This window comes from Cherax quadricarinatus, chromosome 40, assembly GCF_038502225.1.
Source record: "Cherax quadricarinatus isolate ZL_2023a chromosome 40, ASM3850222v1, whole genome shotgun sequence".
Lineage (NCBI taxonomy): Eukaryota > Metazoa > Arthropoda > Malacostraca > Decapoda > Parastacidae > Cherax > Cherax quadricarinatus.
The window spans coordinates 6,398,355-6,470,443 of NC_091331.1; the positions used below are offsets into that span (position 1 = coordinate 6,398,355).

General features: G+C 39.7%; 2 protein-coding genes across 6 annotated transcripts; both read right to left on the bottom strand.

Annotated features, from left to right (window-relative positions):
* Positions 1 to 1,040: 1,040 nt before the first annotated feature.
* On the bottom strand, positions 1,041 to 24,918 carry LOC138853796 (uncharacterized). Of its 3 annotated transcripts, none has more exons than XM_070092670.1 (4): positions 24,731 to 24,918; positions 11,689 to 11,744; positions 4,657 to 4,755; positions 1,041 to 3,823 (listed from the first exon to the last, which is right to left on the bottom strand). In XM_070092670.1, coding segments are annotated over exons 1-4 (348 nt in total). In that variant the 5' UTR covers positions 24,733 to 24,918; the 3' UTR covers positions 1,041 to 3,632. The 3 variants fall into 3 exon arrangements, with proteins under 3 accessions (XP_069948771.1, XP_069948772.1, XP_069948770.1); XM_070092671.1 differs by having other exon boundaries at positions 24,727 to 24,918; XM_070092669.1 differs by lacking the exon at positions 24,731 to 24,918 and adding an exon at positions 17,553 to 17,689.
* A 3,422-nt stretch (positions 24,919 to 28,340) lies between these two features.
* On the bottom strand, positions 28,341 to 60,067 carry LOC128687380 (uncharacterized). Of its 3 annotated transcripts, XM_053774826.2 has the most exons (11): positions 59,129 to 60,066; positions 54,930 to 55,099; positions 53,710 to 53,826; positions 53,086 to 53,196; positions 52,780 to 52,899; positions 50,560 to 50,673; positions 42,116 to 43,096; positions 40,558 to 40,662; positions 36,181 to 36,306; positions 31,255 to 32,430; positions 28,341 to 29,506 (listed from the first exon to the last, which is right to left on the bottom strand). In XM_053774826.2, exons 1-11 carry the CDS (start codon positions 59,224 to 59,226, stop codon positions 28,710 to 28,712), a joined length of 3,915 nt encoding a protein of 1,304 aa, XP_053630801.2. In that variant the 5' UTR covers positions 59,227 to 60,066; the 3' UTR covers positions 28,341 to 28,709. The 3 variants fall into 3 exon arrangements, with proteins under 3 accessions (XP_053630801.2, XP_053630803.2, XP_053630804.2); XM_053774828.2 differs by lacking the exon at positions 53,710 to 53,826 and having other exon boundaries at positions 59,129 to 60,067; XM_053774829.2 differs by lacking the exon at positions 59,129 to 60,066 and having other exon boundaries at positions 53,747 to 53,826; positions 54,930 to 54,962.
* Between the last annotated feature and the right edge of the window lie 12,022 nt (positions 60,068 to 72,089).

Here is a 72,089-nt window from a genome sequence, read left to right on the forward strand (position 1 = left end):
CCGTAGTACCCTGTTTGCGGAAAGGGAGAACAATGGCAGATTTCCATGGCTGTGGAAGAACTCCTTGTGACCAAATAAGATTGAAAAGGAGTAATAGGACTGCAAGGGCTGACTGATGTAAATGTTGTAGCATACGAATATGAGTGTCGTCAAGCCCAGCTGCCAATGATTGGCAAGCTGAGTGTTGCCTCCAGTTCCTGAAGTGTAAAAGGCACATTATACTGTTCTGAGAGAAGAAAAGTCCAAGGGTGCTAACTCTCTGGCAGACTGAGGAAAGAAACGAGGGGCATAGATGGCGTCCCTGAGAAATACGGACCAGATGATGGCCAATTTCATTGGCAACATCTAGTGGGTTTGCTATATCAACACCAGCAACCCGCAGAACAGGAGCCGGGTCAGAATATTTACCACTCGGTTTTCGTACTTTTTTCCAGAGTGCACACAGAGGAAGCAGAGGTGATGGTGGAGACAATCTCGCCAGCAAGTGCATTTAGTGTCGCAGATGACACGGCGAGCGATCGCACGCTTCTGCTTAAAATCAAGAAGTCTCTCCATGGTTCTATTGTACCGGTATCTGCTCCACGCAGCGCGTTTCAAACGTACTGCATGAGCACAAGCAGGAGACCACCAACCCCAATGAAAAGCAGGGGTGTCACTAGCTCGCTAAAAGGCAACACAATAAGTGTCAGGGGCCCAAGACTGTTCAACTGTCTCCCAGCATACATAAGGGGGATTACCAATAGACCCCTGGCTGTCTTCAACCAGGCACTGGACAGGCACCTAAAGTCAGTACCTGACCAGCCGGGCTGTGGCTCGTATGTTGGATTGCGTGCAGCCAGCAGTAACAACCTGGTTGATCAGGCCCTGATCCACCATGAGGCCTGGTCACAGACCGGGCCGTGGGGGCGTTGACACCCAGAACTCCAGGTAACCATAAAATAATTCAATGTACAAAGGTGTCAATTTTTTTTTATCACATTTGCAAGTCACACGAGCTGTATACAAAGAATTATGTAAACAAAGGCTTCTCCACACCTAGCTTTCAGTTGCAGATTTTTTTTTATTAATTTTCAATACAGTAACAAATTATTTTTCACCTTTACAGAAATCCAATCCTTCCTGTAATTTTTTGCTTAATTAACAAAGCTGAAATGTGTGTATTCATTTAATATACAAGTTACAAATAAAGACTGGCATACCAATAATTCTGTACATTAAAATAAATGTCAATCATTGCTTTGCACTAGAAAAGCAGCACCACAAATAATAGTATTATTATAATAATCAAAATGAAGCGCTAAGCCACAAGGGCTACAAATAATAGTAAATCTTTCCTATTCTGCTCATCAAAGATGATCAAACAAGTGTGTCTTATATGCTCCAGACAATTTTACACTCTGTTATGGTACAGTTAATCACTTATTCCAAACTCTGGACTGGAACTACATATTCATTACAACAAATTCCAGCATGAACAAAGATATCACACACGTATAGAAAATGTTCTTGAAAATTATAAAACTTCTTGCCACTAAGTGTAATACACCTGTGCATCCTCTTTAAAATACAGTATTTGCATAATATTTATGGATGTTGTAGAATATTTAAGCATCTGGAGTTGAAATTGCAGAGAAGTCAATAGATTCCACAGCCACCAGAGTAGACACCAGGGCCATCACCTGATACACTGAAGGTCAGACTAATTCAACATAATGAAACTATTGGTGATGTCTTAAAATAATGGCACCAGTCACTTGCTTCTTATAATGAAACTTCTCTTAAAGGCAGACACCTGAAGGATTTATTACAGTAATTAATAATTTTGTCTCCTTAAAGGGCATCATTTCCTTTTAATGGGATATCTATTTTTCCTTACTGTATCTTTCTTCATGAAGTAGCTTCTCAGTATCCTCACTTCGTAGTGTTTGCTCCAAGATAACACCAATACTATCTGCATCAATTCTGTTTTGATGGCCAGGAATAGTTGCCACACACTGTTCATTCTGCTCAAAGTACAGTATTTATAAGTAGCATCAGGAATAACTTTAGAAGTTTTCATTAATGTGGCAATTCTGGCCTTTTCTGAAGTATAGCAAAAACCCTGTAAAATTTTGAACTTTCAACAAAAGTGCTATGTAGTCATAATTTAGGTGTACATGCCTCGGCAAGAGGCATGTACACATCTCACTACAAGAAGCAACAAGTTCCAAAATTTTATATTGCACTTAATTCAAATTCATTGTTTACAATTGAATTAAGTATCATAATTCCAAATTTCTTTAAACTACTAAGTTTCATGGGCTGGATTAGGGATGCTTAATCTGGCAGTGCATTCAAAAACAGCATAATGTGAGCCAAGTGTTCTGAATGGTGGGCAAGTAGAACAGTTGCTAAAAGTTGAAACCATTTATAAAAAATATTAACATTCTTGCTAACAGGACCATGTAAATATTTACACTGATAGCCAATCTCAAATCACTGACAAGTTGATGAATTACACACATGTGCAACAGTGTATCACTAATACTGTATACTAGTGATACACAAATAACTTAAAATATCCCAATTGTCATTCTGTACCTTTATCTCGCACAGTAGTGTATATAACATGGTACTTTCCCTTGAATTTAGAAACTCTACACTCCATATTCTACAGTAATATTTTCTTTAAAGTTTAGTGAATCCTAACATCACTTCCCTGGCCTCTGCTCTGCTCCTAATACTGACTGCACTTTGTAATTTGAACACTGCAAACTGCACAAGCATTTTCACTAAAAATGCAATTCTACTGTGAAGGTACTAGAGTTTAGTATCCAATTACTGTAAACTATAAAGTTTTTGATCAGTTCTTATATGTAAAATACCAAACTTAATAACTAAAGTCTTGCTTCAATCGGCTTACTTTACAGGATATGTCTGGTAACACTGCAACCAAAAGAGTGACTACCCTTAGTAATGGACATTAAGGTATAAAAAAAAAAAAAAAAAAAAAAACCCAAGCTAGAAACCTAGAAAATCCCATTGCTATGTAAAATACAAATATACCCTATTTTTTTTTTTTAATTTCTCAAATTTATTTTTAAGAATATGAAGAATTCTGAATAAAGATGTCAGCACAAATCATTCTAACAATGAATAGAAATTACTCTTATCATGAGTTTACAAGCTAACTTTTTAAACTTTTCTCAGTTACACAAGTCAAGTTTACATGGGTCATTTAGTGCTATGATGTATATGACAACTTAAACATTAGGCAGCATAATGTAATATTTCAGTTTAAGATTTTATCTTCTCCATTAGCAAATACCGTACTAATTAATTCTCTTAGTCCATAATATAACTACAATAGCTTGTTACTGTACAATGAAAAAGTAGCAATTCTAGTTAAAGACAAGCTTGGGTGTAAGCAGTACCATGTGTGTTTAAGATTATTGTACTCAAGTGTTCCATTCTAGCCTTTTCAAAATTGGCCCCACAGGATTTTGTTTTGTCGATTCATAAAATATTGTACTGTACTTTTTAAAAATACAACACTTCATACAAAAGAAATGTGCTAAGCTCAAACTGCTTTGAAGCCATTTAATATCCTAAAGTGCATATACTAACCACATTAAGCCAAATTCATTAATGCTCTACAAGAGCTTCTGAAGAAGGTAAGGAAGTAGCAGAAGAGGAATGAAAACTGGTGGCATGGAGGAAGAATTACAAAGGAAACTATTGCAGAAACAGGTGTGCTCTGCAATAAACCCTGGCAGTCCCACTTCTTGGCAGCCGAAGGGATATTTCTTGTCGGCACACCCTTTCTTAGAGTCAGTTGCGCCAACTGTAAGAAAATGTAATTACTGAAACACTTAAATTCCAAACCACCACATTATCTTGAAAGCAGCATATATCACTTTCTCAATGCCGTATGACACTAGTGTTTATTGAAACCATTATCTGAAATTACCTCATGCATGTTTTAATAAACATCTTAGCTTTCAAATGTACTAATTTTTATAACTGTACTATTACTGTTCCATTACCACAAATGCTGCTAATATGTACAGTGGACCCCCGTTTAACGATATTTTTTCATTCCAGAAGTATGTTCAGGTGCCAGTACTGACTGAATTTGTTCCCATAAGGAATATTGTGAAGTAGATTAGTCCATTTCAGACCCCCAAACATACACGTACAAACGCACTTACATAAATACACTTACATAATTGGTCGCATTGGGAGGTGATCGTTAAGCGGGGGTCCACTGTATTTTCAAAGCATATTCATATAGTACTACACTTTACAGTGACCAAAACTCTTTCTTCAAAAACAATGCATGTATGGTAGGTTATCACTACATTGTCCCACTGTCAGCTTATGCATATTTAGTGTATTTACACATGAATAATGATTTTAACCGTTTTCATCTTGAGGATCTACAGTGTTTCTTGTGAGATGCAATGAGTAAGATTTGAATTATTCTAATAACATGGATACACGAGGTCTGAAAGAATAACTATGCGGCATAAATTCCGGGGGGGGGGGGGGTTGCATGAATGAAAAGCTACGTTAACTGTATTTAAGACATAGGAACAAGGTACAAAATTTTCAGAATCTAAATAACTCAAAATACTACTTTAGACAATCCAGTTAAACTAAAGCTTAACAACTCACAGAAGCTGCCACCCACAGAGTAGCAGGAACCTGATGGGCAGAAAGTCACACCGGTGTAGTCGCTGCCAATGCCACGGCTATAGCACAGGAAACCAACAGCTAAAAGAATAATTTGTTAACCAGGGCTAGAATATGGTAAAAAATTTTTTTATAAAAGTTTACCCACATACAGAAATAAAATGGGCTGGTATACATATGTTAATGGATCAGGGACCACTCACATGGCTTGATCTTAGACCAAATCTCTTAAATTGGCAAGGAAAGAGCAATTAAGAAATACAAAAGAAAAGTAAAGTTTATACCAAGTGCAAATTTATAAGATTTACCTGCCATCTTATATGTTCGTGAAAGACAGAAAAGACCAGTAATTTTGCAAGTGCTAACCATTAAATAGGGTTGTGCTTCATGCTCGTATTGCACAGCCCTGGCGCTACCTCCCTGGACGATGACTATGAATGTACTGTATTGCCTTGTTACATCCAGAACTAATCCACTAAGTCATAATGTATCTTTCAATGGTGTTTTACTGTGAAAGCTTACTTAACCATGGTTACCAGTCTTAAAAATGAGCAAAATGCCAATACAGAAAAAAGACGAATGACCAACAACTTTACTTTCTATATGGTACATTACACTATTATAGGACGAATTGACATTTAGATGATCTCTCTAACACACACACACACACACACACTAACACACACACACACTAACACACACACACACAGTTTTAAGACGAGGTTTGATAAAGCTCATGGAGCGGGGAGAGAGAGGGTCTAGTAGCAACCGGTGAAGAGGTGGGGTCAGGAGCTAGGACTCGACCCCTGCAACCACAAATAGGTGAGTACAAATAGGTGAGTACACACACACACACACACACACACACACACACACACACACACAACAGGCCTAGTGTCTAATCGACATGTGCCTAGGACAAAATGGTAACTAACACACTAACACACAGCCTCCTTGCTCACTCTCGTATGACTAACTGGCCGCCCACAGTACCCATATGTGAGGGGGTCTTTGAATACTGCTGTGGTCAGCACAATATGAATACAGACAGTGACGGTTGGTAGTGAGTCATCTACTGGTACACTGGTTACTGGTAACTACTACTGAGACACACACTAACACACACACACACAAACACACACACACACAAACACACACACACACACAAACACACACACACACACACACACTAACACACACACACACACACACTAACACACACACACACACACACACTAACACACACACACACACACACACTAACACACACACACTAACACTAACACACACACACACACACTAACACACACACACTAACACTAACACACACACACTAACACTAACACACACACACTAACACTAACACACACACACTAACACTAACACACACACTGTTTTTTTTTTTTTCCCAACAAGTCGGTCGTTTCCCACCGAGGCAGGGTGACCCAAAAAAAAAAGAAAGAAAATCCCCAAAAAGAAAATACTTTCATCATCATTCAACACTTTCATCATCATCATTCAACACTTTCACCACACTCACACATTATCACTGCTTTTGCAGAGGTGCTCAGAATATAACAGTTTAGAAGCATATACGTATAGAGATACACAACATATCCCTCCAAACTGCCAATATCCCAAACCCCTCCTTTAAAGTGCAGGCATTGTACTTCCCATTTCCAGGACTCAAGTCCGACTATATGAAAATAACCGGTTTCCCTGAATCCCTTCACTAAATATTACCCTGCTCACACTCCAACAGATCGTCAGGTCCCAAGTATCATTCGTCTCCATTCACTCCTATCTAACACGCTCATGCACGCTTGCTGGAAGTCCAAGCCCCTCACCCACAAAACCTCCTTTACCCCCTCTTTCCAACCCTATCGAGGACGACCCCTACCCCTCTTTCCTTCCCCTATGATTTATATGCTTTCCATGTCATTCTACTTTGATCCATTCTCTCTAAATGACCAAACCACCTCAACAACCCCTCTTCTGCCCTCTGACTAATGCTTTTATTAACTCCACACCTTCTCCTAATTTCCACACTCCGAATTTTCTGCATAATATTTACACCACACATTGCCCTTAGACAGGACATCTCCATTGCCTCCAACCGTCTCCTCGCTGCTGCATTTACCACCCAAGCTTCACATCCATATAAGAGTGTTGGTACTACTATACTTTCATACATTCCCTTCTTTGCCTCCATAGATAATGTTTTTTGACTCCACATATACCTCAATGCACCACACCTTTTTTCCCTCATCAATTCTATGATTAACCTCATCCTTCATAAATCCATCCGCCGACACGTCAACTCCCAAGTATCTGAAAACATTCACTTCTTCCATACTCCTCCCCAATTTGATATCCAATTTTTCTTTATCTAAATCATTTGATACCCTCATCACCTTGCTCTTTTCTATGTTCACTTTCAACTTTCTACCTTTACACACATTCTCAAACTCATCCACTAACCTTTGCAATTTTTCTTTAGAATCTCCCATAAGCACAGTATCATCAGCAAAAAGTAACTCGATTCCCATTTTGAATTTGATTCCCCATAATTTAATCCCACCCCTCTCCCGAACACCCTAGCATTTACTTCTTTTACAACCCCATCTATAAATATATTAAACAACCATGGTGACATTACACATCCCTGTCTAAGACCTACTTTTACCGGGAAGTATTCTCCCTCTCTTCTACACACCCTAACCTGAGCCTCACTATCCTCATAAAAGCTCTTTACAGCATTTAGTAACTTACCACCTATTCCATATACTTGCAACATCTGCCACATTGCTCCTCTATCCACTATCATATGCCTTTTCCAAATCCATAAATGCAATAAAAACTTCCCTACCTTTATCTAAATACTGTTCACATATATGCTTCAATGTAAACACTTGATCTACACATCCCCTACCCACTCTGAAGCCTCCTTGTTCGTCCGCAATTCTACATTCTGTCTTTCCTCTAATTCTTTCAATTATAACCCTACCGTATACTTTTCCTGGTATACTCAGTAAACTTATTCCTCTATAATTTTTACAATCTCTTTTGTCCCCTTTCCCTTTATATAAAGGGACTATACATGCTCTCCGCCAATCCCTAGGTACCTTCCCCTCTTTCATACATTTATTAAACAAAAGTACCAACCACTCCAACACTATATCCCCCCCTGCTTTTAACATTTCTGTTATGATCCCATCAGTTCCAGCTGCTTTACCCCCTTTCATTCTACGTAATGCCTCACGTACCTCCACCACACTTACAGTCTGCTCTTCTTCACTCCTAAAAGATGGTATACCTCCCTGGCCAGTGCATGACATTACCGCCTCCCTTTCTTCCTTAACATTTAAAAGTTCCTCAAAATATTCTCGCCATCTACCTAATACCTCCCTCTCCCCATCTACTAACTCCCCTATTCTGTTTTTAACTGACAAATCCATACTTTCCCTAGGCTTTCTTAACTTGTTTAACTCACTCCAAAATTTTTTTCTTATTTTCATTAAAATTTCTTGACAGTGCCTCTCCCACTCTTTCATCTGCTCTCCTTTTGCACTCTCTCACCACTCTCTTCACCTTTCTTTTACTCTCCATATACTCTGCTCTTCTTATAACACTTCTGCTTTGTAAAAACCTCTCGTAAGCTACCTTTTTCTCTTTTATCACACCCTTTACTTCATCATTCCACCAATCACTCCTCTTTCCTCCTGCCCCCACCCTCCTATAACCACAAACTTCTGCCCCACATTCTAATACTGCATTTTTAAAACTATTCCAACCCTCTTCAACCCCCCCCCCCACTACTCATCTTTGCACTAGCCCACCTTTCTGCCAATAGTCGCTTATATCTCGCCCGAACTTCCTCCTCCCTTAGTTTATACACTTTCACCTCCCTCTTACTTGTTGTTGCCACCTTCCTCTTTTCCCATCTACCTCTTACTCTAACTGTAACTACAACTAAATAATGATCCGATATATCAGTTGCCCCTCTATAAACATGTACATCCTGGAGCCTACCCATCAACCTTTTATCCACCAATACATAATCTAACAAACTACTTTCATTACGTGCTACATCATACCTTGTATATTTATTTATCCTCTTTTTCATAAAATATGTATTACTTATTACCAAATTTCTTTCTACACATAGCTCAATTAAAGGCTCCCCATTTACATTTACCCCTGGCACCCCAAAATTACCTACTACTCCCTCCATAACATTTTTACCCACTTTAGCATTGAAGTCCCCAACCACCATTACTCTCACACTTGATTCAAAACTCCCCACGCATTCACTCAACATTTCCCAGAATCTCTCTCTCTCCTCTACACTTCTCTCTTCTCCAGGTGCATACACGCTTACTATAACCCACTTTTCACATCCAATCTTTATTTTACTCCACATAATCCTTGAATTTATACATTTGTAGTCCCTCTTTTCCTGCCATAGCTTATCCTTCAACATTATTGCTACTCCTTTAGCTCTAACTATTTGAAACCCCTGACCTAATCCCATTTATTCCTCTCCATTGAAACTCTCCCACCCACTTCAGCTTTGTTTCACTTAAAGCCAGGACATCCAGTTTCTTCTCATTCATAACATCCACAATCATCTCTTTCTTATCATTTGCACAACATCCACACACATTCAGACTTCCCACTTTGACAATTTTCTTCTTATTCTTTTTAGTAATCTTTACAGGAAAAGGGGTTACTAGCCCATTGTTCCCGGCATTTTAGTTGACTTTTACAACACGCATGGCTTACGGAGGAAAGATTCTTATTCCACTTCCCCATGGATATAAAAGGAAAAGTAATAAGACCAAGAACTATTAAGATAAAATCAAAGAAAACTCAGATGAGTGTGTATAAATAAACGTGTACATGTATGTGTAGTGTGACCTAAGTGTAAGTAGAAGTAGCAAGACGTACCTGTAATCTTGCATATTTATGAGAGACGAAAGACACCAGCAATCCTACCATCATGTAAAACAATTACAGGCTTTCGTTTTACACTCACTTGGCAGGACGGTAGTACCTCCCTGGGTGGTTGCTGTCTACCAACCTACTACCACACTATGTATGTATGATAATTCTATGTAACTGTATTGTGTATACCTGAATAAATTTACTTACTTACTTACTCACACACACACACACACACACACACACACACACACACACACACTAAGGAGCTAGGACTCGACCCCTGCAACCACAAATAGGCGAGTACTAACACACACTAACACACACACACACACTCACTGACTGACTGGGAAAACCTGGAGCCACATGGGGGTCCCGAAACATGGAGCCAGGATGTTGGATGTGGTGCTGGAAAACCTTATGCACCAACATGTTAAGGACACTACCAGAGTGAGAGGGGAGGATGAACCAGCAAGATTGGACCTTGTGTTCACCCTGGGCAGCTCAGATATTGAGGACATCAAGTACGAGAGTCCCCTAGGAGCTAGCGACCACGTGGTTCTGTGCTCTGAATACATAGTAGAGCTGCAAATGGAGAGAATAAAAGGAGTTGAATGGGAAAAGCCTGACTATAAAAGAGGGGACTACATAGGGTTGAAGAACTTCCTGCGGGAGGTCCAGTGGGACAGAGAACTGGCAGGAAAGCCAGTAAATGAAATGATGGAATATGTAACAACAAAATGCAAGGAGGCAGTGGAAAGGTTTATTCCCAAGGGCAACAGTAACAACGGGAAGACCAGAACGAGCCTCTGGTTTACCCGACGGTGTAAGGAGGCAAAAACAAAGTGCAATAGAGAATGGAAAAAGTACAGAAGGCAGAGAACACACGAAAATAGGGAGATCAGTCGCAGAGCCAGGAATGAGTACGCACAGGTAAGGAGGGAGGCCCAGCGACAGTATGAAAATGATATAGCATAGAGAATCAAGACTGACCCGAAACTGTTGTATAGCCACATCAGGAGGAAGACAACAGTCAAAGACCAGGTGATCAGATTAAGGACAGAAGGTGAAGAACTCAAGAAATGATCAGGAGGTATGCGAGGAGCTGAACAGGAGATTTACGGAAGTTTTTACAGTAGAGACAGGAAGGGCTGTGGGAAGACAGCACAGAAGGGAACATCAAGAGGGAATATACCAACAAGTATTGGATGACATACGAACAACTGAAGAGGTGAAGAAGCTCTTAAGTGACCTTGACACCTCAAAGGCGATGGGACTGGACAACGTCTCCCCATGGGTCCTTAGAGAAGGAGCAGAGATGATGTGCGGGCCTCTAACCACAATCTTCAACACGTCCCTTGAAACTGGGCGGGGGCCAGGAGCAGAGTCTCGACCCCTGCAACCACAATTAGGTGAGTACACAATTTTCTTACTAGTTCTTGTTTAATCCCTCTTATCTCCATGGGGAAATGGAACAATTCTTCCTCCGTAAGCTATGCGTGTCGCAATAGGCGACTAAAATGCCGGGAACAAGGGGCTAGTAGCCCCCTTTACATATTACTAAATTTAAAAGAAAATTTTCTTTTTAGGTCACCGTGCCCCTGTGGGATATGGCCGGTTTGTTGAAATGTATACATATACTATATTATATATATATATATATATATATATATATATATATATATATATATATATATATATATATATATATATATATATATATATATATATATATATATATATATATATATATATACACACACACACACACACACACACACACATGCATATTATTATTATAATCAAAAAGAAGCGCTAAGCCACAAGGGCTATACAGCGCTGCACACACATGCATACATATTCACTTTATATAAAGACTTGTGTAGAGCATTTCAGGCAGTCTACATGTTCAATTATAATTACTAAATTGTGATATGTCAAAGAATTCAGAAAAGAGCATGTAAGACTGGGATACATTAAGCGAATAAAGCAATCACAGTTGAGAAAATTTCACATTACCAATGTATTTACAAACAGGAGTCTAGACACGACGGTGCAAAGAACACTAACCTCCGTGAAGCACTCCCAGCAGGAAGATGACACTCAACACAGCCTTCATGGTGCTCCTGCAACAAGATCAACTACGATAAACATAAGCTGTGGTAACTTGTAGAGCACATACAATGCATATTAAGACACTAACCTGAGCCAGGGAAGTTTCCAGTTAGCCGGACCACGGGATTACACGCTCCTCAGCACACAACGCCCTCTTGACCTCACCTGATCAGAGTCAGATTTGCATCTAAAGACTTCTGGTCATCTGCTCTTCTACACATACCTATGCTTACCAAGTATGCAAAATAAACCGAGAAAAACAGGAGCGCCGTGAGCACAATAAGCCTATTCAGTCTTACCAGGAGATTAGAAACATTGCTGGGACAAGTTTATTAGTTTTCAAGATGAAACTGGACAAGTACCTTCACCAGGTGCCAGATAAACCAGGTTGTGATGGATATGTGGGTCAGTGGTACAGCAACAGCAACAGCCCTATGGTATTCTTCGGGTCACCACTAGTCACTCGCCTCACTCTTCGGTCCCAGGACCGAAATGCTTTCTAATAAAATATATCCTAGCGATTGCTTACGTGTTTTTCTAAACCAACTTATCGGTATTTATTACCAAGGTTTGTACCAGCAACGGCCTTGTTGACCAGGCAAGCAGCAGACGAGCTTGGCCCAACGCTGGGCTCTGGAGCAGAAAAATTCTTGTAACAGTAGGAAGGTATGCAAGTGTCAAAATTTTAAGATGTTCAGAAGCGTCTTTATGCCGTTACCGCACGGAAACATTAGTATCAAGCAATATAAAATTGAACAGAGGGAACCTGTACATGAATTTTTCTATAAACCTTCCCCTGGTTATGGTTCATCAGGGTTGAAAATTTGAAAGCCATTATATAACACCTTTGTAGTTATAAACGAAAGTACTTTAAAAAAAAAAGTAAGAGTTTGGAGGGTCAATATCAATACAAAAACTTCCAACTAAGATGCACCAATCTTTAGGGCTTGACATCTCAGAAGGTATTCTCTAGAAACTAGAGTAAACTATTTAATTTGCAAACAGAAATTCACACGGCTGAAAGTGAATAAAACCCATCAACACAGTTTGAAACCGATCAGAAAAGGCATTCTCCTGTAATTCATTCGATTCCACCGATTCCTAGAGGAGCCTTGTTAGTGGGGTTTTTGTACACTGAATTTTTATCCTTCCTGTAAAGTAAAAACAAAGTATAAAAAATCATTTGTTCCTCCTCCACTGGGAACTTGCTGGAGAACAGATATGGCGAGACCTGTAGAATGTAGGCGACACATTTACAGTTCAAGACCGGAAAAGTTTCGCCACAAGCTACCTACTCTTACATGTATCATCTCTAACGATTACCCAATATGATTTCTCCAATGTCACTCCAGTTTTAGCCTATGCTCATTTGACCTCTGCACACGAAACCATACATAACTTCAAGAAGAGGTACGATAAGACTGAGCCGGGAAGGTGGACCTAGTAACGACCAACGAAGTGGGGCCAGGAGCCGAATCGACCCCTGCAATCGCATAGGAGTATACACAAAAAAGTCTAAGTGTATCGACAAGCGCCTTTGACAAACTATATATACCGCTGGTTCTAGTTCTCTAAAAGGTCTAAAAGCCATTAGTGGCGAAACGTTTCCTCAGTAAATGTGCGATTCTTTTCTATGAACTTGAGAAGCGCAGTTGTCTCAAGAAGTTAACAGTTTAAATTTATCAGCTCGGGGAGGAAGAGGGCGGTCAAGGTTGTCTTAACTTTCTGACGTAGATCAATACCTCGCGTAAACAGTCAGTGGGTCCTGATAAAAACCTACTGTGGCTTCTGTAACTGCCCAATAAACTAGCCGCTCAGGTGACGTTTTTGGCGTTATAACTGGTATTTTTTCTTAATGGTGTTGGCTTTAATTTCTGTCAAGAACGTCAGTGTTTGAGGTGGGCAGGATTGATTGTATCCACGAGTTTAAACTCGTGTTTGGATAAAACTCCTGCCATCTTATGTGGCGCACTTTCAATTACCAAGGAGAAAGATCTGTGAAGAACTCTATTTGTCTTGGGTAGATAGACCATTAATGAAGGCAGTTCTCAGGTTGTGAAGAAGCTTCTTACCCTGTTCAGTTTTAGGATTTAGGACAGGAAAAGTGAGTGTTCTTGTCACGTAGCAAGATAATCTTAGCGTGGCGGCTCTTGATGTCAGGAATCGCCACTTCTTCCCAAGTCGGCAGTAGTAACGATGGAGTCGTACTTGCTCACTGTAAAGGGCACCTATGTAACCGAATGGGGGTAATACGGAGTGGGTTCAACGTGGGACGCGAAGCCCATGATGATTCTCTTCAAATTGCTTGTTCTCTCTAGGCTGGAATAGTGTTATACACTAACTGCCCCCCCCCCCCTTCAAGGCAGGCGAAATTGCTGACCTGGAGTGTACAAAGAACTTTCACGGCACACACACGTACGAAAAAGTACCTAAATTACTGGGAACGGTTAAAGTCCCTTGATTTGTATTCCCTGGAACGCAGGCGAGAGAGATGCATGATAATATACACCTGGAAAATCTGAGTGATTAGTACAAAACTTGCACACGAAAATCACTTATGAAAGCAAAGGACTCTGCAGATGAAACGAGACGTTCCCCCAATGAAAAGCAGGGGCGCCATGAGTACACAGACAACAGTAAGTGTCAGGGGCCCAACATACATATAGGAGATTACCAATAGACCCCTGGCTGTCTTCAAGTAAGGCACCGGACAGGCACCTTAAGTCAGTACCTGGTCCCAAATCTGCACACTGCCATAACATAAGGGAGTGAGAGATATGGGAGGAAGTGTAAAATAAACCCAGCGAGGAGCAGGGGTGCGGAGGGGACAATAGGGGAACACTATTTCAACACTCGGGGTCCCAGAGTATTCAACATCTTACCAGAAGATATCAGAAACACGGCTGGAATAAGTGCAGAAGCCTTCAAAAGGAAACTGGACAAGTATCTTCACCAGGTGCCAGATCAATCAGGCTGTGATGGATGTGGGGCAGCAGGCCTCCAGCAGCAACAGCCTGGTTGATCAGGCAAGAACTGGACGAGCCTGGCTCATGGCCGGGCTCAGTAGTCTAACTCTCGAAACTCTTCAAAGGTATGGCCAACCGGGCTGTGGTTCGTGCGTCAGTTTGCGTGCGGCCAGCATTAACAGCCTGGTTGATCCGACCCTGATCCACCACGAGGCCTGGTCTCAGACCGGGCCGCGGGGGCACTGATCCCCGGAACCCTCTCCAGGTATAGCGGCGGTGATTAAACCCTGGACAAAACCCTCCGAGAATCACTGCCATGTAGCGGTAGTTCTGTCGCTTTGCAACTAAAACCTAGAAATTGACTCGAGCTCGCCTCTGGTGCACACCAGAATAATTTTAATGACCAAGAACCACTGCTACAGTGGCAGTGAAATTAAAATCTAGCACAGGGTTTAACAACTCACTACAAATGAACCCACAAACCGCATTTTCCTGTAAAATAACGTTAGTATGCATGTTCTGAACCGCTTCAATCTTTAATGGCCGATACATTTAAAAATTATACTTTTTATTTTAGCCTGTGTAGGTGGAAATGTGTCACTAACGTTATTTTGGAAATTTTTGGATTGTGCGATAACTGCAGAATGTATCTGGTCGGCTTCAAACTTTTAGTGCTGATGTGATTTTCTCAAAAAGGAAGTTTGACACTGAATTTGGGTTGTGAAAGTATAGATTTGGGAATTTTATTAAACCAATTTGCTACTGTGACAAGGGAACAATTTTTTTTTGTTCGCGCAATGACAAATACATTTAGTTTTGTAATATTGCAAAGGTGAGGGAGAGTTGAAAAAACTTAGAACGCACTAAAGAACATACAAGTAGAAATAACCCATGGCTTCAAAATTAAATTTAAATCCTTTTAAAAGGGACTGCCTTTAACTGAAAAACTGGGAAACGACTAAGTAATGACATACCAGTTAGATAAAAAAAAAAGTGATACGCTACTTTTCTTCAATCTAGCTTCGTTCCAATTTCTGCTGGTAATAATGTTCAAGTGTCCGGCCACAGATGTTCACTATTTAATCGTACTCATAGTGCCCCTGTTCTTCAGTGGGTTCGTACCACCCTTCCTCTCAATTTTCACCCCAGCAAGTTACAGCAATGTGCAGGTTTAGGACCAGACCCTCAATGTATATATCAAAGTATCTTCTCCATTCCAGAGAGAACCGTTTTGACACGTTCAAGATTTTAGGTTTCATTTATTCTATGTTGGCATTATACGACCTCTACATTTTATAGATCTGCTATCTCTGGATAAAAGTATGAGATTTTCAATGGATACGTAACTGTTCTGGGACTTTGGTCACCCATGGGAAGGCGTCAGGCTTGTCGTGTCACGTGGTAGATGAATTTATCATTTCCTTGTTCTATGATGGTGACACCACAAGAATTACAGTGGAGCCTATCGCTGATGAAATCTTCGCAGATCGTTTCTGACCTCGTATCTGTGTAAGATGAGAATTACTGTTGTCCCGATTACACGAAATTATGCTCTTTAATCGGAGTGGAGATTAAATCAATCGCATTTCTCCTACATAGATCTTGTTGCACCCGAACATGGTGTAATGTACATTCCTGCCATTTCTTTCCTTTAAAGCCGTTGTGATCACAAAAATAGCATATTATTATAATCAAAGGGGAAGCGCTAAACCCGTAGGATTATACAGCGCCCGGGGGGGGGATGTGGAAGGCATTCAGGCTTAATTCGGGGAACTGGAGCACAGATCCAATTCCCTAAATCAAGAGCCCCTCACCAACATCAAGGAACCTTCCATGAGGGGACAAAAATAGCATAGCGATTTGAATAGTAATTCATTGTCATTTCCTTGACTGTTGTGTTTGTCGGTTTTCCATACCACAGATCCTTTGGCAATGATTCACAAGTTATTTTTTACCAGTTCCTTACGCTCTATGATATGGGTTGCCTGCGTTCTATACATAGCTCGTTTTGATGTCTTCATTCCTCCCACGCCCAAGCATTTTAAATGTGTCACTTTTGAACATGTTATTTTCATTCCCCATTGGAAGATTACTGATGAAAAATTTTTCCCCCCTGATACGAAGCTTGGATTACTGTTCTTGTCTTGGTGATATTTCTGTTCTTGATTTCGCATTCTATGATCTAGTTACCAACCATATGTTTGCTACATCTTTTTAAAATTAGAATTTGTTTAATTGTTTACCCACTGTTCAAGATTCTAGAAGTTTTCAGTGCCTTGTTTATATCCATTGACTCCATCAATATATATACAATACCCCTTATTTCATATCCAAAAAACTCTTACACACAATCATTAGGCGCCTCTACACCAACATTAGTCACATGCCATCAAGTGAAGGGCAGTTTGTAAAAGGGGGCGGGGCCGCCATGCGGGTAAGTAGGAAATAGTGAGGGAATTAAAAGAGGAAGTAAACGCGGGAAGAGAATAGTAGTAGTAGTAAGTGTGATGGGAGTATTAAGGAAAAATAAGAGGGTAAAAAGGGAATAGCTAGAAGGAAAGGACATGAATGGTATAACGAGAGGAATGGGAAGAGTAAACAATAGAGGATGGGCATAATAAGGAAAGGGAATATCAGTGAACGGAAATACTAAATGGAGGGAAGAGATGAGGGAGGGGGAAAGGGAAGCAAAGCTTTATTAAAGTCTACATATTTTACCATGGTCACATTATATGCATACAGCGGTTAAACATTAAGTTATCCTAGGATAACCCAACAAAGTCAAACTGAAATGGAGACTGGGAAAATGAAAGTAGAAGTGGGCAAGGAGGGGAGGGGGGTGGCAATACTTGCCTTGTGTGGCTGGAGGTGATCAATACAGGGGCTGCCCGAGCAGCAGCACCACCCAACCCTCCCTCACAGTGTCTTACTCCACACTGTCCGTGGCGTCTCCAGTCTCCAACCACCCTTCTCATGTACCACGTTGCCTGGCTGCCTGGCTGCCTGCCTGTTCATTGTCTGTCCTGCCTGCATGCCTGCGTACCAGGCGTCTCACGCCCAAGCTGCCTGCCTGCCAGCCGTGGCTATAGCAACTAGTCATTGGTTTCACCCACGCCAAAACCACCGCGTTAGAGCTTATGTCAAGAGATGTAGGTGCAGTAGTCAAGGAATTTTTTCCTTGCTGTGGTGGTGGTGGTAGAGGCGGCTTTACTCTGATAGCTTGATAGTGACAGGGCGAGCCCTCAAGGCAGACGCAGACTTCAGCCATGTTTTGAAGACGCTCAGATTCGCCTCGGTATCTAAATTTTTCATCCCATAAAGAGGAACCTTAAGAAGGAAGGTAGTAAGAGTTACAACGTGCTGTGGTTATTCAGCAGTTTTGTTATAGTATACGAAAACTGAAATAATAGCCATTCACGTTAACTGGCACACAAAAAATACAATGCTGCTGCATTTAAATATTAGCCCAAAAAAATGCTTCCCTCAAATGCACTTTATTAGGATTATTAATCCAGAAATTTATAACTCAGGATAACCCAAGGAAAATCGTGGAGCTTATTTCTCAGACTCGCGAAATCATAACACGTAGCAAACATCTCGGGGAAAGGGTGGGGCTGTATATCCATGACAAGTCCTGAAACTAAAGACACCAGGTGTGCTAACCACTGGACCAGCTGGCTCAATGGGATTCGTCCAACTACAGTAGGCATATTTCTATACACCATAGAAGGATTAGCTAACCGGCATAACTCTTACCAGAGATTATTCCTGGGAAGGACGGGTTAACCCCCACCCCACTATGCCCGACCCCCATTTTTACCGTGTGAAAACTCACGCTTGCAATTTAAATATACCTCCTCCCTGGCAGACGTAAATCGGTCGACCTCTAATTTCCTTAATGTCAGATAATTGTAGTAGATGTTCACGAAATAGAGTACTCTAACAGGGTAATTCTCTCGGTTCTTATCCATAAAAGAATACCTACCTGGAGGGTATTCCGGAGATGAACGCCCCCGCGGCCCGGTCCATGACCAGGCCTCCTGGTGGATCAGGGCCTGATCAACGAGGCCGTTACTGCTGACCGCACGTAGTCTAACGTACGAACCACAACCCGGCTGATCCGGTACCGACTAGGTATATACGACAAAAAAATAAAAAAATAAACAAAAGCCACGAACGAACAAATACTATCATACCAAGTTAGCATAACTAAATTAATAACCGCATTCATTATTACTGATGGCAAAACGAGACTGAAAAAAGTCCTTTGTCTACATTATTATTATTATTATTATTATTATCAAGGGGGAAGCACTACACCCGTAGGATTATACAGCGCCTATGGGGGGATGGAAGGCATTCAGGCTTAATTCAGGGAACTGGAGCACAGATCCAATTCCCTAGATCAAGAGCCCCTCACCAGCGTCAAGGAGCCTTCCTTGAGGGGCCTTTGTCTACAGCCTTACCAGTAGGTTTACCTTGTACAAATTTAATAAACACCAGGGTTGCACTAAATTGATCAAAATAGGATACGTATGGTTGAGATATTACGAGATCTTCACCAAGATTGATATTAACAAGTCAAGCCATTTTCTTGTTTTACTAACCAGAACTTCGTCTTTTTTGGTACCTGCCACTTCCCAGCACCATTATAATTTTGTGTTATCTTGCAATTCTCAAGTAGGAAAGTTGTTTTGTCCGTAAACTTTTTTTTTTTTATCACTCCGACCGTCAACAGAGCGGAAAAAATAATGTAAGGGACCTGGGAGTAGTAATGTCTGAGGATCTCACTTTTAAAGATCACAACAGTGCCACGATCGCACGTGCAAAGAAAATGAGAGGATGGATAATGAGAACGTTCAAAACGAGAGATGCCAAGCCAATGATGATCCTTTTCAAATCACTTTTTCTCTCTAGGCTGGAATACTGCTGTACATTAACATCTCCATTCAAAGCAGGTGAAATCGCAGATCTAGAGAGTGTACAGAGATCCTTTACTGCACGTACAAGTTCTGTCAAGCACCTTAACTACTGGGAACGCTTGGAAGCACTTGACTTGTTGGAACGCAGGAGGGAGAGATATCACAATCTACACTTGGAAAATCTTTGAAGGAATGGTTCCAAATCTGCACACAAAAATCACTCCCAACGAAAGTAAAAGACTGGGCAGGCGATGCAAAATGCCCCCAATAAAAAGTAGGGGCGCCATTGGTACACTAAGGGAAAACACCGTAAGTATCCGGGGCCCAAGACTGTTCAACAGCCTCCCATCAAGCATTAGGGGAATTGTCAATAAACCCCTGGCTGCCTTCAAGAGAGCTGGACAGATACCTAAAGCCAGTGCCGGATCAGCCGGGCTGTGGCTCGTACGTTGGACTGCGTGCGGCCAGCAGTAACAGCCTAGTTGGTCAGGCCCTGATCCATCGGGAGGCCTGGTCATGGACCGGACCGCGGGGGCGTTGATCCCCGGAATAACCTCCAGGTAACCTCCCACCGAGGTAAGGTGACCCGACAAAGAAAACACTCACCCATTTAATCACTGTCTTGCAAGAAGGGCACCAGCATCACAGTTCAGATATCACCAGACCTAACACCCCTCACTCCATAGTGCAGGCACTACTTCCCCACCTCCAGGACTAACCTGTTTCCTTGAACCCTCTCATACACGTTACCTTGCCCGTACTCAAACAGTACGTCAAATCATAAAACCTGTGCCTTCACTCTTAGCACGCTCGCACAAGCCTATTGAATGTCCAAGGCCTCCCCCCCCAGCATTATAAACATTTACCCCCCCCTCCTTCCCAGATTTATATGACTAGTCATCCTATTTGATATATACCTTCGATGAGTTTCGAGTCGCTATCGGAATCCGGCAATGGGTCAGGTTCGTCTGGTACTTGCCTGGTCAACCAGGCTGTTGCTGTTGGAGGCCCGCTGCCCTACATATCCATCACAGCCTGGTTGATCTGGCACCTGGTGAAGATGCATGTCCATGAATAATACTTTTGATAACTACTACACCTAGTCTCTAAACTCCAAATTCTCTGCATAATATTCACACCACACATCCCCCCCCCCTCAATTCGACATCTCTACCTCCAACCGCCACATTCAAAATTAAATTATAACCTCAGTAGAAATAATCCATTTTTTAGTATCAAGATAGTATATTCACAGAGATGCATATCTGTTATATACTCCAATTTATTTTAATTCCTGTTAGTGTAGAAGGAACCTGCAACAGTCTAGCTCCTTTGAACAAACACTTAAGCAGCTTAAAAATTTTTAAAAGTTAGTTCATCATTTTCAAAGCTGCTCGACTGCTGCAGTTCTCCTGCACAGTAGCAGATATGCACCTCAGTGCATATCGGTTTCTCAGCACTGAAAAAAAATGGATAATCAAACCCTGCTGTAGACAAGACGATAACGAGGCTTGGTGCAGAGCACAAAACACGTAATTAAATATTTGGCTTTTCCTCAGCAGGATTTCAGAAAGCTCAAAGTTTAGTAAGAAAAGGCAGTATTATTATAAACCCTCTTCTAGATAAGTGTATAATTTACATAAATAAACCTCCATACACACTACCCGGCCACTTCAACTGCCACAATTTAAAATTCACTGGAAAAACTTTCAGGGGTGAACACACTATGAAGCTTCAGTTTCAATTATAAATCAGTATATACTTTGTAATCACCGAGGCTATGTACATAATTTGCATTAAATATAAAATTAACAAAATTTCACACAAAATTTATAATTTTAAATAAAAAAAGGCACAACACCGTGACTGGAACGATACACAAATAACCCGCACATAAAAGAAGCTTACGACGACGTTTCGGTCCGACTTGGACCATTTACAAAGTCATGGCCGTCCTGCTCCACCTCGGTTAGTGTGACTTTGTAAATGGGCCAAGTCGGACCGAAACGTCGTCGTAAGCTTCTCTCTTATAATTTTAAATCGGTATTATAGAGCGACGAGTGGGGTTGACAGCAGAGTTAGTCACACTGGTTGCTAGCGTCAACACTTCAGGCTTCTGGTATGCAACAGCACAGCCGAGCTGCACCTTGCAATATCAGTGTTTATATGAAAATTTTTGAAAGGGTTCTAAGAGGCAAGATCGCCACCCACTTACATACACACCAGATGCAAAACCCAGGGCAGCATGGGTTTAAAGCAGGTCCTGCCTATCCCAACTACTGGACCACTATGACATGGTCTCGGATGCTCTGGAGGAAAAACAATGATAAAGCGATCATAGTGTATTAGCACACAAAATGAGTGATAAAGGAATAACAGGAAAAGCGGGCAGCTGGATCTATAACTTCCTAACAAATAGAACACAGTAATAGTAAGCAGTAAAGTCCGAGGCGGATACAGTAAAAAGCTGTTCCATACGGTACAGTACTCTCCCATCCTGTTCCTCATCCTCACATCTGACGAAGATTAAGCAACAGCACCGTGTCCTCCTTTGCGGATGACACCCGCAGTGTCATCCATCGAAGACACTGCAAATCTCCAAGCGGACATCCCATCAAGGGAGGTGGTCCCTTGACGCTGGTGAGGGGCTCTTGATCTAGGGAACTGGATCTGAGCTCCAGCTCCCTGAATTGAGCCTGAATACCTTCCACCCCCACATACGCTGTATAATCCAACGGGTTTAGCGCTCCCCATAATTGGACTGCGTGCTGCCAGCAGTAACAGCCTAGTTGATCAGGCCCTGATCCATCGGGAGGCCTGGTCATGGACCGGGCCGCGGGGGCGTTGATCCCCGGAATAACCTCCAGGTAAGCGGACATCAACCAAATCTTTAAATGGGCTGCAGGAAACAATACGAAATTCACTGAAGACAAATTTAAGTTTCTCCGCTATGGAAAACCCTGGGGAAATTGAAACCGTATTGGAGTATAAAAATTCCAATCGCACAATAGAACTGAAAATTAATGTGAAGGACCTGGGAGTGAATGTCAGAATCTCACTGTCAAAGATCACAATATATCGACCACATCGGCTAGGAAAATGATAGGATGGATAAGAACTTTCAAAATTAGAGATGCCAAGCCCATGCTGATTCTCTTCAAATCTCTTGTTCTCTCTAGGCTGCAATATTGCTGTACACTAACGGCCCCTTTCAAGGCAGGTCAAATTGCAGATTTTGAGGATATACAGATAAAGTTCATGGCACGTATAAGTACGATAAAGCACCTAAATTACTGGGAACGACTCAAGTTCCTTTATTTGTAACAGTAACAGCCTGGTTGATCAGACCGATTCCACCACAAGGCCTGGTCACGGATCGGGCCGCGGGGACGTTGACCCCCAAAACCCCCTCCAGGTATACTCCAAGCAATGCTGACAAAACCAAGAAGGAATGAGACTTCGGCCAGGGGCTACGCCCCCAGTTAACCTAAGAGCAACTCCCCACCCCAAGCATGGGGGGCTGTACTCCCGGCACAGAGGCTACTTGCCTTCAGGCAAGGGGCAACGCCCCCACCACACACATGGGGTAAGTAAATTTATTCAGGTATACACAAATACAGTTACTTAGAATTATCATACATAGCAGCATATGTGTAGAGAACCTAGGATAACCCAAAAAAGTCAGACAGTGACTTATTTCCATTGGGAATACATCCCCCGCTCAAGGGGCTCCTTTGTATAGTATGAATTAATAACTTTACCTACCTCAGATTTTTAACCCACAAACTATATCTGGCAAAGTGTCAATTTTAGTTAAATCGATTCAAGGGAGACCTACGACTAAGGAAACGCTGGAGCGGCAACAGCTGGCTTGGTGTGGCTGGCGTGTGAACCCAGCTACCCAGACCACACTGGTCGATGATTAAGAAATTGTGTGAAGCCCAATGGCGCCACCCAGCCTAGTGTTACTAGACTCCCATCATCCCCTCCCTTTCCCCTGCCGACCCTTGTATCCTCCAGCCCTGTTTGGGAGGGAGCGCGGGCGGGAAGTAGAGAAGGCAAGCGAGGGAGTCAGGGTAGGTGGGCAGTGGGTAGAAAACTTTAGGGGCTGTGTATTAGCGACCACGTGGTCTAGCGCCACTGCCGGACTTAAAAACTAAGCCAGTACAAATGGCTTGCAATTTGTACATCAGCAAGTCTTAATAGGTATTTTGTTAATATCCTAGTTTTGTCGGTTTGTTTTGTGGTAAGTATCAAGGTTCAGGCAAACAGTACAACATGTCATAGTCAACGCTTTATAAACCTTTGTATAGAAATATTTGACATTCGCCTTTTATTGTACTCTCCACAATCAAGCCTCATGACAGACAAGACTTGAGCAGACATTCTTGAATATTTCAGAGGTTCCCACTGTAGCCACACAACGTCGAGTTATAATATTGATAAAAATTACCCTGCAAGCAGTAGGGCTATTTTAACCAGTGATGATTAAGACACGAGCAACACCTGGGTATCGTCAGTGAGGTTTCGCCTGCGCAGTAGGCTTCAAGCTAACAGAGGCAGGAGAACGGAGACATAAGCCAGTGAGAAGGGTAACGAGATCGCGTGGGTTGGGGGACACTACCGGAAATGTCAGGCCCATACAATGAGCCAGATTTATCAATGGAGCTGCTCTAATGATAAAGTAGATACAACTACTTCCGAAAATCAAATACTACAGAAAAAGTATACGGTAAATTTCTGGTTATCACATTTCTTAAAAAAAAAAAAATGGACCCCATTTCCCTCATGCGAAGTTTCGCTTTAATTAAAAAGCTCTAGAAGTGACTAAGTGCCTACCACACATTCTTTTATGACCAGAACGTCGTAAATAACAATATTAAAATGGTACAATGTGACTTGATCGCTCTCAAAAGTAATTATGATCTTCATGCACATATACTAAGTATTTTCTACTGCTTAGCTAACATCCTTCAGTAAGTCAATAATTCATAGGAAATACTAGCGTTCTACTCGCCAAATATTCATTGATTTGAAAGACAAAGTCAATAACACAATTACATACTTGTCATATCATATCTTCGGTCCAATAATTATATACGTACTTACATTTCTGCAGATCTCAAAATTCAAAAGGTGTTGAAAATTATGAAAAATAATCTTGATAATTTCCAACGATAGTCAGGATCCTTCTACTCTTCCAGCCTAGATTATTATAAAGTTAGAATGTATTATACACTAAGATAGTAACACATCCAACTTCCACCAGTATTGGAGTGTGTCTGACACAGTCATTCATACCCCGGGTCCCTGGCTACCTATCATGAAGCTAGTTGCCAAGTTCTCTTATTTTTCTGTAGTATAGACTGATTACTTACTTCCCTGCACCAGTTGCCACTAAAACTAATATATGATATTTCCGGCATCGTAAAAATGCTCATATATGCGAGCGTTTTACCGCTGTTGCAAAAAATAATCTCACTACACTATCATCACATTACATTATCACCACACTACACTACTAACACAAATTTCCACCACTATCACCACACTACACTACAATCACCGCACAACAATCACCACAGTACTACCTCTATTGCTACACACTATTATCACCACAGTACTATCACCATATTACCACCACTATCACCACATTACACTACCACTACTATCTCTATATTCGGCTACCAAAATACTAGACCATATTGCGTTCTTTTCGGCAGAGAAGTATATACGATCAACTTATACCTATAATACAATAAACTTATACATATATTCAGGTGATAGCAACTCGTCTGGTAAACAAGATGGCTAGCTACACCATCTCCGGTGGTTGTCTGCTGTGGAGTTTTGCTTTTGGTAAATGAGCAAATGCGGTAACGAAAATGGGAACTTATTAATGCTATCAAGTGTCGTCATAAGTACCAACTGTCTCAGGGCTTCCATATTAGCGTAACAAGCTTTGCGGACACCCAAAATGACAGTACAGAGGCATTATTATTATTATTATAATCAAAAAGAAGCGTTAAACCACAAGGGCTATACAGCGCTGCAGTACAGAGGCAGTATGGGCCAAAGTATCTCTTGCTAATACGATACTGATTCGTGTGGAATTATATCTGGAATGAGTTTTTAATGGCAGAGACCAGGAAAGAACTGTCCTGCTTCTCTCCTTGTCCGACGTACTCTGCAGTACTCGTAGTTGCCCTCATTGTATTTAACAGTGTCATTTATTACTTGGCTTTATAAGTACTTCAAGTCCTGCAATAAACTAACCTACTGCAGTGAGTCATGTTAAGTTCCCGCTGCTGATGAAGATGAATCCTTCAGCTGATGATGACAATGTATATAAAGATCCTTCAGTTGACTGTTGACGATGTTTATGAAGATCCTTCAACTGATATGGGTAATTTTTCATGAAGTCCCTTCTGATAACTTTGTAGTGACTTTTCAAGAGGACATTCTTGGTTTAAAAGACCTGCTCATCCCTTTCGAGGAAGACTTAGAAGAGTTTGTGTCGCTCTCCATCACATACATGTCGACAGCATCCTAAATCATAGCTCCACTTTGTCACAGATATAAACTTATTTATTGATATATATACAAAGTTCGTGAAGAATCCGCAAGGCTTGCCAAGTGCCCTATTGCTCGATTGTTAGCACACTCAGCTCACACACTGGTCCGGAGGTCGATCTTCGGTACGGCTGGATAACATTAGGACGTGTCTCCATAAGACACCTGCTGTCCATGTTCACCCATCAGTAAAATGGGTACCTGGGTGTTAGTCGACGGGTGTGGGTCGCTTCTTGAGACAAAATTGACCTAATTTGCCCGAAATGCTCTGCATAAGAAACGGCTTTCTACATAGTATGTCAATTATGTCAGCTAGGCCTGTATATCACGTACATGTACTTGTAGAAATTTAGAAATTATTAGCGAGGATAATGGTTGTCAAGGACGTGCAGTACGCTCAAGGCAGTATTGCATACTTCTCACTTAATGACGTGTCTACCTGGATATTATTATTATAATCAAGGGGGAAGCACTAAAACCGTAGGATTATACAGTGCCTGTAGAGGGGGGGGGATGGAAGGTATTCAGGCTTAATTCAGGGAACTGGAGCACAGATCCAGCTCCCTAGATCAAGAACCCCTCACCAGCATCAAGGAACCTCCCTTGAGGGGACAGAAGACACACAGTTACAAAGAATATATAAAGTACTGGTTTGGTAATCGAGTTGTAGATGAGTGGAAAAAAAAAATCCAAGTTAGCATAAATGGGGCAAAAACTTTGAGTAGCTTTAACTATAAGTGGGTGTGAGTTAGACTTGCCTAGCATTGGTTAATAGGCTTACTACAGTGCTCCTCCATTCTTGTTAACATCAGAATCAGTATTGTAGATAGGGAGATGACTCACTGTCCATACATGTTTGTGCTTAATATTTGAACATTTCAGATTAGGTATGGATGAAGGGAACAGGAAACACTAAGAAAAGAAGGAAAGTAGATGTAAATGAAGGGAAGACATGAAGGAAGGTATTTAAATGTGAAGGAAGAACAGCTGGGGTGAGTGGAAGAAAACATGAAAGAAGGGAAGCAGAGGTGAGAGAAGGGAAGCAGAGATGAAAAAACAGCAGAAATAAAAGAAGGGAAGCATAGGTAAAAGAAGGGAAGCAGAGATAAAAGAAGAGAACAGATGAAAGGAGGGAAACCCTCTTTAGGATGCAGAGACCCTCAAGGAGAGGGAGATGGGCAATACCTTGCTTATGAGAGGCTCTTGATTCAAGGAACTGAGCTGCCCTTCCCTCCCTAAGACCAAGCCTGATTACCACTGCTCAGGAGAATTCAATGAGTCATGATGGTTGCTTAATGGGGTTTAATGCCTATTGACTACACTAGGGTCATTAAGGCTGCACCTAACATTTCCACCATCAGGCAAGTATACTTTAATTCTTAAAATAGGGATTAAAGTAAACTCTCAGCATATATACACAGAGAAATGCACCTCTTGGTGATGAGTCATGTGTGAGTGAGTGGCTGCCAAGAATTGATTGCCAGCATCAGCTACTACTCACCCATGCTGGATTGGCTTATTCACAATAACCAGAATTTGCTATTCCAAGACAAGACTTAAAATTTTATATGTACAAAAGACATGGCTGATCAGGGTAGCAACCAGGCTTGGTCTGGGACCAAGCTGAGGGGCCAGTGACCCCTTGAAGTGATGACAGGTAACCTACAGGTATTGTAACTTTTATTTGCTTCCTCACTAGTAAGTTTGACAGTTTTATTAAGTACCCCATGCCCATCCCATGGGCAGGACTCATCCCAGAACCATCCTATATGCAGTTGCCACACTATACCTATCCTGTAGATAGTAATCACACAATACCCATCCTGTGGGAACTAGCCACACTATATTAATCTTGTGGGAGGCAGTTATATCATACTACTGTATTTATTTCCATTATATTTAGGGAGAAGTGCTAAGCCTGAAAGGGTTCCTTTGTATCACTGATCACTTCCCATAACATCTTTGTTTGTATTTGGGTCAATTACTATTTTATTTCACAAAAGCATTAAATATGGAGGGTCATTCAGTACTACTGATATAATAAATAATAATGACAAAAAAGTTAAATATGGTGGGGAAAATTTAATAATTAAAATTTTTTCAAACAAGTGTTTTTTTGTTCTAGGTTTCAAGTCAAAATTAAAACTTTACAAAATTATTTATTCCAACAACTTTTTTACATACTTTGTTATCCAGTAGGTATCTAATATAAAAATTATAAATCAAAATATCTGGTAGAGCAAACAGATATTATTATTTGCAAGTACATGTATTGTACCACATTATGTAGTGAAATGCCTTCAGATGCAAGATAACTCAATATACTGTACATAATTTAGTGCAACTCTTTTGAAGAGTTATGTTTGACTATTAGGTATATTACAAAAATAAAAAAATTTCTAATCTGTACAATAATTCCATATGCTATTGACAAAGGGGTTATTTACAATAAGGCTTTATACTTAGTATAAAATAAGGTCACACTGACAGCTGTATCATATTGCAAAAGTAAAAATCATTCCATATCTACTGTGGGCCATGGCTCGTCTTCCCACTGAATTGTTATATCTCTCTCATTAGAACCTTGACTGCTTTGCACTGGTATACGTTTTTTAGTAGTTTCATTTTCCTGTATCATTTCTTCTTCATCCATCTCTTCAAGTCCAAAATCTTCAGAGTCGTAATCTTCAGATGAACCTTCTTCCATATCTGATTCATCAGGAGTTGATCTTCCTTGCGAAAATTTTTGTGAATAGTCCCTTCTTTCTCCTGATACATGTTCATCATTTGATGTACTCTGTGGTTTTCTTAACCCAGAACATGAAGCCTCAACATTACTTTCTCCGCCATTAGCTGTTCCTTGTTCTCTCTGCATAGGTATTGCAAACTGATCATTTTCTTCATCCTCCCTAATGTGCAGAGGTTTGCTAAGCCACTTCTGAACTGTTTTAACAGATGGAATAGTAAAAATTGTTCTAAGAAATCTATAACCTGCAGCACTACGTTTATAATATTCTATCATGAGTCCCATGAATTTTTTTGAAAATCTGTTGCCTGTTCCTGGTCTGTTCCGCAGAAACATCTGACTTTCCAAAAAGAGGACATGCTCTTCTGATAAGAAGTTACGAGCATCTCTGATAACCTGCTCTGGAGTACCGGCATCTTCAACAACAGCAAATTTGTTTTCTAAAGCTTTATATTTCTTCAAAAGCAAATGATATCTTTGCCTGTGCTTATTAAGTAAACGAGCATATTTCATCTTGAGTTCTCTATTAGCAGATTTATAGGGTGATGGGTGCATGGTTGATGCTCCTGTGGGGCAGGAAATAAAGAAAATATTTATTGACATTAGTTTTGTAAAGGTAAGTAGAGTTTATTTCTCAAAAGTGTTGAACTAAGGAGGGATCATACAATACTGACACTACAATAGAGAAGGGAGCTAGGATTTTTATATTCAGGGGAAAATAGCTAAACCCAAAGAACAGTAGGAACAAGGCTCCAGTAACTTCTATGAGCTGGAAGAAGAAACAATACTAAACATGTAAATTACATTCAATAAAGCACCCAATAAGCTGAAGAAATCTACACTAATGTTATGAGAAACAAGGAATGGCAAAATAAAAGAAGAACCGAGAATCATGGAACAAAATTTGCTACCTTGTTCATTTCAATACTGAGGGAAATTCACACATATGGGAACTGGATATACAATACTAAACAGCTGATGCAAGACTGTGCAGAGCCAACTCCTATGTTGTGACCATGTGTCTTGTATGATCTATACATAACAGCATAATGGTTATGTAGAAAGGATAGCCAAAAGCTCACCTGTGGTTTGAAGAAAAATTATTGCTGATGAGATATCAATGATGCTGCCACCAATCCTGCAATGACAGTATCAGCAACAAGAAATTTTCTGAACACAGTAAGAAAGAGTGTGAAGTTGGAAGACAAATGATGGCCAGCCTGGTAGAATGAAATGCTAGTTTACTGCTGGAAATAGCAAGAGGGTTAGGAGTCCAGGAAAAAAAATTACATATTTGCATTTGATGGAGATGCAGTAAAATTTCAAAGTTATAGCAAACAATGCAACCAGACATGTGCAAGAATGACAAAGCACTGCAGCAAATTCATTGGTAATCTGTAGCAACATATTTTAAATAAGACATAACTAAAAAAGAAGGCAGCATCACCACTTTGTCAGGCAATTTAGAGCAAATAATTGGAATATTACTGCAAATGACAACCAGGAATAGGGTCAATGAATCCCTTTTCCTCATCTACAACTGAACAATCTAAGATTTTCATGCACTCCTTTGTCTTAGCTGCCGATACAATAGCAAAAAAACCCCACTTCGAAAGTTTACTGAACAATGTCTAAGGAATGGGTGAGGATGGTGCAGTCTGGAGGGTCATCTGAGCTGTGATGTTATCATGCTTCTGGGAAAACATTAATTGAATGGTGACAGCAAATGTTTCCTCTTTCTTAGTTACCCTACCTTGGTGAGACAGCCAGTATGCAATGGTGGTCTGATAGATCTGTAACACTCTAACAAATCAAACTTGAAGAGTAATATGGTAATCACTAAAGCATTGTACTGTAATGTACAATCAAATGCCTCTACAAGGTCTGGTCCTCAAGGTACAGTACTACTCAGCCCTAATTCCTACAAAGGAAAAGAAGAGTGTAAGGAACACAACCTTAAAAGTATTGTTGGACATTCTACAGACAGTCATACTTTGAACATTATAGCTAGAAAAATTAAGCCGTATTATTTGTTAAATTTGATAAATGCAGTGTTAAGACAGTAGGGCCCCAATTTTGAATGCAATGCATTTCTGATGTTTCAACTTACGAATATGTTCTTTGCAATTGTAAACCTATCATAGAAAATTTTAGTACAAAGGATGCCTGTGTTATACATGTTCAAAACAGAAAATCAACATGCATAAAACATGTTTTCTCAATACCTGTATTACATCTTTTGAACCTTATACGTAAGTGCACATCAGTATAACTTGTGCATTCTTAAGTTGGGGCTCTGCTGGATTTGACTTACCTTTGTGGTCCATAGTTCCAATAGGAAACCCTTCATATATAGCAGCAGTTAAATCAGACAAGGGCTCAGCAGATGAACGAGTCTTCCCTGTTCCTTGATTTTCTTGTCGAGTATTTTGCTGTAATGAGGAAGTAATAACTTGCTCTAAAGTGCGCGAAGTTAATGGCTGGCCACTGTTAACAGGCACAGTTGGAAGAGCAACCCATCGCACATTTTGTGTACTTTTAGGTCCTACTTTACTACCACCATCTGGCATATTTACATAACGGTACATTTTCAGCCCACCCTTTCTAAATTTACAAGGCCCAGAAGCAAATCCAATTGGAGTCGACTTTGTCTCAGGCTTCTTACTTGTAACCACTTCCTCAGCATTCCTTAGTGGACTTGAAGGTCCAGAGGATAAGTAATCATTTGAATCTTCCAAATCATTAACAGATAAATCTATTTCATTATGAGATGCAATAATGTGATCACCAGGGGTCTCTGAAGCAACCAAGGGAAATTGAGTGCTCATAATAGGAGATTGTACTGAATACTTACAAGAATCATTTGCAACAATATTAGTATATAAGCTATTTTTAGATCTGGGACAGGAAGACATGACTGAGTGTGTAACTGCAAAAGATTGCTGCATTTTAGCAGTTTCCATTTCAGCTTTCAAAAATCTGCTGACAGAAGACTGATTTTTATCTTGAAAATTTTGGTTAGTACCCGTTACTTTGTTTGCATTTGGCAAACAACTGTTTACCTGATTAGGAAACTGAGTAAACGTGGGTTGTGAACCTCCAATAAACACTGGTGGAGTAACAATCTGAAGGGGAGTCTGAGGGGTATTAGAGGACTGGTTTGAGACAGGTGGAAGCTGAATTGTAAAAGTAAATGAAGGAGTGTCTGTTCCATTTGTGGCAGACCATGTTACAACAACTGGAAGTTGAGGCAAAGAGCATGATGTTTTATTTGACAAGGTTAACTGTTGGTTCACAGAGGCATGTGACGCTCGAGCTGGTGAACCTGAAATACTGGGAGAGACTGATGCATTTTCAAATAAGGGAGGAGAACCATCAGAAAGTGACACAGGCATGCTGCCAACCGAATGATACTGAATTTTTGATTTATTCTGCACTGACTGCACCGAAGGCAGTAGAGTTTCACCAGAAGATGGCTGGCTTTCAGCGACTGAAAAAAAAGTCAAACAATACAAATGTATGTACAATCACAAAAAAAAAAATATTTTAGTTAATAAAAGTGACTAATTACTTAAAACAGTACTCTAATATGTCTGAATAATTCTTTGGCAGCCATTTTTAATTATCATAAATATAGAGACCTTACAATCAAACCATGACTAATTTTATTCAATTTTAGCATTGACCAAGGACCCCAAATTTAAAATTCCTAAGGTTAATCTTTTGGCTAGGGTTAGTGGAGCAATATACAAATAACCAGCACACTGGAGAGAAGCTTATGATGACATTTCAGTCCAACTTGGATTTACATCACAGTGATGTCTAGGCTTCAGGCAAAACTAACCTTCTGACTTGAGTGAGACATCCTACAATTATTCAAGGACACAAGTTTCTAATTAAAATAAGGATGACAGCTAAAGGACAACAGCCAACATCAACTTTTAAAAGCCAAATACAGGAACACCTTGCATAGTATGGTTCTGAACAGTATGGGCTCTGATATAATACAGTTTATAAATTTAACAATATAAATTTTATTTAACACATTTTATGGCAAACAAGACTATTTCCTTCTGTTCCTCTTACATTGCTTATGGTTTCAAATTAGTAAGTTTATTTAGGTACAGGCACATGTAAATACAGTTACACAAATTATCATGCATAGTATGATGGGTGCAAATTACTTGGGATAACCTCCCCCACCCAAAAAAAAAAATCAGTGACTTATTTCCTTCATTTCCATTCTGGTCCTTGATTTCCATTGTCTGTCTTTGTGTATTAAATGGTTCTTCAGTTTTCTTGTGCTTGGCAGTATTTCTGTATCTTTCACATCACTCAATTTAGCTGCAATTGAACATTTGCAGGATACTATCACTCACAAGAGTGGTGTACAATACATAAACTGGACCTGCCTGGGTATTCCCTTTTTACTCACTGTTTCGATGAGTACAAGTGGATGTGTCTATGTCTAGAACTGCATATTGATTTATGATGGTTTTTCTTGCATTTTAACAAATTTTTTAGACGAAATTGTATGATAGAAAGACAAACAAAAAATTGATGGTTACTCCCCCGTAATGCTACCGAGTGAACATAAAATGTTTTCATGATTATACAACTGAACACAGCCAAAACAAATCTACGGTGTGCAAATGGCGGCTTTTGTGTATAACTATCATATGCTGTAATTTTACTTTTGCTTTTTACATATTATAATCCTTTAATATTAGGATCATCTGAGGTGAGTAAAATTATTATTACCAGTTGGTTTGATGGTAAACAGGTGAATTAGCTTAATGATACTACCATAGCCTTCTGCTGCTAAGCGCCAATGAATTTTTACATTTACTGTTTATTCACGATTCATTATTGGGTCATACTGAGGAGCTTAGATGACTGTTTAGTATCGAAAAATTTCTCTAGGTTTAGGTTGAGGCCACTGAGCACTGCAGGTGTGAACTGGACCTGCCTAACATGGGCCAGTAGGCCTGCTGCAGTGCTCCTTCTTTCTCATGTTCTTATGTAACCTTCAGTCTAAAAGAGGCTGGGCAAATATTCGCGATTTATTTTGAGGAAAAAAAAATAGCATCTTCGACGCTGTAAAATACGGTAATTGTATTGTTGGAATGCATTACATTAAGCCTTTCACGGTTTCTGACGTACTAGTACGGCTTACGCACCAGGGTTTTTGATGTACTAGTACGCCTAAATTCTAGTGCCCTCAAATCTAGTGAGAGAAAGCTGGTAGGCCTACATATGAAAGAATGGGCCTATGTGGTCAGTGTGCGCAGTATAAAAAAATCCTGCAGCACACAGTGCGTAATGAAAAAAAAAAAAACTTTGACTGGGTTTTTGGTTTAAAACAGCAACTTTGCACTGTATTTTCGTATGGTATTTTTGATAGTACATGCTGTATTCTAGTTTTCCTGGTCTTATTTTATAGAATAGAAGACATGTTACAGAAATTGAGACGATTTTGATTGGGTTTACAATGAAAAGTACCTTGAAACTGAGCTCAAATTAGCAGAAATCTTCAATTTTTGCCAAAGTTCAAAAGTAAACAAATCATGCTACACGTCCAATACACGTCAACTTGTGAGTCTAATATTCTTTCACAAGTGCGCTGATATTATTTATACCATTTCTACACTAATGCAGTAGTCTGCATAACAGTAAATCTTCTATTTTTTGTGAGAATAAAAATTCAGAGTGGAAAGCAAAAGAATGTAAGTGGTGTGGGGACGTGACTAATGAACAGAGGAAATGTTATTCTAGTGCCAGGAATGTCTTTCTTGTTTATTCTGGACCCTATTTGGAAATTGGCATCTTTTGAAATTTGTGTGAAATTGGCAAAAATTGCTTAATTCTGACCACTTTATTGGATAGTTGAAATCGGTAAATGGGTGCTTTCTTGTACTCATTCTATAGAAAAAATGGAGTTCTAGCGAAATAGTTATGATTTTTGTCGACTAGTATACTGGAATTGGCCGAAAATAGGGCTGAAAGTGGGCAAAATTGCCGATGCATAAACATCGTCGAGACCACTAACTTCATGAGAGCATAATTCTGTAAGTTTTCCATCAAATTTCATACTTCTGGTGTCATTATGATTAGGAAAAAATTCTCTATCTTTTCATAAGAAATTTTTTTTTTTTTTTTTTTGGAAAAATTGGTCGACCCTGAGAACAAGTCTGAGAGAGGGCCTGTCGAGCCTGAAAGGGTTAAAACACATTAAAATAATACCTTGATCAGTACAGTATTTTTTTTGGCACCACACATTAACCATACTATGCAAGGTATTACTATACTGTACTTTCCAAGTTTCCTCAAAGCCAGTAACAATTCTGGCTACATACTACAGGCACGCCTCAATTTAAATACATTTGCCCCTACAAATGTGCTAGCTTCCTTATTTATAGTTTTCATTATCAAACATTTTTACTGATTAGCAACTAGTAGGTAGTTCTGATTATCCACAACTTTTCCTATGGTATTCATTTTTCCAGACTTGGCACAAAACCCCTCAATTAAAAACTAATTATATTTCATTCAAATTGTGAATCATGGCTCATTTAATGATATATTACAGAAATATGATCTCTGAAGTCCAAAATAAATTAAAATCTAAAAAAATAAAAAACTGGTTAGGCAGAAAAATTTGTACTTCACATTTTTAAGCTTTGTGGCACCTCAATAAATGTAATTTCATTCTCTCCCATGAATTTGTTGGGAGGGTTATATAGCATAGTACCCCACAAATAACAGAGGTCTATCAAGAGCAAGTGTGTAAAAACTGGCAACAAATTAAGTATCAGCAAATCTGGAAATGTCTTATTCCACCAATTTAAATATATATAAAAAATCTAATATAGTGGCTCTCAAAAAAAAAAAAACTATAACCTTTGAATATTCAGGGACTTTACTACCATGTTCAACAAGAGGTCAACTGTTTATTACAGTATCATAATATCTATTTTAAGAAAAAGTATCATGCTTTTTCCGGAACTGACCCATAAAGTTAAACAAGGTTAGCCCATATTACTATTAAAGACACTCTTATCTTGTTACTCAGACTTCTGGATAAGTCAACTCCCACGGCAACTGCACAAAATGCTCTTGTGCAAAGTAATACAACTACATAGTGCCATCTTGCTAACTTTTTCTAGATGCCATTAGGATAAGAATAAGGTTTTATGTCTAATGTCACTCCAATTATTGTCTTGAATGTCTGTTCACTTACATTTCTTTAGTGGCTGAATTAGCCCCTTAGCTTGCAGGACTTTGAGAGATGCTTTGTTTAATATCATGAAGGTTCTCTTGCCACCACCCTTAGTTTTAACAACTTGTCTCTTGATAGGTCCAGAGTCTGTGAAAAGAAAGCTACTAGTGAAATGAATAATTAAATCTAAGGTTGTGCCAAAGTATTGTTATTAATGGGTTCATATTATTTTTTATAACACATCGGCCATTTCCCACAAGGCAGGGTGCCCCCCCAAAAAAAAAACTTTCATGGATCACAATAAAAAAGATCACAATAAAAAAGTGATTTTTTTTCAATGCCAATGCAGTGGATGAGTCATGTAAAACTGAAACTTGGAAGAAAATTCAGCAGCTCAGGAGCTAAAGAGTACAAGTGGTATGCTAGCAGTACCCAACAGCAACAAAATAAGTAAGACAAGTGCAACAGATAGCTATTATTATGATTATAATCATAACTAAAGGAGGGGTTTGGGATACTGGCAGTTTGGAGTGACTATCTAAACTGTTGTATTTGGGCACCTCTGCAAAGACAGTGATTATGTATGAGTGATGGTGAAAGTTGACTGATAATGAGTTTTTTTCTTTCTTTCTGGGTTTTTCTTTCTTTTGGGTCACCCTGCCTTGGTGGGAAACAGCCAATGTGTTTAAAAAAAATCATAACCAAGTGCTAAACCCATAGGGGCCATACAGTGCTGCTCAGCAGAAAACATTTCACCCACACAGAAAGCCTCTTCAATATACTGAAGGATACCTGAAGGATGTTTTCAGGGGTCTTCACTCCAGTGGTCCAGTCCCAAACTAAACCTCCTGGTAGATCAAGGCCTGATCAACCAGGCTGTTATGGATAGCCACACATAGTCCAACATATGAACTGCAGCCCAGCTAGTCAGGAATTGATACAAGGAACTTGTAAAGTTCCCCTATGCAAGAAGGAAGAGCGATGAAAAGTCAGGAACCTATGACACTCGAGTCCTTAGTGTGCATTACACAAATAACACGCACATAGGGAAATGAAACTTATGACAATGTTTTGATCTGACTTGGACCATTAACTAATTACAATAGTGACTAGCTAAAATCCAAGTTATGCCGAAATGTTGTCATAAGTTTCATTCTCCTATGTGAGGTATTTGTGTACTGCTCCAGTCACAGTATTGTGCCTTTATAATTTTGCTAGTGTACATATTGCACTTCCCTTCCCCCCTTCCCATCTTTTTTTTTTTTTAAGTATTCTGTATCATCTGCCAAGTCACTTGTATTCACATGGAGAGATTTGTGTGTGCAGGTTTGAGACCAGTGTCATTATCTACACCAGGATTTTCCAGATGTAGATAATTACATGCCTCTCTCACCTATGTTCCAAGTAATGCAGAGAAAGATGTAGTCTGAATAAAAATTGGAGACAACAGAAGATACTGAAGAAGGGGTACAGGTGTCTTGACAGGAAGAAATTTCAGCAGGAACAGGTGAGGGAGTAACTGTACTTGAAGGTGGATCAACTTTCACAATGGTAGTAGATGCATCCCGAGGTAAAGGCCTAGACTCAGAGACAATAAAAGTTTATTTGGGAATGTCAAGTGGTTTGGGGGGTTGAAGGATATTTGGACTGAAATGAAGGTTTAGACTTTGGAGAAGACGGGGTGGTGCTCATTTAGATAGGAGGGGAGTGTAGATGTAGAAACCTGTGAGTGGGAAGATAAAGTAGGGACAGTAAGAGATGATGAGGTTAGAGCCTTAGAGCCTAGGACCGCAAAAGGGTTGGACACAGAGTTGACTGTGGAAGGACAGGTTACTAAGGCAATTGTGGAAGCAGGCACCACCAAGGTCTGGGGCCATCTAGTGCCCCCTGGAATTAGAGAGCCATAGAAGTGTCCCTTGGAAGCAAAGATGGGAAACTGCCATGGCTTAAGAGAAACCCTCATTCCATTTAAGACAATGGATCTCCTTTCTCTTAAGAATACCAAGCAATGGTGAGAATAGGCAGGGTGCAACTCTTTGCAGTTAAGACATATGGGAGGGTGGTTGCAGGATGGACTGCTATGGTCAGCTGCACCACAGACAGGACATTCTGTCCGACCTGCAATATTCTGATGGGTGGCCAGAGCGCCAGCAATTTCTACATTGTTGTGATGCAAGGATTACCTCCCACACTTGTAAACACTGTCTTGCTACATAAACAGAAGGAGGCAGCTCACGGCTGTCAAAAGTTAAGTTTCACTATATTGCAAGAATAGCGCCTCCACTCATGGGCAGGAAGTACGTAAGCATCAACTTTTATGATCGGAAGATTCTGGAGCTCGAGCTACTCCAGAATGTCTGCATTATTCATGAGGGAGACGCGTTGCACAATTGTATGTGGATGGATAATAATTCCACAGCAAGAATTAAGGAATATGTGCTTGCAAATCATAACTGGTGTGTCATTGTGAGCCACTTTTAAGGACATGAAAGGAAATGCTTTGCCTTGCTGATGCTGTGGTCAGAAAGAAAGTCAGTAGGAGAAGTTGGCTGGAGCATAAAGAATTTAGTCCATGAAGGACTTGAAACACAGTGTGTAAGGGAAGGGACTGTCTAGTTGGTGAGAGGAAACTAAGGTAGAGTCACCAGTGATAGGTCGAGGTCTTTCAGACCAGAGGTAGGCCGTCCAGAGTTGTGTGTACGATCCGAAAATCAATGCACTGTAGGGGGAGAAGCCAGAATCACATCAGAGGTATCAAAAGGGTCGGTTGGAACCACAATACCAGAGGTGAGCAACAAAATGTTAACTGGAGAAAGTACCATGTTGAAAGAGAGGTCCGAAGAATGGTCTGATGGCAAGCCAGGGTCTGTAGGTTTCTTTATTTTTTTTATTTTTTAGGAAAAAAATAAAGAGGACCCTTGGCATGCCTGGTAGTGCAGATGCAGTGCAGCATGGAACCCATGCCTTACCCTACCCTTCATGCCAGTAAACCAGTGATCCAGGATAACAGCCTCACATCCAACAAGCTACCTTGGTAGACAACAAAAGGGGCAGTTGGAAATCCACCACAAGGCAGATTTCCAACGGCCACCACCTCCTAGAACCGACAGGCAGCCTCTAGAGGTACACCAGTCACCCACAGGACATCGACACTCGCCCTCTGGTACTGGAGGATGGATCGGCACATCCCTAGATGATCCAGATTCCATGGCAAACACCATCACAAGTGCCTGAACGGAATGGGAAGGAGAATGACATTGTTTCCCCAATCTATGAGGTAGAATTTCGGAGGGGAAGAACTGAAAGGCTAAAAGCAGGAAAGGAAGTTGAGAGGGATGGGGAAAGGAGGGATAGGGAGGAGGAGGAGGGGTGGGAAAGGAGGGCTGGGAAGGGAGGAATGGGGGTATTTAGGTTTGGTCAGAGGAAGAAGACTGAAAGGTCCAATTCCTCAGACCAAAAGCCTCTTTATCATGATAGTGGTAAAGAAGATGTGATCATCTCATCATCCTATGTTGATAGATTCAGAAGTTTAAGTTTTTTTTTTATCAATCTGTAAGCCTCACAGGGGTGCTTGTAATTAGTAATGACACTTGGCAGTTTGGAGGGACATGTTGTGTATCTTTATATGTAAATGCTTTTAAACTACTGTATTCTGAGCACCTCTGCAAAAACAATGATTATGTGTGAGTGAGGTGAAAGTGTTGAATGATGTTGAAAGTATTTTCTTTTTGGGGAATTTTCTTTCTTTTTGGGTCACCCTGCCTCAGTGGGAGACGGCCGACTTGTCAAGAAAAAAAAAAAAAACTTGTATCTCTGAGAAATAAAGATAACTTCCCTTTGGTTACTTAACACCTATTGAGCAATAAGCATTCTCTTATATACTGAACATAGTTTTTATTCTGAGAGTAAAAAATACTGAAAAAGTATCAGTATCGGCCTAAAACCGAGTATCAGTAAAATTTCTAATATTGTCCCATTCCTAATTAAATTAAAAAAAAAAAAAAAAAAAAAACTAAAACTGACACATTCTTTCTAAAAGAAAATAAAGAAAAACTGCAGTCAGATCCATGTGGATATGTATATATACACCGTACAGTAAAGTGCAAAAAAATAACATCACGTCTCAATGATAAACTGTGTATAAAAACACGAAAATGGTAGGGATCATGTGAGTACAGCATACCCCTTAAGAATAAAGACAAGTTAAGAGTGCAAACCAAAAGTGACAATTACAGAATAGTAGATTCAGTGTTGAAGCACACTCATTATGCACTAGTCATGAAAGTTAAAAAGTTATGATACAGATTATTAAAAGGGTACTGGACATAATTTCCATACAAATATATAAACGCACTGTACTTGTAGAATTTTATATACATCTAATGACAATGAACTAACATGTGCGATGAACTTGGGAAGCAGGCTTGGTCGTTGCTAATGAAGTCTTATCAATTTTTTCTTCGTATTTACTGCACTGACAATTCTTTTCACATTCTGGATCATCTGAAAAATGCAAAACATTAATAATGAATTCACAAAGGTATTATCCATTTTTCTAAGCTTACTGCAGATCATCTCTGACAGGAAATCTTTCTTTGAAATTCAAAAAGCATGAACTAGAAAAGTTACTAAAACTAGGACATATGCAAAATGTAATTGCAAAAATTTAATCTACATTCCATGTCCAGAAACTAGGAATTTAAGATAATATAACAGTTGTGTTTGAAAAATTGTATTTTCAGAAAAGAGGGCTGCCATAGCGAGCAAAGCAGAGATGAGTAAACCGAAGTGCTTGGGAACAAAAAACAATCATGCTCTAAGGTAGGAAAAATATAAAGATGTGCAGTACAGTTACAATGATCTGGCAAGCTTAGCAGAGCAAGGGTGTAGAAGTTTCCCACAAGCACCAGCCATGTTATGATAATGGTCCAAAGACCGTATGTAGTTGTACAGAGAACTGTGCTGGTTATCAAAATGAACCAATGAACTTGCTATTGAGTATGTAAGAGTTGGGCAAAAACTGGATAATATGAAAAGATCTACTGTGTGGGAGAGTGGATGGCCCAGAACTACAGAAAAGGCAGAAGAATTTACAGCACCCACAAAGAAAGCTTTGTATCCACTAAAATGTAAGGAGTCAAATCTAAAAGTGAAGCACATAAGGATGGGAAAGATCTAAAGATTTTAATTCAGATAACCTAACAGTGCAAAGGAGAAAAATATTGCCCAACTCCATTACTTTAGAAAATTAGCATACTTATAGTTTACATAAAATTTTTATGTGGATCACTTTAATTCTTTACTACATTAAAAAGGTAAAGAATAAATTTAAATTTTACAAGAGTTATCAAATTTCATGTCAATTCAAATCCTTACTTAGTGAATCCACATATGTACTGGTATATCTACAGTACATATTTAATTTTCAGCAATTTGTGCTTCAGTCAGCCTAAATGAGACTAGAAACCCTCATAAAATATAATTTTATACATAAGATCACTCCAGATAATTATCAAACTAATCAAACACAAATTTGCATATTAATAAAAGCCTTAATGCAGCCAACTACAAAATAAATAAAAATTAATATTTTAACAAAAACTAAATTTGGTGATAGTCAATGAAGAGAAAAAAAAAGTAAAATACGTACTATGAATGGAATACAATTAATATACACAAGGAAAAAATTTATAAGAATATGAAAAAGCTTGTATATTTAGCAACATCCTCAATAAAATATAGAATGACTATTTCAGTTTCATGTTTATTTTCACTTCTAACATTGTTTTATATTAATTTTAATATTCCATCAAAAATACTATACCACTTCTCCAGTGACAGTACATATAGGATTCTAGTATTCTGATAGTTACCTTTTTTTTTTTTTAATTAGCAGGTTACATAAAGGTGTCATTAACATACATGAAAGGGGATATATACTTTTAAAGTACAGTACCTCTGTCATCTACTATTGACACGTCATCTTCATCCACCACAATTGGCCCTTCATCCCTACTTGTTTTGAAACAGAGCTTCTTCACGTGATGCGTGTCTGTTGGCGAGAATGCTGCATCTACCATAGATGACTGGGAAGAGGTTAGTGTAGGTTTCTCTACACTTAAGGAAGAATTAACGGTTGTACCGGTCTGAGTGTATAGTGATGATGAGGGCGAGGTGTTTAACTGGCAAGACTGATATATACTTGATGATAATGAAGTACCTGTTTGTTCAGACTCTGTTGCAAATGGCAAGTCAATGGTCTGAGTAGCTACATATGGCAAGCCAATAGATTCAGTAGTTGCATATGGTAAGTCATTAGACTGAGTAGTCATACATGGTAAGTCACTGGGTAGAGGATTGACAAAAGGCAAATCACTGGACTGAGTAGCAGCAATTGGCAAGTCACTGCACTGAGAAACTTCAGTGGTAGTTAGAGGAGCCGTGTCTGGTGAGAAAAGTTGCGCTGTGCTTGATGGCAATGGGGTGCTGTTTGTCTCTGAAGGTTCAACTGAAAGAGGAGACATTGCTTTGGTTGGCTGGTAAGGTCGTAGTGCATCTTCAAGCGACTGAAAAAATTTATTAGTTTCTTCTTCTGAGCGAATCTCATCTAGTGAAGCTCCAGAAGATCTGACTGGTTCCTCCTTCACTTCAGGAAGCAACAGTGAAGCAACACCTGCATCCTCATTTGATGATAATTTTAATGTTGGCAAAGAGTCCCTAACTACCCTTGAAGGCACTTGCATTATTTCAGAAGTTTGGCATACACTAGAAGTTTCATCAGAAGCCTGCATAAAACCATCAGCTGATGTAACTGAAACAGATGCTGAAGCATCTGACATGGGATCTGAAGATTTAATTTTTGCTGAAATACCAGTGGCAGAGGTATTTAGGTGAGTATGCGCTGGAGATGCATTCACTTCGTCCATACATTTGTTACCTGAAAAATTAAACATACTCTAACAAGACTTATATGTAACTATGAAAGAATAATATCATATCTGTAAATATTCTGCAGTGTAGCATCCTTAACATATCTAAACATATTGAAAAAAAGCAGGGTTGTCTTAAAATCTCTTATTTAATAATTGGTGTCCTCACTTTCTTAAATATTCTATATACTGGTTTGGCTACCAATAATGTAAAGAAGTAGTCACTGGACCACAATGAGAAAAATATTTGAAAAATGAGGACTGCTCTCAGCAGATACAATAGCAGGGAAGAAATATAAAGAAAAAAGTATAAATAAGACCTGCCATTGGTAATGGCAAGTCTTATTTATATTTAGCTCTCTTAATCCTTTTGAGGTGTGTGCCATAGTACTATGGCTTTGAACTCTGGGTAGGTGCCATAGAACTACATGATAAGTTCAGCTCACTCATATAAGCTGTGAGCAGTAAATTTTTTGCCTAGATAGGAGAGAATGGGTCTATGCAGTAAGTGTGCACCATATAAAAAATACTCCTGCCACATGCAGTGCATAATGGGGGGGAGGGCTGACCATATTTTTGGTTTAAAATAGTGACCTTGCAGTGTATTTTTTCGTATGGTTTTCATGGGTGTATCCTCGATTTTTTGGTCTCATATGACAGACTGGAAGATATATTACAGAAATAAAGATAATTTTTTATTGGTTTCAGGACAAAGTTGCTTGAGATTGAGCTCAAAATAAGAGAAATGTTTGATATTTGCTGATACAGTGGTCCCTCAATAATCGTCCGGCTCGATAGTCATCTTTTTCGGAAATTGTCGCATTATTCTAGTCCAGACATTGGCTCACAAATGGTCGGTTTACTCGTTAATCGCCCTTTGTACTCACGCTCTGAGCCGCCTCGGCCTCCCTTCCCAGCCAGTGTGCCATTGTTTACCAGTGAGCGACGGTCCCCTCACTTGTTCATACGAAATATTTCACAATATTCCATTCATTTTAGTGCTTGCAAGTGCTAAATAAGCTACCACAGTTCAAAAGAAGGCTCCTAGTGCCAAGCCTTTGGTAAAGAAAGTGAGAAATACGATTGAATTTAAGAAAAACATCATTGAACAATATGAAAGTGGCGTACGTGTGGCCGAACTGGCCAGGATGTATAACAAATCACGTACAACCATATCTTCCATCGTGGCCAAGAAAAAGGAAATCAAGGAAGCTGTTGTTACAAAGGGGGTAACTATGCTGACAAAAATGAGATCACCAATACTCAAAGATGTTGAGAAGTTATTATTGGTATGGATAAATGAGAAACAATTAGCAGGAGATACTCTTATGATGTCGATTATTTGTGAAAAGGCAAGGCAGTTGCATGACCATCTGGTAAAAAAATTGCCTGCAACGAGTACTGATAATTGTGAATTTAAGCCCAGCAAAGGTTGGTTTGAGAGATTTAAGAAGTGTAGTGGCATACACAGTGTGATAAGGCATGGTGAGGCTGCCAGTTCAGACAAAATTGCAGCTACAAAATTGGTAAGTGAATTCAAGGAGTACATAGAGGCTGAAGGACTGAAACCTGAACAAGTGTTCAATTGTGACGAAACAGGCCTCTTTTGGAAGAAAATGCCAAAGAGGACCTACATTACTCAGGAGGAAGAGGGACTGCCAGGGCACAAGCCTATGAAAGACAGGCTGACACTCATGTTCTGTGCTAATGCTAGTGGGGATTTCAAAGTGAAACCGTTACTAGTGTACCATTCTGAAAATCCCAGAGTGTTCAGGAAAAACAATGTTATGAAGAGTAAATTGTGTGTGTTTTGGAAATCTAATAATAAGGCATGGATCACGAGGGAAATTTTCATCGAGTGGTTCAATGAAGTGTTTGGCCCTAGTGTGAAGAATTACCTCCTGGAAAAGAAATTAGATCTCAAGTGCCTCCTAGTAATGGACAATGCACCTGCTCATCCTCCAAACTTGGATGACCTAATTCTGCAGGAGTTTGGGTTCATCACAGTGAAGTTCTTGCCCCCAAATACCACTCCTCTCCTCAAGCCCATGGACCAGCAGGTCATTTCAAACTTTAAAAAAACTCTACACGAAAGCAATGTTTAAAAGGTGCTTTAATGTGACCTCAGACACTCACTTGACCCTAAGAGAGTTTTGGAAAGAACACTTCAGTATCCTCCATTGCATAAGCCTTATAGGTAAGGCTTGGGAAGGAGTGACTACCAGGACTTTGAACTCTGCTTGGAGAAAACTGTGGCCAGATTGTGTACACAAGAGGGATTTTGAAGGGTTTGTGGCTGACCCTGATGAGCCTATGTCAGTTATGAACTCTATTGTGGCATTGGGGAGTTCCATGGGGTTGGATGTGAGTTTGGAGGATGTGGAAGAGTTGGTGGAGGACCACAAGGAAGAGCTAACCACTGAGGAGCTGCAAGAGCTTCAGCAGGAACAGGAACAGATTGCAACTCAGAATCTTGCTGCAGAGGAGGAGGAAGAGAGATGGAAGAAGGTGCCTTCTTCAGAAATTAAGGAGATTTTTGAAATGTGGGGTAGGATGGAAAGATTTATGGAGAAACATCACCCTGAGAAGGATGTTGCAAGCCATATCGGCAACTTGTACAGTGACAAGAGTCTTGGTCCATTTTAGGGAAGTTTTTAAGAGATGCCAGAAACAGAGCTCTCTGGACACTTTTTTTGTGAGACAGGACTCCAGTGACTCAAGCTGGTCCTAGTGGCATTAAGAAACAGAGAAGAGAAGTAACCCCAGAAAAGCACTAGGTATCTGAGGTGTTGATGGAAGGGGATTCCCCTTCCAAACAATAACTGATCCAATGTCTCTTCTCCTCCAGTCTTCCATACACTAAGAAGAATCGCCAATAAAGGTAAGTGTTATGCTGTTAATGTTTCATTCATCATGTCCCATTGTATTGTTTACGTATTACATCTATATTTCGTGTAAAAAAAATTTCTGTTTTAATACTTCCGGGTGTCAGGAACGGATTAATTGTATTTATATTGTTTCTTATGGGGAAAACTGATTAAAAAATCATCTATTTCGATAATCGTTGCACTTTCAGGCACGTATTAACAGCGATAAATGAGGGACCATTGTATCCCAGAGTGCACAAATTGCATCACTTGTCCAATACGCGTCTAACTGGTTGGTCTAGTACGCATTCAGGAATGCACTGGCAATATTTATACAATTTATTACAATAATTCAGTAGGGTGAGATATAAGCAACTACTGGCAGAAAGGTGGGCTAGTGTAAGTATGAGTAGTGGGGGAGGGGGGGTTGACGAGGGTTGGAATAGTTTTAAAAATGCGGTATTAGAATATGGGGCAGAAGTTTTTGGCTATAGGAGGGTGGGTGCAGGAGGAAAGTGTGATTGGTGGAATGATGAAGTAAAGGGTGTGATAAAAGAGAAAAGGGTAGCTTACGAGAGGTTTTACAAAGCAGAAGTCTTATAAGAAGAGCAGAGTATATGGAGAGTAAAAGAAAGGTGAAGAGAGTGGTGAGTCTGTGCAAAAGGAGAGCAGATGATAGAATGGGAGAGGCACTGTCAAGAAATTTTGATGAAAATAAGAAAAAATCTTGGAGTGAGATAAACAAGTTCAGAAAGCCTAGGGAATGAATGGATTTGTCAGTTAAAGACAGAGTAGGGGAGTTAGTAGATGGAGAGCTGGAAGTACTGGGTAGATGGCAGGAATATTTTGAGGAACTTTTAAATGTTGATGAAGTATGGGAGGCGGTAATTTCATGCACTGGTCAGGGAGGTATAACATCTTTTAGGAGTGAAGAAGAGCAGGATGCGAGTGTGGGGGAGGTGCATGAGGCATTAAGTAGAATGAAAGGGGGTAAAGCAGCTGGAACTGATGGGATCATGACAGAAATGTTAAAAGCAAAGGGGTTATATAGTGTTGGAGTGGTTGGTATTTTTGTTTAATAAATTCATGAATAAGGGGAAGGTACCTAGGGATTGGCAGAGAGCTTTCATAGTTCCTTTATATAAAGGGAAGGGAGACAAAAGAGACTGTAAAAATTATAGGGGAAGAAGTTTACTGAATATACCAGGAAAAGTGTACAGTAGGGTTATTATTGAAAGAATTAGAGTTAAGACAAAGTAGGATTTCGGATGAGCAAGGAGGCTTTAGAGTGTTTACATTGAAGCATATATGTAAATAGCATTTAGATAAAGGTAGGGAAGTTTTCATTGCATTTATGGATTTAGAAAAGGCATATGATAGAGTGGACAGGGGAGCAATGTGGCAGATGTTACAAGTATATGGAATAGGTAGTAAGTTACTAAATGCTGTAGAGTTTTTATGAGGATAGTGAGGCTCAAGTTAGGGTGTGGAAGAGAGGGAGACTACTTCCTGGTAAAAGTAGGTCTTAGGCAGGGATGTGTAATGTCACCATGGTTGTTTAATATATTTATAGACCGGGTTGTAAAAGAAGTAAATGATAGGGTGCTGGGGAGAGGGGTGGGATTAAATGATGGGGAATCAAATACAAAATGGAAGTTGACACAGTTACTTTTTGTTGATGATACTGTGCTTGTGGGAGATTCTAAAGAAAAATTGCAAAGGTTAGTGGACGAGTTTGGGAGGGTGTGTAAAGGTAGAATGTTGAAAGTGAACATAGATAAGAGTAAGGTGATGAGAGTATCAAATTATTTAGATAAAGAAAGATTGGATATCACATTGGAGATAGGGAGTATGGAAGAAGTGAATGTTTTCAGATATTTGGGAGTTGACATGTCAGAGAATGTTTTTATGAAGGATGAGGTTAACCATAGAACTAATGAAGGAAAAAAGGTGAGTGGTGCATTGACGTACATGTGGAGACAAAAAAACGTTATCTATGGAGGCAAAGAAGGGAATAGTATCGTTCCAGTCACGGTATTGTGCCTTTTTTTTGTTAGTTAAAGAAGAGAATGTATGAAAGTATAGTGGTACCAACTCTTTTATATGGGTGTGAAGCTTGGGTTGTAAATGTTGCAGCGAGGAGGTGGTTGGAGGCAGTGGAGATGTCCTGCCTAAGGGCAATGTGCGGTGTAAATATTATGCAGAAAATTTGGAGTGTGGAAATTAGGAGAAGATGTGGAGTTAATAAAAATATTAGTTAAGAGGGCTGAAGAGGGGTTGTTGAGGTGGTTTGGTCATATAGAGAGAATGGATCAAAGTAGAATGACATGGAGAGCATATAAATCTGTAGGGGAAGAAAGGAGGGATAGGGGTCGTCCTCAAAAAGGTTGGAGGGAGGGGTAAAGGAGGTTTTGTGGGCGAGGGGCTTGGACTTCCAGCAAGCGTGTGTGAGCGTGTTAGACAGGAGTGAATGGAGACGGATGGTTTTTGGAACCTGACGAGCTGTTGGAGTGTGAGCAGGGTAATATTTAGTGAAGGGATTCAGGGAAGCCGGTTATTTTTATATAGCCGGACTTGAGTACTGAAAATTGAAGGTACAATGCCTGCACTTTAAAGAAGGTGTTTGGGATATTGGCAGTTTGGAGGGATATGTTATATATCTTTATATATGCTTCTAAACTGTTGTATCTGGGTGCCTCTGCAAAAACAGTGATTATGTATGAGTGAGGTGAAAGTGCTGAATGATGATGACAGTATTTCTTTTTGGGGCCACCCTGCCTTGGTGGGAGATGGCCGACTCATTGAAGAAAAAAAAAAATTCATAGGTCTACATAACAGTAAATCTTCTATTTTTTGTGTGAACAAAAATTCAAAATGGAAAGCAAGCATAATATAGGAGAGGCCTGGGAACGTAACTAATGAAAAAAGGAATTTTTTTTTGTGTCAGGAATGTTTACATTGTTTATTCTGAACCCTGTTTATAAATTGGCACTTTAATTTTTTGTGTGAAATTGTCCAAATTACCAATTTCTGGCCACTTTACCGGGTAACTGAAATTAGGAAATGGACTTTTATTTTGTACCCAATTGACAGAATGGAAGAAATACTAGTGAAATAGTTATGAGTTTCATCACTGGAACAAAGGAATTGGCCTAAAATAGAACTCAAATTGGGTGAAATTGCCAATGCATCAATATCCCAGAGACTGCTAAATTTGCAAAAGCGTAATTCTGTAAGTCTTCCATCCCATTTCATACTTTTGGTTTCATTATCTTTGGAAAAAGATTCTCTATCATTTCATTAGAAAAGATTTTTTTTTTTTAAATTCCTCAACCCTGAGCAGTGCCAGATTGAGACGAAGAGAGGCCATAAGATATTCCACTTGCGAGGCCCCTCCCAATCCCCCACCGTCATGACTAGAAGATGGAAGAGTGTTTTAAACAATATTCAGTGAAGAATGGTTTTGAAAACCGACAAGTTGAAGAATTGAGACACTTATGCAATGCATGGGAATCTTTATTGAAGAAACGTTTCGCCACACAGTGGCTTCATCAGTTCAATACAAAGTCGGAATGGGTAAGGAGAGTAGAAGTTTGTGGTAATCAGTCCCTCAACCTGGAATCGATGTGTTCAGTGCATCACTCTAGTAGGAAGTGCAGCATAGGGCCAGAGAGGTGGCTCATCAAATCCCCAAAACACATTCGTTTCCATTCACTCCTATCTAACATGCTCACACATGCTTGCTGTATGTCCAAGCTCCTTGCACACAAAATCTCTTTCACCCCCCTCCCTCCATCCTTTTCTAGGACAACCCCTACCCCTCCCCTCCAGTTCAAAGCAAAGTAGCTAGGAACCGGGCCATAATGAGTATTGAAATTTGCTTAAAATAGGACTCAAAGAGGGCAAAATTGCCAATGCATAAGCTGTGCCCACACCGCCAACTTTGCGCCTGTGTAATTCCGTAAGTTCTCCATCAAATTTCACATTTTTGGTATTATTATCTTCAGAAAAGGATTCACTATTTCCAAATTTTTTTTTTTAAATTGTGACAATGTTTGCAGTATTAATTTTGGGGGTTGTAACAGTGAAAGGGTTACAAAAAACTTTTGATGTGTTTTGAGCTATTCAGGCCATGAGCAGAAACATCAACCCAGGTTATCTTCAGTTATTGGGATGCTTGGGAATCAGTAACAAGTACAGCCTCTCCTCACTTAATGATGGAGTTGCATTCCTAAGGCCATATCAGTAAACTAAGCAAGGAGCATACTATTATGATAGCAGGTTTGTGTCAACCATCCTTGATATTGTGTGTTTGCACAATTATAACATTTTTAATATATTTTTAAATGTTTATACAGTAGTATACTGTATATTGTAATTGTCAGAATAGAGGAAATAGCTCTAATGTACAATATTTAGGTATGCATACTGGTCAGAGAGCCCATCGTAAGTCTAAGTTGTCAGTAAACAAGTATGTCGCTAAGTGAGTAGAGGCTGTACAGTACTCTTTTCATAGGCAAAAACTCGTAGAAAAACTGCGTTATTATTGTTATTTCAATTTTCATAAAGTAAAAAGCCCTTGCTTAAGCTCATCTGTGCCTCACCTCTCTGACTGAAAGGTCTAGAGTTGCCATCTTCTTCAGTATCAGAACCATGAGATGAAGCATTACCTGAAGGACTCAGAAAAAGGCTGTAGTCTGTACAGTCTTCTGTAGTGTCTGAAATGGAACATTAAAATAAGGAACAGTATTAGATAAACTTATAATGAATTCCTTCTGAAGAAATAGAATACAAAATAAAAAAAAATCACAGTTTTAAGATAAATGTACTAGAATACTGTACTTCTATGGAATGAAATTAACTAATGCAAATACAATCACTTATGAAAAAAATAAATTACAATTTGAGATACTGTAATGCTTGGTGGACTGGATAAATACAGTGGTGGTACCACTATGCAAAGAAGAATATGTAAAGCAAATAACTGTCAGGGTATCAGTGCACTGAATGTGGGCCAACTATGGCTAACAGTCAATTACATACCAATAATATTCATATACTGCCAGAAAAAATAACCATTTTACTACAAATTTAAAGCACATCCATGAAAACAATTGTGGAGGAAGTAACAAGGTGCCTGTATTCCTTTTTGTATCATTATCTCAAATCTGTTCCTCATTTCTGTGGTAAACAGGCACATAAAAAATAAATCCAACTGAAATATCCATGTGTGAAGTTCAGCAAAATAAAATTTAACCATAAAAAAAAATACTAGGAGAACATTATATAATACACAATGAGTACCAGAAAAAGGCAAACACCTGAGTTTGTCTTAGATTTAATAAAAGTAACAAATAATAGGTATGTTAACTTGTCTGACAGGCTTAGCTCTTTAAATAGCACTTTCCAGACCAGAACAAATGTATTAGTTTTCAAGAGGAAACTAGAACACTACTTCCAAGAGCAAGATGAATTATACTATGATGAATATGTGGAAAAACAGGCCAATAGCAGCAACAACCTGGTTAAACAGGCTATCAACCAGAGAGCCTGGCCTCAGGTCTGGTTGCAAGGTAGAAAAGCCCTCAAGAACTAGTCACAGGTACTGTATAAGCAAATGATGACAATGCAAACAAAGAAGTGGAACAGAATTCTTCCTCTGTAAGCCATGCATGTCGTAAGAGGCGATTAAAATGCCGGGAGCAAGGGGCTAGTAACCCCTTCTCCTGTATATATTACTAAATTTGAAAGGAGAAACTTTCGTTTTTCCTTTTGGGCCACCCCACCTCGGTGGGATACGGCTGGTATGTTGAAAGAAAGAAAGGTTTAAAAATTGTGACGAACAGAAAGAAATATACCAATGGACGATTTTTTTTTCAACAAACCGGCCATATCCCATCGAGGCAGGGTGGCCCAAAAAGAAAAACAAGTTTCTTTTTAAATTTAGTAATATATACAATCCTAGGTAGTAGGTTGGTAGACAGCAACCGCCCAGGGAGGTACTACCGTCCTGCCAAGTGAGTGTAAAACGAAAGCCTGTGATTGTTTTACATGATGGTAGGATTGCTGATGTCTTTTGTCTGTCTCATAAATATGCAAGATTACAGGCATGTCTTGCTACTTCTACTTACACTTAGGTCACACTACACATACATGTACACATTTATTTATACACACTCATCTGAGTTTTCTTTGATTTTATCTTAATAGTTCTTGGTCTTATTACTTTTCCTTTTATATCCATGAGGAAGTGGAATAAGAATCTTTCCTCCGTAAGCCATGCGTGTTGTAAAAGTCAACTAAAATGCCGGGAACAATGGGCTAGTAACCCCTTTTCCTGTAAAGATTACTAAAAAGAATAAGAAGAAAAAAAATTGTTTTCTTTCTTTTTTAGGTCACCCTGCCTCGGTGGGAGGCGGCCGACTTGTTGAAAAAAAAAAAAAAAAAAAAATATATATATATATATATATATATATATACAATACAGGAGAAGGGGTGACTAGCCCCTTGCTCCTGGCATTTTAGTCACCTCTTACGACATGCATGGCTTACTGAGGAAGATTTATAATTCCACTCCCCCATGGAGAAATGGATGAAGTACCTGCAATAATAAAGGATGGATGCAGATGATGCAGCTTGGAATGATCTGAATTCTGATATCTGTGCAATCTGGAGAATGAAAATGAGTGATGTTGAATGCTTTTCTTCCTGTGGGTTGGCCTGCTTTAGTGGGTAATGGCTAATGTGTTACAAAATAAAATAAATGTTTCTACAGCTAGGTAGTTAGAAAATTTGTGAATGGGAAAACTAAACAGCTTCTACACCTGTATTGTCATGTTTGATGATGCCTTCCTTAGTATCAGCATAAAAACTTGACGGAGAGTCTGCTTCTGGTGAGGGTGGAGGAGAGAGGTCCAAGTGGTTCTCGTGTTCCATCATATTCTCTAAAATAATTATCGCACTCAATAAAAATACACTAGTTAGGTAGTGTAAGAATTTTTAAGAGATCTAAAATTTGACATTAAATAAGGACTCTTCACACATATATAACTCTTCCTACATACATGATTTCACTAATAAAAATACAGTATATTCATATCTTATTGGAGACCAGAATGCAATAAAAATACCTTCTTTAATTATCACCTCCTCATCGAGTGTCAAGGACCAATCAAATTTCTTGTTACCTTTAGCTAAAGGAAGGGGCTGGGCCAATACAGTTGAATCAATATCCTGCATGGCTGTTGAGAAATTGAGAAATAGGTTAATACGTAACTTTTTCCTTACTTTAATTATAGTAGTACTTTACATACAAATCTGTCAGAGTCATATTTAGGTTGCAGACTAATTAAAATTAGTACAATGTACATATGGGATTCTTCACCTCTGCAATTCACTGCTCTAAGGAAGAGGCACATTAATCGGCATGCAATATTCATCACCTAAAATAAATTAATGTTTGCGTAGTCATAGTTTGATTGAATATTTGATCAATGATTTATGTTAGCCATTTTTTAACCCTAGATTTGATACATTCTAGGGTGTCTCTTTAATTTGCAAGTATTTTTAACAAGAAACATTTGAACATTAGTTGAAAGTGGGGTACAAAACACTAAGAACTCAGTTTTGCTACTGACTCTTGAAATAAATTCTACATAATTAAAGTACAGTTCTGAGTATGATCTGATTATTCTTACAAAAGCCAAAGTAATGTTATAGCACGACAAGTACTTTTAAACTATCCCATCCCTTACCTGATGCTATATCTTTTGGCTTTTCTAGTATATTTACTTTAGTATCCAGAGCAGCCTTGCTGTCCACACACACTGTTGCATTTGAAGATGAAGATACCAATAATGAACCTTCATCATCTGAAGAAAAAATATATAATACAGAATAGTCTTCCGTATAGTAATTGCTTGATTACTAGTATCCTCTTAATTCTGCTATATACCGAGTACTGAATTCTATTCATCTTTCTTTCAACAAACTGGCCATATCCTACTGAAGCAGGGTGGCCCAAAAATAAAAACAAAGAGGAAATAAACCAGAACAAGAACTAGTAAGAAAATATAAGAAAACCCAGAGGGGTGTGTATATATATGCTTGTACATGCATGTATAATGTTACCTAAGTAACATTATACATGCATGTACAACGAGGAATAGTATTACCAGTACAATTTGCCTGTATGAATTACATATCTTTGTTGGGCTTCAGAAACTCAAAAACAGAATATGCCCAAAGAACTTTGGCTCATGACAGGGCTCCAGAAAGGTGTAGAGCTTTTTATGCAACAAAGCTCTACAAGTAACATTTTGCAGGAGAGAAGGAAATGTATAAGAAAGGTTTAAAAAACAACCTAGATATTCCAACAGCATAAATTAACATTAAAAATTACAAGCAGGTATGCATGAACTACCTAGGTAGTAGGTTGGTAGACAGCAACTGCTCAGGGAGGTACTACCGTCCTGCCAAGTGAGTGTAAAATGAAAGCCTGCAATTGATTTACATGATGGTAGGATTGCTGGTGTCCATTTTTCTGTCTCATGAACATGCAAGGTTTCAGGTACGTCTTGCTACTTCTACTTACACTTAGATCACACTACACATACATGTACAAGCATATATATACATACATACCCCTCTGGGTTTTCTTCTATTTTCTTTCTAGTTCTTGTTCTTGTTTATTTCCTCTTATCTCCATGGGGAAGTGGAACAGAATTCTTCCTCCGTAAGCCATGCGTGTCGTAAGAGGCGACTAAAATGCCGGGAGCAAGGGGCTAGTAACCCTTTCTCCTGTATATTACTAAATGTAAAAGGAGAAACTTTCGTTTTTCCTTTTGGGCCACCCCGCCTCGGTGGGATACGGCCTGTTTGTTGCAAGAAAGAAGATGCATGAACTATTATTATTTATTGCAATACCTATTAAGCCCAACCCACTATGATGGAACCACAAATTAGTGTTTCTTACCTCCAACTGGTTTGGGTACAGCACACCAAATAAGTCTCGATTTGTTGCTGGAGCTCATGTACATGTTGTCTTCAAAATGAAGTGAGCATACTCTCATAGACATCCGGTTTGTAATAACTTTACTATGATTCAGATCAGGTCTTTTTATCAAATCACACCATTTCCTAAATCTGGAATGATAAAGACTGCATCAAAATTCAGAATGCCATTGCACCACACTCTACCATCACTTTGACCAGCTTTTGATCTACTGCAGATAAAATTTTAAAATCAAATGAGCACTAGTCTTACATGCATATTTAAAAGAAAATCCCTAGACAAAAACTACATCTAAGAGAGATGTGGGGTGGGGTTGCATTGTATGTCTGAGATCGCTTGAACTGTTGCATAAAAACGGGTATTAAGTCTGAAGTAACACATACGGAGTCTGTTTGGATAGAATTTTCAGAGGGGCATGAAAAACTGATTTTAGGAGTGATATACCGTCCCCCAAACTTAGATAGGGACCAAGGGAGACTACTATGGGAGGAAATTGTTAAGGCCACAAGGCACGATAATGTAGTAATTCTAGGAGACTTTAACTTTAGTCATAATGATTGGAATTTCTTGACTGGGAATTTAGAATCATACGACTTCTTAGAAGTAGTTCAGGATTGTTTTTTGAAGCAGTTTGTGACAGAACCTACAAGGGGAAATAACCTGCTTGACTTAGTTATGGCAAACATTGAATCCCTTGTTAATAATTTAGAAATTTCAGAGGAACTGGGTGCTAGCGACCACAAATCAATTACATTTAGCAATGAATGGAAGTATGATAGTAGCGATAACTCAGTAACAGTCCCAGATTTTCGCTTAGCAGATTACGATGGGCTTAGAGAACACTTATCATCTGTTGACTGGGGTAACGAAGTGAGCTATCAATATGACAGTTTTCTGAACACTATACATGCTGCTCAAAGAACATTTATCCCATATAAAGAAATTAGATCAAATAGAAATGACCCAAAATGGATGAATAATAGGCTCAAATATCTACTAGGGCATAAGAAAGGAATTTATAGGCGTATTAAAAGAGGTGAGGGTCATCTTATGAATCAGTATATTGACATTAAGAGGGACATTTAAAAGGGGATAAGAAAAGCTAAAAGGGACTATGAAATTAAAGTTGCTAGAGATTCTAAAACTAACCCAAAAAGTTTTTTCCAGGTCTATAGAATAAAAGTTAGAGATAAGATAGGTCCCCTTAAAAATAACTATGGGCACCTTACTGACAAAGAGAATGAAATGTGCTCGATTTTTAATAATTATTTTCTCTCAGTTTTTACACAGGAAGACACTAACAATATTCCAGTAATTAATTTTTATAGTGGGCTAGAAGAAGATTAATTATGTAACATCACAGTCACTAGTGAAATGGTTGTGAAGCAGATAGACAGACTGAAGCAAAATAAGTCGCCGGGTCCTGATGAGGTTTTTTCAAGGGTTCTTAAGGAATGCAAAATGGAACTCTGTGAACCATTAACTAATATTTTTAATTTATCTCTTCAAACAGGTGTAGTGTCTGATATGTGGAAGATGGCTAATGTAATTCCTATTTTTAAAACAGGGGACAAGTCGTTACCGTCAAATTACCGCCCAATAAGCCTGACCTCAATTGTAGGCAAATTACTAGAGTCAATTATAGCTGAGATTATAAGAAGCCATCTCGATAAGCATAGCTTGATTAATGATACTCAGCATGGATTCACAAGAGGCCGGTCTTGTCTAACTAATTTATTAACTTTCTTCAGTAAAGCTTTTGAGGCTGTTGACCGCGATAAAGAATTTGATATTATTTACTTAGATTTTAGTAAAGCTTTTGATAGAGTTCCGCACCATAGACTGTTAAAGAAAGTGGCAGCTCATGGCATTGGGGGAAAAGTGCTCTCGTGGATCGAGTCATGGCTCACTGACAGGAAGCAGAGAGTGTCCATAAATGGGGTTAAATCCGAGTGGGGATCAGTAACAAGTGGCATTCCACAGGGATCAGTCTTGGGCCCGTTGTTGTTTATAATATATATCAATGATCTTGAGGGAATTACTAGTGATATGAGCAAATTCGCCCATGACACAAAGATAGGTAGGATAATTGATTCAAACGTAGATGTTATGGAACTTCAGGAGGATTTAAATAAACTCTATTCTTGGTCAGAAAAGTGGCAGATGCAGTTCAATGTAGATAAATGCAAGGTTCTGAAGCTTGGGAGTGCCCATAACCCTAGTACTTATAAGTTAAATGATGTAGAACTTAGCCATACAGATTGCGAAAAGGACTTGGGGGTTATGGTGAGCAGCAACCTTAAACCAAGACAGCAATGCCTAAGCGTACATAATAAGGCAAATAGATTACTGGGATTTATATCAAGAAGTGTAAGCAACAGAAGTCCAGAGGTCATACTGCAGCTTTATACATCATTAGTAAGGCCTCACCTAGATTATGCAGCTCAGTTCTGGTCTCCATATTACAGAATGGACATAAATTCGTTAGAAAACATTCAGCGTAGGATGACTAAATTAATACATAGCATTAGAAATCTTCCTTATGAAGAAAGATTGAAGACTCTTAAGTTACATTCACTTGTTAGACTAAGAATGAGGGGAGACCTGATCGAAGTGTATAAGTGGAAGATAGGTATTAATAAAGGGGATATTAATAAGGTCTTGAGGATGTCTCTCCAAGAGAGAACCCGCAGTAATGGATTTAAATTAGATAAGTTTAGATTTAGAAAGGACATAGGAAAGTATTGGTTTGGAAATAGGGTAGTTGATGAGTGGAACAGTCTACCTAGTTGGGTTATTGAGGCTGGGACTTTGGGTAGTTTCAAATTTAGGTTGGATAAGTACATGAGTGGGAGGGGTTGGATTTGAGTGGGACTTTCACATCAGAGCTTATTTCTTGGGTGGCATTGAAAATTGGGTTGGGCAAATGTTTTGTTAGTGGGATGAATTGTAAAGGACCTGCCTAGTATGGGCCAACAGGCCTCCTGCAGTGTTCCTCCTTTCTTATGTTCTTATAAAAAAATATCTATAGAAATTTCTAACTATTGTGCTTGGGCCTCACAGATGCTACCATTTATTATAAGAACACTTCATACACTTCATTATATGGTACCTATCTTAAATGTGTCAATTTGCTAACCTGTACATTTATTTATTGAAAACTATATTGACTTGTACTGACTATCAGCTCAGGTTTCATGTTACTCTACTGGAATTCACTTTTCACTACACAGTAAACTATAAGTTCACCTGACATGCATGACCTTAATGATATTCGTAGACACTTATCAGAGATAGGTTCTTCACTAAACAATAGCTCAAAACAATTTAGTTTCAATTTACATTTTGAACCAAATAATATAGTGTCATTTTCCTTGATACAGCAAGTCTGTTGTCTATTAACCACCGATTGACTTAAATTCCTATGACATCACTTTAGCTGTTGTCTTATTTTTTTTATATTACACTAAGAGCACTTGTAATATCTTATTACTAAAAACCTAGCTATAAGATACAGAAGAAATCAGTTATGATTATAACCTCAAAAGTTAAAACAACTAAGTAACTCAACTGCATGAAAATCAGTGACAATAAAAAGAGGTACAATAGGAATAAAGTAAACCAAGTTATTTCCAGAAAATCAACTTGCTGCAAAAGTACATTAACATTAACTATACAAACAAATTTTATTTCTTTACAAGGGTTGCAATGTATGATTACACATTTTATAAAACGTTGTCAAGTACAAGAAAGCCACTAACATGCCAGGGCATTTTAGGCAGACTAATCCTAATGCTTACACACTACTTAAAACTGGACAGGTCATAGGGTGGTAAACTTTAATTATTCATTATTTTACCTTATCACTAAAGTTAGGTAGCCCAAAAAATTTGTAATTAATAAGATTTGCAATAGTGAGGTAGTGTGGTAACACAAAAACAAATTACAGTATTACAATTAGTACAATTTACAATGTTACAACAGTCATTAGGAATCTTTTAGCTCTCTTCCTGAACTGGTTCCTGCCTAAACTAGTCTTAGACAGGTCATGGGGGATAATCGCCCCCTCATGGCTTAATCTCAAAAAGGATCTCATAAAACAAAGAATTTATCATAGGGATAAAAACTATTAAGAAATATTGACAAAAAAGTAAAAGTACCTCTCCTTATCCTTGGGGAAGGAGTGGAAGCTGAGCTCTGGATTGTCAGTCTTGTTGGAGATGCAGCCCCGGGCCTTACATGTGCTACCCTTGGGCATTGTCACTTACTAGTTACAGAATAATCCAGTGATGTATTAGGTACCCAAGAGATATATTAGGGACCCAGCAATGTTGTTGTTAGGGTTGTCAAGAGCCAACAAAGCTTGTGCCTTATCGAGCCCAGTTACCCAGGAATCAGGGGTAAAATATTGCAGGTAATTCTCAAGGAAAGTTTCTTCCGAAAGGGGAAACCTGAACAATAAGTTAACAATTAGGTCAGGTGAACCACCTTGCCCAATCCCCGGTAGAACCAGCCACCTGTCATGTGGAAATAAAGTATTACTTTCATTAACACCCCCTTCACCTGAGTCACCACCAGCAACAGGATTTGCCCAAGCCTAGAAGTACGGGCTGGTGTAGGGCGCCTCTACCCATGGCTCAGCTCCTTCAGAGGCAGAAAACTGAAGAAATGACACTGATGCCCAGGGCAGAGGGAGAGCCAGATCTCCACACTCCACCATCAGCGCCTCAGAAAACCCCAATGTTTTAGGCTCTTAGTGATGTTTTATGTTCCCAGTAATTTATTAAGCTCCCAGTCATATACTATTCATCCAGTTACACATTAAGACGAAGAAATTTATGCTTTTTTCATCTCGCCTCCCGCCACACACTCAACACATGACACTCGCACATCTTCCCAACACGTGCAGTTATAGTCTCCCGGTGTGACACAACCTGCTAACACTGTGTGAGTTACAAATGTGTAAACACAAGGTTGCCCGGAGAAGTGAAGTAGCCAGAAACTATGAAGGAGGTTCCCTCACGCCTGCACCGCTACCCTGCCTGCCTCCACCTTCAGATGGCGCTGCTTCTACCTCACACCCTCTACTACCTTCACTCAGGCTACTCATTCATTCTTCGCCTCACTCGTGGTTTGCTCCCACTCCTAGTTTTGTGTAAAGGAACATTATGGGGTTAAATGAATGCTTACGAGGTAAATTTATGGCAATTTATGTCTGCGGTGGTTATTCTTTAAGAGAAAATGAAGAATTCGAGGGTTCTTTTTATGGTAAGCTATTGCAAAATCAACGAGTCCTCCTAGCATAATGTAGGTTTATTATCCTGCATACAATGTGTTTCTGTATTATTATCATCATTATTATTCTTATTTTAATATTTAGATGAAGCTCTAAATCCGTAAGGGTCATACAGTGCCTGGGGAATGAGAGGCAGGTTCGATCCAGGGGAGGTGAGACCAGAATCAGTTCATGATCAAGAACCCCTTACCAGCATCAAGGAACCTCCTTTGAGGGGGGTTGTGCTTCTTTAATCTTTTGACTGCCACCCACAGAATGGGTATGAGATGCATAGTAGAACAATCAAAGTACCTGACGTCTATCATACACTATAGTACACCAGATTCGAGGACAGGAAGCAAGTGAGTTATCAAGCCATAGATAAGTGCGACGCTGTCCACTCATCCAGTTTCTAGCTCAATGCAACGGTTCTTAACATTTACTTTGACAATATCGTAAAGTTATTTTAAACTAGTAACTGGATGAATAGGGCCCCGGACATATCTAAAATTTAACAAGCCTGATTATGGTTGTAACTGAGAAGGTGATACCGTTCAATTGCGGAGAAAGAACTAGTGTACAGTTCAGTACATTCATCAAATAAAACTTTTCGCCAAGAGTGGCTCTATCATTCCTAATGAGAGAGAGGCTAAAACAGTGTATGACGTAGTGGGCAGAACAGGTAACCAGAAGCAAGAGTAATATGAGGTAGAAGGTGCGTCAGCATGCAGAGAATAAGTTGGAAAAATAGGTCGGGCGAATATTATGCTTACACCTATCTCAAGAGCGCTACCACTACTAAGATTAATTCCCCTATTTTCTTTAACATACAAGATATAATAACTGTGTGTAAAGATGTTTTGTAGCGTTATATATCAGTGGAACAGATTTCCCTCAGAGGTTGTAAATCCTTAAAGAGTTTTATTCTCGTAGCACCTGTCAGGCACGCCTTTTACAAATACCAGGTACAGATGCTGCCTATATACAACACTCATGCTTGTTCTATTTTTTTTTTTTTGAAGTGTTAATTCTACTACTAAGAAATGTGTAATTATTCACACGATTAAAGGCTACAGCTATGACTTAGAATGCTATTTTTCCCCCACATGAGGCGCTGAACGTTACAGAGGCTTGTGGTTAGAAAAGCATAAGATTTGTTAGGGTTTTTAAACCCGAAGGGTTAACCACCCAGGATAACCCAATAAAGTCAGTGCGTCATCGAGGACTGGTGTCTTATTTCCAATGGGGTCTTTAAGTCTTGTCCCCCAAGGAATTAACCAGTTAGTTTAATATGTTTATTATGCACCCCATACCCATCCTGTGGGCGGTAGTCAAAAGATTACAGAGGTACATAATTGGTCCAGGGACTGGACTCCAAAGTTTTGATAGCTGAGCAAGTTACAAAGGTAATGAACTAGATCTGGTCATAATCATGACCAAGTTACAAAGGTAATGAGCTCCAGGTTGAGCTGGTCACACTCATGAATAATTGCAAAGGTAATGAATCAAAAACACATTAATCATGAGAATTTACAAAGGTACTGAGCTCCAGGTAGAGCTGGTCACAATCATGACAAGTTTCAAAAGTAATGAATGATAAACACGTTATGACATGATTACAATCATAGACAAATTACAGAGTAATGAGCAGTTAACAAACATGGTAGGGAATTCATCCATTGCCCCAACAACAGATGTTGCAAGGTGCCTGTCTCTCCTCGGCAGACAGCCATTGCAAACAGCAGCAAGTTGCCCAGGGATCTGCTGCTTGTACGAGCACCATCGACCCTCCCCAAGAGGTCCAAGAAGCCAGTGACTCCGTTAGCAGCCCGATGGAGAGCTGTCCTAGGGACATGTCAGCGTCCTGGTGGACGCCAAGTTGATTGAAGATCCCAGGCCCTCGTGTGCACGGATGTTGAAGCTTGAGGAACTGAGTACACACTGCCTGTGGCACACCTGGCAGCTGCCTCGCGGTCGAACTCCACGATGCTGTCCCTGTAGTGGAAGTTCCCTGCAGTGCCATCGCTGACATCGTGGGTAAGGGGAGAAGTACCCTCTACAGATGGGGTGGCGCTGGGAGTTATACATAACAATTTCAAGTCCAGTACACTGGTTACATATATAAGGCGCAAGCCAAAAAATAGAACCTAAGAAATAGCCAACGTGAGCGGTGTTCACTAATTTGAGCTTTAACAATAAAATTGACTGGGATAAAATCAAAGGGAAACTATTACATACGCCCCGAGAAAAATCTTAGTTCTTGTTCTTTTTCTTCCTTTCTTCTTTCTACAAGATACGTGCAGTTTGCTGAAAGATATTCTTAAGTTCAAGCTAGTGCATAAATAAGTTGAATGTGTAACATCGACACCATGCCTAACCCTTCTAGGGTAGGGTAGGTGCCTGAGCCCGAGCCTTTAGCTCATAAGACTGCCATTCCCATTTGCCCCCTTGGGGCGGGGATGGCAGACCAGAGAGGCCTAGCTTGTGGCTAGGCCTGGGGACAGTTGGTCCCAAAGATGAGGAGGTACTTGTGCCTCCTCCCATGGGAGACTTAGGTCTCAGACACTCCCTAAAGAGGGAGCCAAGGCCGAGCCACCACTTGGAAAAGGCCCGGGCCGGGAGAATACCGGCGAATCTTTTTTTTTTTTTTTTGAATGTGTAACCGTGTAAAGTTTGTATAAAATATGCCCTACTGATTTTTTAGATTTTGCCACCGAAGTGGCTAGTTTATTGTGCACCCCATATCCATCCTGTGGACGGTAGCGCGAGAGCATGTGGATACACAAAAGGCCTAGGAACTAGGCCCCAAAGGGTTAACAGGAATACATATGGATTTATATCTACATATCTATAGTTCACTTATCTGTTACAAGCAAATTTAGGAAATTTGCTTAGTATATCTGGTATCTTATTTTCATTAATAAGATATCTTGACATGTCACATAGGTTATTATACTGTCTGTCTCTGTATTCCTCAATAAGTGGACAATTAAGCACATAGTGTTCAAGAGAGTGACCATATGCCTGATCACATAATTTACATTTAGTTTGATCATCATCTGTGTGTCTCCCAAACTGCCAGAAGTACTTGTAACCAAGCCTAAGCCTGGCCACTACAACATCAGTCAGTCTGTTCACATTGCAAGTTGCTCCATAAACATACTTATCTACGTTCATGTTATCATAGTGGGTTATAGATCTACTCAGGCTTCTAACTGCATTCCTATAACAATCATCTTCATTATTTACTTCTCTCCTAATATTATTCCTAATGCTAGACACAGTTATACCAAAGTTATATTCTACGTTCTCCTTCTGGATACTCTTCTTGGCTAACATATCAACTTTATCATGAAGGAGTAATCCAATGTGTGATGGGATCCATAGCAATTGTACATTAATTCCTTTGTCCCTAATTTTTGAGTATCTATACCTGGCTTCCCCAATGAGCATGTTGTTGGAGTCATTATATGAGCCAAGAGCCTTCAATGATGACATAGAATCAGTAATGATGATAGAGTCAAGCTCAGTGTCATAGGTTAGCTTTAGCGCCATTAGGACTGCAAACAATTCAGTTTGCAGTGTAGACGCCCAGTTGTTAATTCTTATGCCTAACTCAACAAATTTATTATCGTTCTTAACTAGGGAGGTGGCAACAAGAGCAGATGCAGCCCTGCCAGAAGACTCCTGTTTAGATCCATCAGTGTATATAACTTGTGATAACTTATTACTACCAGCTAGGCGAAAAATTTCTTCTTGAGCAGTTGCTCTAACAAGAGATTTAAGGAAGGGATTACTAGCAATGAGCTTCTTGGGAGGGACTTGTAGGTATGTGATATTAAATGAACACATCTTCTATGGAGGGGTGAAATGCTCTTGTTGCCTACAGTGATACAGTTCATGCAGGTTATAAAACTTAATGCAATTGCACGTTTTCACAATCCATTTAGATCTGTGTGTATTTACCTCTAGACACTTGGTAAGATTCACTGTGACAGTGTCTGGTTCGTTTCTCAACATTCTAATACCGAGTACAGTGTTAATTTCAACAATCCTATCACTGATACTAGAAATACCAAGCTCCTTCCTCATGTTAAGAACTTTTGTAGATCTGGGACAGCCAAGAATAGTCCTGAGAGCTTCATTTTGCATTAACTCCAAGGGTCGGAGGGAACTTTCTCTAGCTAATATCAACATGGGAGCAGCATAATCAATTAAGGACCTGGAGTTTACCTGGAGAGAGTTCCGGGGGTCAACGCCCCCGCGGCCCGGTCTGAGACCAGGCCTCCTGGTGGATCAGAGCCTGATCAACCAGGCTGTTGCTGCTGGCTGCACGCAAACCAACATACGAGCCACAGCCCGGCTGATCCGGAACTGACTTTAGGTGCTTGTCCAGTGCCAGCTTGAAGACTGCCAGGGGTCTGTTGGTAATCCCCCTTATGTGTGCTGGGAGGCAGTTGAACAGTCTCGGGCCCCTGACACTTATTGTATGGTCTCTTAACGTGCTAGTGACACCCCTGCTTTTCATTGGGGGGATGGTGCATCGTCTGCCAAGTCTTTTGCTTTCGTAATGAGTGATTTTCGTGTGCAAGTTCGGTACTAGTCCCTCTAGGATTTTCCAGGTGTATATAATCATGTATCTCTCCCTCCTGCGTTCCATGGAATACAGGTTTAGGAACCTCAAGCGCTCCCAATAATTGAGGTGTTTTATCTCCGTTATGAGCGCCGTGAAAGTTCTCTGTACATTTTCTAGGTCGGCAATTTCACCTGCCTTGAAAGGTGCTGTTAGTGTGCAGCAATATTCCAGCCTAACATAGGCTATGTACATCATTCTCACGATTCTCACATTAGCACCATAGTTGGGATTGTAGCCAGCAACAGCTTTGAGAGCATTTAGCCTAGCTTTACATTTCTTGTTTAGTTGTGGTATAGTGGATTTGTTAAAGGGTACATCTACACCAAGATATCTGTAAGTTTTAACGTAGCTAATGATTTCACCCTGCAAATAGATGGGTGGGGGATGTCGTTTGCTTGTTAATATCTTTGTTTTAGAGGAAGATATTATGAGGCCTAGTCGAATACAAATTGCTTGAACTTCATTAAGAATGGTATTCATCTTCTTATGCCCTGTTGTATGGTTCATGATATCATCAGCATAGCTTATAGCTATATGTTTAGGTGAGGCAGGTAGAGCATTTAGGAGAGCATTAATCAGAATATTAAATAGCATGGGACTAAGAACTCCTCCCTGCGGTATACCTAAAGACAATTCTTTAGAATCACTTCTGAAGCCTTGGTAAAGGACAGAGGATACTCTATTTGACAGGTATCCTATTATCCAGCAGAGTAAGCTACCACCAATATTCATTTTGGCTAGTTCATGTAGTATAACGGTTCTGTTTGCAATATCAAATGCAGATTTTAGATCAAGAAAAGTGGTAAAACTAGTAGAGGTGTGTGCAGTGAGAAAGGTGGAAATACAGTTCTGCACACTTTTACCTTTCATGAACCCATAGAGGTAGGGGGAAAGTTGATGTCTGATTCTGTAGTACAATCTGTTAAGCATCATTCTTTCAAAAGTTTTGCAAAGACAACTAGTTAAGGAGATCGGCCTAAATGTATCAGGCTGTTGGGGCTTAGGGATAGGCACAATGAGACTATTGGTCCAGGAAGTAGGAAGAACGCCTCAATGTAACTGAGATTATACAGTGCCAACAAAGGGTTATCAGGCACGTGCCTTAGAGTTCTGAGAATATCATAGGTTATACCATCCTCTCCAGGAGCAGTTGATCGACCTTTGGTTAATGCATTATCTAATTCATACTCGGTAAAGAGGCAATCACTCTCATCAGTATTTTGGCTCATAAAATTAATCAGTTTCAACATTTCTTCAGAAGTACTCTCTAATTTTTTTCTAATATGAGATGGAAGGCTTTCATGCCTGGATGTTTTGGACCAGTCATTTATGAGGTCATTTGCTTTTTCAAGAGGAAAGGAATGAGCAACATTGCCAGTCTTTTTCCTGGTTATTTTATTTATACCTTTCCAAGGCAAACTCAAAGGGGTGGACCTATTTAATCCACTAACAAACTGTTCCCATTCCTGTTGCCTAAGTTCTTCCTTTCTATTCCTTGCATTTGTTAGTGCAGCTTGGAACGTTCTGAGCAGGTCTGGGGTTCTACATTCACGGTATGCTTTACCAATCCTCCTAGCTGCATGTGTTAGATTGCGCAGCTGTGGATCATTATAGTATTTACATTGGTTTTTATTGTTATTTATAGTGGAGGGTCTTTGTTTCCTATTCCTGCCCACTTGATCTGTGAGAACACTCTCAATAGTGGTAATTAAATCATCATTAAATTTTTGTGTGCCAGTGGGCTCGTAATTCTTATACCATTGATCCAAGTGGTTAATAAAGTTGTCTCTGTGTTCTGGTTTGAGAATAAGTTTCCTCCTTCTGTATTTAGCTCCTTGATTGCTGGAGATGTGATCAAGATTGACAGTTGTTAGTCTTGGGAAGTGATCAGATAGAAGATCATCAACTATGACAGAGTCATGCATCGTATATGATGTATTAAATTCAAGACACAGATCTAGTATGCCACCATATATGTGAGTAGGCTCAGTAGTGCCCACAATTCGAACATTATCATGCTCATTCAGCAATCTCACTAGTTTAGTTCCATTGGTGTTTGTAATAGACCCACCAATATTCTTATGTCTGGCATTAAAATCTCCAAGAATGATGGTAGGTTCACTATTGATGCGATCTGGTAAAGCATCAGGTCGAAGCTGGTTCGCTGGGGCATAGAGATTAAAAATGTTTATGGAAAAATCGCCTGCATATACTTTGACACCATGATACTGCATGTTAACTCGACTCTGCAAGGAAAGGAGTGAATGTGGCAAGTTCTTTCTGACATACATCACACAACAGTTGGTTGACCTTAGGTTATAAGCTGCATATCCAGGCAAGTTTGGTGGAGGTGCTCCATCTTTCAATCTACATTCCTGCAAACAGATGACATCAATATTCTTGGTTGCACTAATATGATGTAAGTCAGGCAACCGCTTCCTGATGGAAGCAATGTTCCATGAAAAGATTTGTAATGTATCCATTGTAGTGAGTTATTACAATCTCTTGCTCATAAGATGGTAAAACTATTATGCTTTGACTGCAGTGTGCAGACACTTAAGAGCAAATAGCATAGTTTGTACGTCTTTATCTTCAGAACCTTTATTTTTAAGCATTTTTCGGCATTTTGGCAGCCAGTTATGAGGCAAGTTTTGAAGGCAAGAGTTATGGGCTTCTTTCTCACAAATTGCTGGAAGCTGAACGGAGATTGCTGCACTTTTGACATCATCACCATGCTCAAGAGCATCATCCTGATTACATATATTTATTAAACTTGTCAGGATCTGTTCAAGATGCTCAATTTTTTTCTGGAAATTTGTTATAATATGAGGAAGGTCAGGCGGATCCAATGCCTCTCCGGAGGATGGCACTTCTGGGTTAGTGCTTCCTTTAACACCTATCACCTTAACAGGTACCATGGTTACATTAGTGTTCTCTGTTTCATCATTCATTGCAGGTAGGTCCTGTGCATCTGACTCATCTCCAATTTCCAGGGAGGTTACCTGTGTGGTGTCCGTCTGACTGTTGTAGTTGTGTGTATTGGGAGAAATGACAAACTCATCCCCATATTCAGGTGTAGCCATAGGTATCTGTAGTGGCAGACCAGTAGTTCCATATGTGCTAGCAGGGATGGCTAGCTCCTCCACAGCTGGTGTGTGTGATGGCATTCTGGTATCACCAGAATTGTTTGCAGTGAGGTGGGGTTCTTGCACACTTTGCAGAGGTTCAGTCTCAGATCTGGCTGTGGTAGACTGGATGGCCCCATCCTCAGTTACCATTAAAGGACTGTTATCAGGTTTACCTCGAAGGTTGTTTGGGTTCTGACTGCAGTCCTTGTGGGAAACTGTAACCCCAACTTCTTTACAGTTAATACACTTAAATTTTTGGCTGTCAGGGCCTACTGTGCATTCTCTAGTGGAATGTTTCCCAGCACACTTACCACACCAAGAATGTAGTATTCCACAGTCTACTGCAACATGGCCATAGTGCTGGCATTTGTAACACCTACGTTTAGGGGGTAGGTACACTTCGATGTTTAGGAAACGTAAACCATGCACCCAGATATTCCGGGGGAGGGGCACAGGACCCACCCAACTGGCAATAATTTGGGATTTTCCTTTAAGTCTTTTAGGCTTGATGATATGCTCACTTAGAGTCAGATGGGATGGGTCCATGCAGAGAGGGTATCCAAAGATTATGATACTGACCCATTTTTTAAAGTGGTGAGTGTCTGATTGAGGTCGGAGCAGCTTAATATCCCCATAAGGTGTACTAAGTAGATCATTGATCAGCTCTTTATTCTGTTCCACAAACACAAAGTTGTGTGTGTTTTTCCTAAATTGGATCCTTGAGTTAGGATGATTGTTTACAGCTTCCATTAGCCATGCACACTTAGCAGGCAGCGGGGTGTTGTCAGGGAAGTTCAGCTTAACACATTCTTCCTTTGAAGAAAGACTTCTTGCAGCCTCTGTGCACCAAGGACGTTTAGTATCACATTGTGTACGAGTCAAGTGAGTCTGACTACGTCGACGCTCTAGCCCTTTCTCACTTTTTCTCTTTTGTTTACTTTTAAAGGTCTGGAAGCTATCATCATTTCCATCACCTGCAGAAATAGGTTCCTCTATGACAGTTGCCATGTTTGCCAGTGATGATATCTGGTGTAAGACTCACAACACAAGAATTCCTCGCTTATCTTTCCCTTATAGCTTATGCAAGAGCAAATATTCACTACAAAGTCAGAAGTCCAAAATAGATCACAAGACACAAGTGCTCAAGTTCAATGAACACCTCCAACCATACTCAACCCAGACCACCACCACTCAATACGACACACACCCCACCAAAAACACACTCAGAGACCTCTTGTATGTGTGTTAATAATATGGTACATATAATGATATAATGGATGGTACAGGCGAGGTCTTACACCATATCACAAATTACAAAGATGAACAGAGAGAGAGGGAGAGAGAGAGAGAGAGAGAGAGAGAGAGAGAGAGAGAGAGAGAGAGAGAGAGAGAGAGAGAGAGAGAGAGAGAGAGAGAGAGAGAGAGAGAGAGAGAGAGAAAAAAAAGTAGGTAATATTGAGCATAAAATTAGAATTCTGACATACATCACATTAAACATGAGGTTCAAATGATAACTTCCACTTGAGATAGTTCAGGCTACTGCCACCTAATGTACCTCACTGAAATAATAATATAGCAGACATCACAATGAACGCTGAAGACAACCTCTTACCCCAACCATAGATTGTAAACAGAATTACTAAAAAAAAAAAAAATAAAAAAAAAAAAAAAAAAAAAAAAAAAAAAAAAAAAAAAAAAAAAAAAAAAAAAACCTAGGTAATGTTACAATGACAATGAGATAAATCACTCTGGTTGACTTCCTTGATCCATCCTGGGTAACTCACACATTACTATGTTATACATGTATGAGGAAGTCTAAACACAGATAAAAATATATAAACATAACGTAGTCACATTTAAGACGAAAATGGCTACTGAACCGCTCTCCCCCCCAAAAAAAAAAATAAATGTCACGACAAGAAAAGAACACCTACACAAGTATTTCTGATATAAATAAAAAACTAAAGCATTTATACCAGACAGATGAAACGCAAAATGAACAAAAATAATCAGGAAATGGGTCAAAATTCTAAATTTTTGTTTTCACTTGTTTAGAATTCTAATAGAAAACCCTTTCCATTATTGGCTCTCTAGTTAAAGGAGAATTATATACAAATAACAACAGAGTAATAAGCAAAATCCCGAATAAGTAAGTAAGTAAGTTTATTCAGGTATACACAAATACAGTTACATAGAATTATCATACATAGCAGCATATGTGTAGAGAACCTAGGATAACCCGAAAAAGTCAGACAGACTGACTTATTTCCATTGGGGTCCTTTTACCTTATTATTATAATATAAAGGTTATAATATTTTCTTATTATTCTACAATGAAGATAACAAGATGGGTCCTACACAGATGACAGCAAGGAAATGAGTGAGCTACTCAAGTCCCAATATGACTCAGTTTTTAGCAAGCCGCTAACCAGACTGAGAGTCGAAGATCAAAATGAATTTTTTATGAGAGAGCCACAATATTTGATTAACACAAGCCTATCCGATGTTATCCTGACGCCAAATGACTTCGAACAGGCGATAAATGACATGCCCATGCACTCTGCCCCAGGGCCAGACTCATGGAACTCTGTGTTCATCAAGAACTGCAAGAAGCCCCTATCACGAGCCTTTTCCATCCTATGGAGAGGGAGCATGGACACGGGGGTCGTCCCTCAGTTACTAAAAACAACAAACATAGCCCCACTCCACAAAGGGGGCAGTAAAGCAACAGCGAAGAACTACAGACCAATAGCACTAACATCCCATATCATAAAAATCTTTGAAAGGGTCCTAAGAAGCAAGATCACCACCCATCTAGAAACCCATCAGTTACACAACCCAGGGCAACATGGGTTTAGAACAGGTCGCTCCTGTCTGTCTCAGCTACTGGATCACTACGACAAGGTCCTAAATGCACTAGAAGACAAAAAGAATGCAGATGTAATATATACAGACTTTGCAAAAGCCTTCGACAAGTGTGACCATGGCGTAATAGCGCACAAAATGCGCGCTAAAGGAATAACAGGAAAAGTCGGTCGATGGATCTATAATTTCCTCACTAACAGAACACAGAGAGTAGTCGTCAACAGAGTAAAGTCCGAGGCAGCTACGGTGAAAAGCTCTGTTCCACAAGGCACAGTACTAGCTCCCATCTTGTTCCTCATCCTCATATCCGACATAGACAAGGATGTCAGCCACAGCACCGTGTCTTCCTTTGCAGATGACACCCGAATCTGCATGACAGTGTCTTCCATTGCAGACACTGCAAGGCTCCAGGCGGACATCAACCAAATCTTTCAGTGGGCTGCAGAAAACAATATGAAGTTCAACGATGAGAAATTTCAATTACTCAGATATGGTAAACATGAGGAAATTAAATCTTCATCAGAGTACAAAACAAATTCTGGCCACGAAATAGAGCGAAACACCAACGTCAAAGACCTGGGAGTGATTATGTCGGAGGATCTCACCTTCAAGGACCATAACATTGTATCAATCGCATCTACTAGAAAAATGACAGGATGGATAATGAGAACCTTCAAAACTAGGGAGGCCAAGCCCATGATGACACTCTTCAGGTCACTTGTTCTATCTAGGCTGGAATATTGCTGCACTCTAACAGCACCTTTCAAGGCAGGTGAAATTGCCGACCTAGAAAATGTACAGAGAACTTTCACGGCGCGCATAACGGAGATAAAACACCTCAATTACTGGGAGCGCTTGAGGTTTCTAAACCTGTATTCCCTGGAACGCAGGAGGGAGAGATACATGATTATATACACCTGGAAAATCCTAGAGGGACTAGTACCGAACTTGCACACGAAAATCACTCATTACGAAAGCAAAAGACTTGGCAGACGATGCACCATCCCCCCAATGAAAAGCAGGGGTGTCACTAGCACGTTAAGAGACCATACAATAAGTGTCAGAGGCCCGAGACTGTTCAACTGCCTCCCAGCACACATAAGGGGGATTACCAACAGACCCCTGGCAGTCTTCAAGCTGGCACTGGACAAGCACCTAAAGTCAGTTCCTGATCAGCCGGGCTGTGGCTCGTACGTTGGTTTGCGTGCAGCCAGCAG

Excerpts from the sequence above, each read along its gene's own strand:
- LOC138853796 (XM_070092669.1), bottom strand. The coding sequence starts at position 17,674 with ATGAGAAGGGTGGTTGGAGACTGGAGACGCCACGGACAGTGTGGAGTA. Across the intron at positions 11,745-17,552 it reads ATCACCTCCAGCCACACAAG|GAGCACCATGAAGGCTGTGT; the intron begins GCAAGTATTGCC and ends ATCTTGTTGCAG. Across the intron at positions 4,756-11,688 it reads GCTGGGAGTGCTTCACGGAG|CTGTTGGTTTCCTGTGCTAT; the intron begins GTTAGTGTTCTT and ends TTATTCTTTTAG.
- LOC128687380 (XM_053774826.2), bottom strand. The coding sequence starts at position 59,226 with ATGCCCAAGGGTAGCACATGTAAGGCCCGGGGCTGCATCTCCAACAAG. Across the intron at positions 40,663-42,115 it reads GTCAATAGTAGATGACAGAG|ATGATCCAGAATGTGAAAAG; the intron begins GTACTGTACTTT and ends TGCATTTTTCAG. Across the intron at positions 29,507-31,254 it reads TGGAACTATGGACCACAAAG|GAGCATCAACCATGCACCCA; the intron begins GTAAGTCAAATC and ends CCTGCCCCACAG.